This window comes from Panthera leo, chromosome B3, assembly GCF_018350215.1.
Source record: "Panthera leo isolate Ple1 chromosome B3, P.leo_Ple1_pat1.1, whole genome shotgun sequence".
Lineage (NCBI taxonomy): Eukaryota > Metazoa > Chordata > Mammalia > Carnivora > Felidae > Panthera > Panthera leo.
The window spans coordinates 103433208-103505296 of record NC_056684.1 but is presented as its reverse complement, the minus strand read 5'-3'; the positions used below and the strand labels follow the sequence as shown (position 1 = coordinate 103505296).

At 44.4% G+C, this 72089-nt stretch overlaps 2 long non-coding RNA genes across 4 annotated transcripts; one reads left to right on the top strand and one right to left on the bottom strand.

Annotated features, from left to right (window-relative positions):
* Positions 1–42193: 42193 nt before the first annotated feature.
* On the top strand, positions 42194–52081 carry LOC122222748. 3 transcript variants are annotated; one of them, XR_006203844.1, is made up of 3 exons: positions 42194–42528; positions 44077–44192; positions 44906–47156. It is a non-coding gene; the product is annotated as an uncharacterized LOC122222748 (long non-coding RNA). The 3 variants fall into 3 exon arrangements; XR_006203842.1 differs by lacking the exon at positions 42194–42528 and adding an exon at positions 51997–52081 and having other exon boundaries at positions 43602–44192; positions 44906–47099; XR_006203843.1 differs by lacking the exon at positions 42194–42528 and adding an exon at positions 47871–47939 and having other exon boundaries at positions 43602–44192; positions 44906–47099.
* Positions 52082–61852: 9771 nt separating this feature from the next.
* LOC122222749 lies at positions 61853–71305 on the bottom strand. The gene is made up of 3 exons (XR_006203845.1): positions 71166–71305; positions 69244–69409; positions 61853–62463 (listed from the first exon to the last, which is right to left on the bottom strand). It is a non-coding gene; the product is annotated as an uncharacterized LOC122222749 (long non-coding RNA).
* Positions 71306–72089: the final 784 nt, after the last annotated feature.

Sequence of the window (72089 nt, the reverse complement as noted above, 5' to 3'; positions counted from 1 at the left end):
TAAATGTGAAACATAGTCACCACAATTCCTTTTGAAGTGGGTTAGGTCAAGAGAAGAGAGTAAAAGCATTTTAAATACAAACTTCAATTTCTGAAAATAGGTAACATCTTCATAAAGTTTCACAGGGAAGCACAATTTCAGAAACTCTTTTATTATGGCAAGTTACCTGAACAAATATTCAGACAAATGAATGATAGAACATTTGTAATATATAGCAAAAGATGGAGACATTTAGAACAATCGAAGTCACACCCAAACTAGATTTCTCAAGTATGAGCATTTGTATTTTTACAAAAAATATATATAATTTGTGAGTAATAAAATCAGCAGATTACAGATTGAAGGTGCAAGGTTGTTAATGATTTATTCCAGGCCCGATACACTTACTTCCTTTGGTTGTGTTGGCCTTTTTTTTCTTCATTTTTAAAAAAAAAAATTTTTTTTATTAACATTTATTCATTTTTGAGAGACAGAGAGAGACAGAGCATGAGTGGGGAAGGGGCAGAGAGAGAGGGAGACACAGAATCTGAAGCAGGCTCCAGGCTCTGAGCTGTCAGCACAGAGCCCAACTCGGGGCCCAAAGTTACAAACTGTGAGATCATGACCTGAGCCGAAGTCAGACGCTTAACGGACTGAGCCACCCAGGCACCCCTATTTATTTCTGAAAGAAACAGAAAGACAGAGTGTGAGTAGGGGAGAGTCAGAGAGAGAGAGAGGGAGGCACAGAACTCCAAGCGGGCTTCAGGCTCTGAGCTGTCAGCACAGAGCCCGATGCAGGGCTTGAACTCACAAACTGCGAGATCCTGACCTGAACTGAAGTCAGACGCTCAACCGAGTCACCCAGGCGCCCCTTCTTCTTCCTTTAAATACTCCAAACCCTCAGTTGATTTTAATTAGGCCAATTAATGGATACATCGTTAAACTTTGTCAGTTTTGTGGAGGGGATGCTGAGCACCTTTATTTGCCTTAGAGGACTTTTGAATTCCACCTTTGTCCAAGGGAAGGGCCCTTCCTGGCTAGGACCAGCTCTTGGGGACCTTTTGAAAGTGCTTATGGGCACCCCGAATCGAGGGCACAGTGGCAGAGTCTGTGAGGGGTCCCGAACAGATTGTGTAACTGTTGCACGACCAATGTGTACACGTGTGTCACTAATTTAATTTTAATTTTACTGTATGCGTTTGTATAAGATCCTGCAGCTGTCATGTGCTCATCATCTGTCACTGAACTGTCACTAAGCCATGCTGGGCTAAGACAGGATTATAAACGATGAACTGCCATGTGCTCTAAATCTTCTTATTTGCCTAGCCTGGAAGGTATGCCCTGTAAAATTTGATTGGCAATGTGCTCTATGCTGGCCATTGCCTTTTGAGGGCCTTTTCTACTGGTTCTTTGAACAGCTCCCAGTGGCCATATTGACCATCACCTGCTGATTCCTGCACGTGCCTGACCTCCAGTCTCCACCTCGAGTCTTTTCCCCACTTGTTTGGTGACCAGCTCAGGGGCTGCAGAGCAGGCCCTGTCGCTCTGGTGGCACGTGCACTATATAGGGCATATGGCTGACTGGTTGTGTGCAGAAGAGGGTAACCGAAGCCAAGCAGACCCGGCACTGTTATTACAGCAGATGGGGGAAGCGTGGCATTCAATATTTAGACAGATGCCACCTCCTTATTCCACCTGTCTGGAAGTTGGACATTGTACAGAACGAACTGTCTGCCTAATGATGAAGGGAACAAAGGGCACATTTATGAAGCGCAGCAAGCAGCGTATTTACTGAGCATGCACAATATAATTGTTGACCATAACAATAAACGTAAACTGCTACTGGTCAGCGCGGCTGATACATAAACACAATCACAGTAGGAGCGGGGAATTGCTACTCTTTACCAGCTGTTTTGGTGCCTGTAATTTTGATGCCCGGCGGTAGGAGATAGGGCTCTAAGTTTGCAAAGAATGCCTGATAGACTCAGATTTTCTCAAATGGTAGTCCATGCTCGTTGCTTGTTAAAATCCTCAAAACAAGTGGCTTTTCCTCTGGTTTGCCTGGTTCTCGGAAGTTCATGCCTTAATTTTCTCATCTGTGAGTGGTTTCTAACCAAGCAGAAAACAAAGAAGTTATCTTTGTAACTGCTACTATTTTGATGTGTCTGGCTTCAAAGTGAATGTATCTTTTTCCCTCACATTCAAAACACTGATGCTGTTGAACCATAACAACTTATAGATTTAGTTAGAAATGAAAAATAATGGTGTATATTCTTTGAGGGTATGGATTTTTTCCTGGTAGATCACTTGTTATGGTCTTTTGTATACCTTAATTTGTAAATTGTTTTATCCCTTTCTTACAGATTAACTTTTTTTCTCTCAGTACTGGTTTTTATTTCTATGTGAAGACTGCTTCACATTTTGTCATTGGATAGGAATAAGTATGGGCAGTTTATGAATTTTCCATAGACTTCTCACACGAGTAGAAGTTGAGTAGCTTGTTAAGAAGCAAAATAATCCTCGATTTAATGCATCTGGTATTTATTTATTATAACCACAGGTATAAGATGGAAGTCTTCTTTCACAGAGAAATAGTAAATGGAATTCTCCAAGCCAAAAAAAGTTGAAGGCAGTAATTTGCAAAAAGTAATCAAAGGTTGAACTTTTTCAGAAGCATAGCATATCATCCCTGTTTAAAATTTTTTTTATGTTTATTCATTTTTGAAAGAGAGAGAGAGAGAGAGACAGAGCACAAACAGGGGTGGGGCAGAGAGAGAGGGAGACACAGAATCTGAAGCGGGCTCCAGGCTCCGAGCCGTCAGCCCAGAGCCCGACGCGGGGCTCGAACCCACGAACCGCAAGATCATGACCTGAGCCAAAGTCGGACGCTCAACTGACTGAGCCACCCAGGTGCCCCTCATCCCTGTTTCAGAACTGGCCTGTTTGATAACACAAAACCCTATTTTTCAACATTCCTCGATACCTGTTACTGGGGGCATTGCTGATCTGAAACACCCAGAATTATTATTTTTGGGGGAAGCTGCAAAGCACAAACCACTGTAATTGAAAAAAATAACTGAGAAGTATTTGAAGACCGGGAACTTTTTGTTTTATTTTCATCCAGGTATGATTTTTTTTTTTTTTTTTTTTTTTTTGCGGCATCCTTTTTGGATTCATTTTTCTTCGGTGATTATTTCACATGAGCATCCCATTTGACGAAAGGCATATGGAAGGGAAGGGAGGTCATTCCTAATTGAACAACCTAGGACTCGTGAGGTTAATTACAGATATTAACGCTGTGGCTCTTCAGCTTCTTGCCCTCAAGAAGCCTCTAGCTTCCAAATGACCTGGCTCCAACAAAGAGACTCTCTTTAGCCCATTAACTAATTGATAAAAATGTGAGTGTTTAGAATGAGTCTAATTAAATCACTGAGCCTTACAATTACGAGTCCATTTGGTAGCTGTTGGGAGATGGACAACCTCGGCTGGCATTGTGGGGGAATAAAAGATAAAAATAAAAGGGGGCTTAAACAAGATCATTCTGAAAGCTGTTCATTTGAAGACAAAGTACACATTTGCCTGAAACGTCTACATTTGCCACTTCAAATGCATTCCCTTTCGAGGGTAGCACAATCTCGGAAAAAGAAAATGTCTTTTTTCCTTCTTCTTCTTCTTTAAAAGCGGGCAGGCTCCACTTTGTCTAATAATGTTACATGAGTGGCTGGGACATTTTTTTCTGCGTTAGCATGAAGCTAAATTCCCTTAGAGCTTAGAGCATTGAGGTTTGTCCCATCGAGCTTTTGTTGAAGGGCTGGCAAACGTTTTGAACAATAGACATTTGAAAACCCAGAGTGGGCTCCAGGACCTCTGACTTGGCCCTGAGTCTGTTTCTAACTGACTGTTACTGCAGCAGCCCCGATTCATGGCCTTTCTTGAAGGCCACAAGGCTACTGTCTGCCCAGGCTGTGGCCGGAGGGATGAGAACCACTGATTCAACCGGGGCAGGTTCAGCGGAGCCTGTACAATGAACCAGCCACACAGCCCAGACAGTTGCTTTTTGTCTGCAGTCGAGAGATGTTCACAGGCTCCTTAGTGGGGGAATAACACAAGGATAATGTGATACTGTGATACTCCTTCCCAACGTTTTTAAGGCAATCTGTTAATCAAAGAACTAAGGGATTTAAAAGGGGGAAACATAATATCTAAAGATCTACTCCTTGTTTTTTCTGTTCATTAAAAAAAAATACAGCCAAAAAGCTGATTTTTCCTGATGTATCAGCTCATCTAGGTTGCCATCAGGCTCTATAGAAACAGGTAATATAGGGGCGCCTGGGTGGCTCAGTCGGTTAAGTGTCCAGCTCTTGATTTCGGCTCAGATCATGGTCTCCCGGTTTGTGAGTTCGAGCCTCGCACAGGGCTCTCTGCTGTTAGCACAGAGCCCGCTTGGGATCCTCTGTCTCCCTCTCTCTCTGCCCCTCCCCCGTTCACACTCTCTCTTTCCGTCTCTCGAAAATAAACAGTTAAAAAAAGAAGAATAAACAGGTAATATAATGGACGGGAGAGAAATTGGATGAGAGTCCTCTATTTTTTATAGTGCCTTTGTAGTAGATGGTCATAAAAATAAAACTGTGGCTTCTTGAGTAAGTACTCCTGTACTTGATCAGGTGTAAGGGTCTTCACTTTTAGCTCTGAGAGATGGTTGCCTGTTACTATCGGAAGCATTTGGCTGGTGTCTAAGCAAGTCATTTTCAAAGTTTTTGTGATGTCAAATGGATGAATATAAATATTAGCATATGTCAGTTCTCTCTTGGCACATTCACCACCAGAGACATTAATATTGATAAACAGTGGGTCCCTCCATATACTCTACATTGATATAAACTCAAGCAAAAGTGTTAAAAAGTACATTCCACTTTTTAATCATTCACTCCTGGTCTCCAAGAGGAGGTATTTCCTTTCTGATTATCCTGTCATTCAACTCATGCTAATTAATGAGTGTAACAGAACTTTAGCAGACAGTTTGGTTGCAGGTGTATTCAGACCAAGGGAGATTTAATTGCTTGCTAATTGCCTGGTGTCCAAGGTAACATAATATTATAGTTGCAAATGCTGTGGTATTAATCCATCTTAAAGAAGAGAAGCATGGCTCAGTCTCTACATTCAGAGACTCCTGGAGGACGCAGTTGGCATTGCTACAAGTACATTGAGGATGGGGGGATCATGTCTTTTGTATTCGCCACTGAATACCCAGTGTCTGGCGTGGGGCAAGACACATAGTAGACACTCAGTAAATATTTATTGAGTGAGTGTGAATGAAAGCAAGCCAACTGCTAAACAGTACGAATTATCTGAGCCCAGAAAGGAAAGCTGTAGCCTAGAACCTTAGAAACAAAAGGGGAAAAGGAAGAAAACTAACATTTTCTGAGTACCTTCTGCCAAGTATCATAATTTATCTCACCTTATCTCAGCAGGGTAACTTAGTAATTAAGGCTATCTTTGGATGAGAAAGCTGTGGATTCAAATCCTACTTCTTACTAGCTCTAGGTCTTTGGCCAGTTAGTCTAAAAGCCTCAGTTTGCTCATCTATAAATGAAGGGTGTGGAAATGAGGCTTAACTCAAGGAATAGTTTCAAGAGTTAAACAAGATATATAAAATCTCTAGCCTCTATGGAAGGCAGTCAATAAAGCACTTACTACTTTCTATTTTATAATGGTGTATAAAGTAGATATTATAATTGCTATTTTACAGAATGGATACTTAAGACTCAGAGAGATTAAAGAATTTGCCCCAATTCACAGAGCTTGCCAGGGACAAGCAGAACAGTCTGACTCCAAATCCCGTGCATTTTCCATTGCATCAGACTACTCAAAGGATATCTGGTATCTGAGTAGCCGTGGCTTGATGGCTCTGATTCTGCAGTGAATCAGCCCTGAAAATCAGCCCCTACAGGGAAGCTGGGTAGTTTTGGATGCTACACGCAATGTTGGAGCCCAGCACATACCATGGCAATAATGAACCTCTAACTATATCACAGACTGTTGTTTTCCGGCACTGAAATGCTGCTTGCTGTGTTGCCCATACCCTGGGGTGGACATGTGAAGAAAATGGTTGGCAAAACCATCAGGGAAATGCTGCACAGTTACCCAAAATCAAGTAGCCAAAAATCAGATCAACCAAAGAAAAAAATGTAAGGGCATAATGAATTACACATCCAACTTCATAGTCTTATATTGGATGAGTGGGAGCATGCACCTTGCAAGAGGCCAGCTTGTCATTCATCTTAAGCAACGGAGTGGCATTTTTGGCCAAAAGTTACACAGCATTTTGGGCCCCAGCTCAGGTCAGTGTGTCAGTGCCTGTTCCCAAGAAAGTATTTACTTGTTCATCTGATGGGCCACACCCAGGACCTCTGATGCCATCTTTGATTAAGGACAGTGGCTCCTTTAGCCTGTGGGGTGAATGCCTGAATGAATGCTGGGAAGTGAAGACACCCGGATTTTTCCATGTGCTATTTCTGACTCTGGCTTTGTATAGCTCCATGACCTGAAATCAATCACATTCATCCTTCTTTTCAGAGCTAACTCTGCAAGGAAGTCAATTTTGCAATCTTTTTGATGTCGATGGCTGAGGCTTACAGTTTCCATCCTTCTGTGGTAGCCACATAGATCTGTTCCCTGGTCACAGTTTTGGCCCCTCCTCCATCAGCCATCATACCATTGGCCATAAGCAGGACCTTGTGAGACCATGTGAACAGCTCAGGGTAACACGGGAAGTCGTCTTATAGAACGTGATGGACCATCAGGTGTGGCATCGTCCCCTCATCTGGGATATTGTTCTTTCACCTTACTCCTCATATTTCCAGTCTCCTTACACTTTCCTTCCTAATGAAACCTCATGCCAGTCCCTAACATTAATAGCCAATGTTTTATTTTCCCAGAGACCTCTGTCTTATAAGCTAGGGGCAGAGATTTCCAACTGTTCACCAAGAATGTTTCCTCTTCTTTCTGGCTACCCAGCTAGTCTACATCTCACAGGTTTCCTTGCAGTTATGTGTGGCCATTCAAGTGAGTTCTAGACCATGTGAATGGTTCAGGGTGATATCCGTGCTCTTCCATGCTTTCCCCCATTCTGATGGAGAATGATCAAGGTGACTTTGGAAGTCATGTGTTGAAGGTGGCAGAACCTCTGGGTCCCTGAACAGCGCTATCTCTCACCAACACATGCTTGGAGTATGTATATAAAAAAAGAAACCTGATATCCATTTGTTACAGTGGTTAGTATTACCCTAACTCATACATGTTCGGTCTCCACCGTGGAATAAATGGCATGATCCAGGACAGTAAGAATACCAGGTACCACCACCAAACAGATGTGGGAACACTGACGGCACGAATCGTCTTCAGTTCTGCTTTTCCTATCATAGAAGTGACTTCCCCTCCTATGTAGATTTCTGGATTTTGATGAGATTTGGGAGCAATTAAAATGATGCCTTCCCCCCAGAGCCTGTTAATTTGTGAGGTGAGCCTCATCTGTGGTAGGTCCCAGCCCAGGGAGCCTCGCAAACGTGAAGTCAAGCCACTGGTCTAAAGGCACTGCTCTCCCTGCTGTGAGGAGGAAGGTGGAACAATTATAGGAGAGTCATTAAGCATCCAGATGTTTTCTGTCTTGGGGGTTTTATCATCTAGACTATAATGTTGTCACCTTTTTCTCTGTGCTCAAGCCATAGATGAAGCCTGCCCATGTTATCTGTCAGGGGAGAAATTTCTTAGCAAGGCACACCAGTCTGCCCTTTCCTAACCCGTGGTCACCAATTGACTGTTTGGGGAGGAAAAGCTTGGTCTTAATTTTGTCTGAATCAGTTGAATGCTATCTTACTGATTCACAGTTAAAAAATTTACTTAAGTCCATGAATTGCCTCGGAGGACAATGAACTAATGAATTTTTGACTTGAGTAAATGTCATATAGACATCTCCTGTCTGTAAAGGCAGGTATTTTAAGATAAACGAACCCATTCTTACATCAGAGACTATAAATTTCAAGATTTGCACTCTGTTCCTGGAGGGGCAAATCCACACCTTTCCTGTCTCAGTCCTTTGTAGGCTCCCTTCTCAAACTCTGAAATGTTATCAAGAAACTCAACTTTGGTGGGATTCAGATTTCCTCTCACACTTTCCGAGAGAGGTTAGAGGCTCTCAATCATTATCACTGTGAGAGAAACACAAACCCAAAGGCAGCTATTGGATCAGAATCTGAGAGTCTAACAAATGCCTCAGACTTGAGTAAATCCCCGCCAATCAGCACATTCTCTATCACAGCAAAGTTGAGGCACATAATCTGAAACCAGAAAGGGAAGCATCAGGCAACCGGCAAGTATATAAAGATAATCATCTGCCCAAACCCCCAGCCATTGTCTGTGGGCCAAGGCGCCATATGCACTGAACATTGATTATGATAGTAAAGGGATTATAATTCATCTTGGGCATTTTGTATATTACTGAGATCCAACAGATGGGAAATTGGCAGGTCCTGTCAAATAGAAAATTCAACATTAACTCAAGTGGGCTGATAAAATCACCATAAACCATTTTAGAATATCCCTCAACCACAATACTCAATGATTAAATCAAACACGTCTCAGCTCTCATCCCATGGTCATTTCATGGTGTGTTAGTTCTATAGGATGTTTTACCCCTAAAGCTCAGAGGTTATAACTTCCAACTTACACGGACTGAGCTTATGACACTGTCATAAAGCCTTTTGAAGTCTGTCCCTAAAGAACCTTTAGCCAGGTAACATTTCAATAGGATAAGCATTTTTCAAAGTGGTTGATTTCTCACTGCATAAGGGCTGGATTCACATAGTATAGATAGATTAGATCAGCCAACAGAGGACTAACTATATGAATGCATTGATAGATGGATGGGAGATGACAGTGTCTATACATTAGGTTGGAAACTTTCCAAAAGGGAATGTCATGACCGATGCTTGTGCTTTTGTGCTTTTGTTGCTGAGAGATGAAGAGAAGACTGGAGGTAAATAGAAAACTCTGTTGTTGTTTTTTTTAATTTTTTTTTAACGTTTATTTATTTTTGAGACAGAGAGAGACAGAGCATGAACAGGGGAGGGGCAGAGAGAGAGGAAGACACAGACTATGAGGCAGGCTCCAGGCTCTGAGCGGTCAGCACAGAGCCCGACGAGGGGCTCGAACTCACGGACCGTGAGATGATGACCTGAGCCGAAGTCGGACGCTTAACCGACCAAGCCACCCAGGTGCCCCGAAAACTCCGTTGTTGTTTTTAACGCTTATTTATTTTGAGAGAGAGCGAGAGCGTGTGTGTGGGGGTGGGTGTGCGCGCGTGCAAGCAGGGGAAAGGCAGAGAGAGAAGGAGAGAGAGAGAATCCTAAGCAGGCTCCACGCTGTCAGTGCGGAGCCAGACACAGGGCTGCATCTTATGAACCGTGAGAGCGTGACCTGAGCCAAAATCAAAAGTTGGACGCTTAACCAACTAAGCCACCCGGGCGTGCCTGTGAATAGGCAACTTCAGCTTCTTCAAGATGAGTATGGCAGATGATTGGCAAGTTTCTTCCGAGCAGGGCAATGCTTGGGAAAATGGGTAGGATGGTGTCAGGGTGGGGAGCAAGCAGTACACCCCAAGAGCTGATGATAGAATCCCAAAGGGAAAGAATTCATTGGCTACTTTTTGCAGTGAAGATCCTTACCTCTCTAATCGTGGTGCACTGGGCAGGCTGTAGTGTGTGCCAAATTATGTGTCAATGAACCTCTCTTGTGGGTGGGTTTGTCTTCAACATTATCCCCATAACCATCATCAAAACCTGTCCTCATCCTCATCATAAATAACAGTCATTATTCATTAAGAACCTGCTCTATGCCAAGCACTACATTCGGTACTTCACGTATATTACTACTAGTCCTCACACAAATCTTAAGAAATAATCTTATTTCCATTTTTACAGTGAGGAAAATGAGGCTCAGAGATGGTAAGTGACTTTCTCCAGGACATACAGACGTAGCAACTAATGTCAGATTTGACCTTCGGTCCCTCTGATTCCATTATCCCATGCTGTATTCCCTTAGCAAGGTATTTATACCTTGCCGGCTTGCGGGAAGTGTCTGAGGCTTACCTATGTCCGCAGAATATTCATTCAAGAGAAAACAAAGTTTTCTCGTGGAAGACATTTTAAAGCATTTTTTGGTTCCATGTGTTCAGCTGAACCTGTGCCTTTCTCTCACCCCAAATTGCTTCCTGGAGAAACTTGAGCACTGGGGAAAACAGGAACTAAAAATTATATGCTGTGAACCTCTCCCAGGAGAAAACATCATGCTGATTTCATACAGGCCAAAAGCTCAGGTGTATTTTATGCAGATTTTCTCAATTGGTGACTTCAACCTTTTTTGCATCTGGCACTTATTAGGGTCTCTCCAGGGGCCTCCTGATCCACGGAACCTCCTTCCTCCGAGATATTGCAATCTAGTCAGGAGGCAAAACAGACACACAAAGTAAGCAGTTAGAGAACAGGGAAGTGTCAAGTTGTGTCGAGCCACTGCTGGAGGTAAAATACTGTGATGTGTGTTGAGGGGTGGGGTGGGATATTAATGGGCTTATTTGAGAACAGGTTGAATTTTGGCAGATGAGGGTTTTTCCAGTATAGACATCTAGAAAGTGCTGGTAATGCAGAATTAGAGCCTGGGTGAATGGTCGGCAATGGAGAAGGAGGTTTCCAAGTGCTGTACTGGGTGATGTGAAGGAGACAAGAATAAGTAAGTTCTAGACAGTTTAAATTTAGAAAGAAACAAGTAGAGGGTTAAAGAACATCCACAATGAGAGGACTGGGGGAAGAAAACCACCAGGGAAGGTCATATTATAGAAGCCAAAGTTATGTTTGATGGAGAGAGCTCTGCAGTGTCACCAGCCACAGAGAGAAAAGGCTGGGGTTCTCTCGTGAGGGAGCCCAGCTAAGTTTAGTGATTTTGAGTTCCTCTTAAGAGGGCCAGCCCCATAGCAAAACTTGTAACTTCATAGCCCCAGCTGACCAGCCTCACAACTTAGACTCACCCTCCCTGAACGCCTGAGGTGTCTACATTAATGAATTTGTACAGATCCCAAGATGTAAGGCATTATATGAAATGAGGGAGTCTACTGATAAACAACCAATGTCTACTGCAGATTCAAATATGCAATGAAATGTCCACAGGTAGCTTTGGGGCACACAGGAGGGTTGTCCCTCCTGCAGCATGAAACAGCACATTTCAATTAACAATCTAAAAAGTGAATGCCACACTCCTGAGGGTAGTTTTCTGTCTGGGCAACTGCCGGGTGAATCCGTGAAACCACATAACCGTTCAGAAAAATAATCATGTTTGGAAACCAATTTGACAATAAATTTCATATATTGAAAAAAAAAAGAAAAAAATAATCATGTCATATGCGAAGTACTCACCGGTAATATCTATAATCATTTTGTATGAGCTAAAATGTTGATGAATGCATTAGAAGAGCATTGAACTAAAACATACTCAAAAATTCCTTAAAATTAGAATTCACTCTAAAAAATAAGAGGGCATTAGGATATGCTATAGGCCAAGAATTTGTCAAAACTCATGTATGAGCGTCTTAAAATATTTATCCAGGTTGTTTCTTACTCACCTATGTTTTGGGACAGTCAAACAAGGATAACACATACAGGGGACAGATGTGGCCTAGAGAGGTTGGTAAGTCTTTCGAAGTAACACAGCCACCGTGAGTTGAGGATCCTCCCCCCGCCCCCCCCACCCCCCCCACCCCCGTCCCGTCTTCCTCTAACTCTGGTGCACACACCACCTTAATTACAATCCTGACAAACATACCTCATCCTGTGCCCGATCCCTTAACAAATATTTGCTTATATAATGAATAAGAGTCCCAAATTGAAAGGGCCGACCATGGAAATAAATACAAAACAGCTGTCAGAGCTGCCGGTATAAATTCCAAAGGATGGTCCGTCTTCAGGGTGCATCCTCAACGCCTTAGGTGAGGGAAGGGGTGTTTTGGAAGGGTGAATGTGAAACATTCCCATTTTAGCAGATTTTCCTCTCTGACTGCCAGAGAAGAACAAGAAGAGCCAAGTTGTAGATTTAACTAATTAAAATACCGTCAGCATCAGCAAAGATCTTGAAATGGGGTCCTGGCTAATTAGGAGCTGGGCGTGTGCCCTGACAGCGTATATACTGAAAACGGTCCCTGAGGTTTGAAATGGGTTTCGCCCTGACCAAGAGCATACAGTAGGCATCACGCAGTTGCCCCGCGGGTTCTTCTACTAGCGACCACTGGATTGTATCCACTGATTTCTACCACTAACAATAGCAGCTTGCTGACCATCACTGTTGTCTCTGTTTCTTTATTGGAAAATTGTTAACTGACCACTTGTCCCTCTTCAAAACTGTTTATGAAGAATTTTATGAAGGGTGTTTTTAAGTTCAAGGGAAAGAATCAGGCAGCATTTGTTAACTATCACCTGTGGGATATTAAAAAAAAAAATGGATTTTGACCTTCAGGAATGTGCAATTTATTTGGGAAGAGGAAATGTATATGTAAAATAATTAGCACATAATGGTTGGCACAATTTGAACCGGAGCTGGGTTTTTTGGTTCTGGCTATAAATGTAGTGGGAGGGCTAGCTAACACATATTGAGGTTGTATTTATTTATTTATCAAAGTAGGCTCCACACCCAATGCGGGGCTGGAACTCACGTCCTCGTGGTCAAGAGTTGCATGCTCTACCAACTGAGCCAATCAGATGCCCCCAGGTCTTTTCATTTTCAAGTTGTATGCATTATAGGGAGTGTCTCTGTTAACTCCCATACCTACCCTATATGGCCGGCACTGTTCTATCGAGAGGGAAAAGTTAAGTGACTAGCTGGCGAGAACAGAACCAGAATTTCAACCCGAGTCCCCTTGGACTTCAGGGCTCCGTGCTTTTAACCACGGTACAATACAGGGTTTTCATTCAGGGATCCAGAATTCAATTATACCCACATTTGCCCTCCTCACTTCCCGGCCGTTTGATTTCTGGATTAAGGTCAGAAATATTTTCCTCACTCTGTGATTTGTTTCCAGCATAAGGCAGTGGCAGGTTGAGAGTGGCTTAAAGAAACCTCGAGATACAGAGTTCTGGTCTTGCCGCTCCTATTTTCAGAGCAGCCCACAAAATTAAGCATCATGCGATGTTCACCAGTGACCGTGACGAGACAGCTTTTATAGGTGAGTGGATTCCCGCACCCCCACGAGTCTGTGCTTCCCTTTCCGGCGCTGAGAAGTACAGCAAGCGTGGTTTGGAAGCAAAGGGGGAGAGAGAACTCGGCCACCTAATTGGTCACTGCCATGAATCTATACTCAGGGGACAGATAGCACGACCAGAGGTAATAGCTTACACACGTATTCTTGAGCTGTGCAATAGATGGAAAAGGGTCCCAGATGGATTGGGCAGGGGCTTAGTTCCGGGATTATGATGAGACAGTGGGTAATTATTGAGTGGCAGGGCCTCAGCCCTGATTAGTATCTGCAAGCTTGTTCCCCTCCTTCAGAGGAAAGCATTGATAAAGATAAACCACGCCACACCATGTCCTTCCTGCAAGCACAAAACAACACATTTCAATCTAACAGGATCAGGTCTCCGCTTTGATCACAATCTGTTACCTAGATGTCTTTGCAAATTAATCAGTCCTGCTTGTTTAGCTCCAGTCAGTTTATACTGCTAAATTAATAAATGTACTAGGAGCAACAGAACACATAATTAAATTCTACGGTTTAATCTCCACATAATAATTTTGACCTTAGTCCGGGTCCTCCGTTCGAGCCAGGAGCATACAGGACGAGCACAACCTTTGCTGGGTGGCTTACACTAACAGGTAACCCTACAGGTGGCCCCCATGGCCCTGAAAATCAGGCGAGTCCTGATATAAAAATGCAAAAACAAAGAAATAAAAAAATCACGAGCTGGGCTTCGAGGCAGAAAAGGGAGCAAAACAGTCAAGGTCCTGGGCTGGCTTTAAAATAGAAAGCACCCTTTTGGAAGAATTACGAAAACTTTCTTGTTTCAAAAACAAAGGATATATGCAATGCCCCAGGAGACTGAAAACAGAGCACCCCACTAGCAGGCTGGGAGCCCTTCTGGAGAGAACGTGGAAGCTGAGTGCAGGCTCTTTCATAATGGTCTGATGTAATGTGTTTGCTTTGCTTGAAGGTTATCAAGTTGATAACCCGGCTTGTGTGCTGGGACACCCAGGTAGATTTGAAGCTCGTAAAACATCCTGGGCCTGAGTTTTCCTGCAGGTCTTAAGGGTTTTTTGGTTTTTGGTTTTTGGGTTTTTTTTGTAGGTTTTTCACCGGGGTCCTATTAGGAATGGGAATATGTTTTAGTTTATTTTGTGAAGACTCATGTAGCTTTGTCTTGTTCTGTTTTTTAATAGTGTCTGTCTAATGCTTTTCCCACCTCTGAATTATATGGCCTGCTGGATGATGTCATGCTCATGTGTGCTTTTAAAAGCTGGCTGTTTGAGGGGCGCCTGGGTGGCTCAGTTCGGGTCTGCTCTCAGCGTTTGTGAGTTCGAGCCCCGCGCCGCGCTCTGTGATGACAGCTCAGAGCCTGGAGCCTGCTTCAGATTCTGTGCCCCCCCTCGCTCTCCCGGACCCTCCCCCACTCACTCTCTGTGTGCCTCTGTCTCAAAACTAAATAAACATTAAAAAAAAAAAATGTTCAAAGCTGGTCATTTGCTAGTAGAACACGTGCAAAGAAAATTATTTGATGCCCAGCTGAGGTGAATTGTTGCATTTGATTTGGATTCAAAGTCTTGGGTGGCATTTTACTGTCTTCCTTTATAGTGCTTCATGCTGGCACCATTTCCTTTGACCTCTAGGGACCTTGGAATCAGGTGGCAAGACAGTATCAGTTGTAAGGATGCTGAGCCAGGAACTGGGAAATCCGGGTTCATGATTGGACCCTGCCACCACCTACTAATGACCTGGGCAGGGCACTTGACCTCTGTGGGTCTGAGTTTTCTCATGTGAAAAATAAGGGGGTTGAACTAGATAATCTCCAAGAGACTGAAATTCTGTGTCTGTGATTCCACTCACACGGAGTCAAATGGGAATTAAGGCAATTACGGGGAGAATAGAAACCAAAGGGACACTTTTCTTCTTCCCTCTCTGTGATTGGGGTATTTCAGGCAAAACTGGTTGTTGAGCTTAGTTTTTAACCTGAATTACATAGATAATTGCTGTAGTTCTGCCATGTCATTGTGTGTCTGTCAGCAAAGGCCTGATGTTTCTACCAGACAACCAGTGATTAAAGTATTTGGTTAAATATTTGGCAGTATGGAATTTTCATTCATTCCTACTGAAAAAAAGGGGAGGGGGAATGTGTGTGTGCGTGTACGCGTGTGTGTTTGTGTGACCCAGGGGCAGGGGAGGGATTATGCATAATTTGAAAGTGTGTAATATTTGGGTCACCAGTGTTTTACCTAAAATGAGTTGATTTCATCTGAAAAATAAGTTGGTCTTGTCACAAAAGATCTCCAACATAAATTAAACATGAGGAATGCAGCTGTGCAGTAAGATGTTAAAATACAGATGGTTTCTGGGAAAAGAGAGAGAGAGAGAGAGAGAGAGAGAGAGGCTTAAAGGAAAGGTTTTAACCTGAAATTAATTCAAGTATGATTTACTTAAATACTCTGGCATGCATTTGTATAAATGCACCATCTATTTTTACAAGAATGATTTTATTTTGGCACTCTGAATTACGGATTAGAACTGTCTGGTGGAAGGAGGAAAAACTAGTTTATACATTTTCTGGTTTTTATCTGAAAAAGGTTGAGAGATTAAAATAATTAACTTCATTTTTATAATAAAGTAACTCGTTGCTACTTAGACAAAATGGTTTATACTGTAGTTCCCTTTGAATCTCTTCTGAAAGCGCCATCAATATCATTTAATATGTGTAATTCCCTGAGGAAAATCTATTAAAGGGTCCGTATGTCACCCATGTGAATAACAAATGAATTAATTATGACTGGTGCAATTACAAGGAATAGTTAATGAAGCCATAATGACCAGACTCTGGTGGTTAGTTTTCAAAGCACAGTGAGGAGAAGTGTGGCAAAAGGTCCCCAAAGAAAACAATAAGCTTTGTGTACTTACCTTGGAATCAGGGTCTTGGAGTGCACCATGAAATAAGGCTGGAGAGCGTTTACTATGCAGACGGAGTTCGTCCTTCGGTCCATGACCAGCTCACCGCGGGCACAGACTTCCCAGCGGCGGCTCAGCCCAAACCAGCAGTGAGCACCAGTCACTCAATTCCCATTGACGAGGGCTCCCAGAAGCAGGAGTGTCTGCTTTAACGATGATATGGTTTTTATCGAGGGTATTCACGTGCATTTCATCTTTCCTAGAAACAATTGAGGGCAGTGTACAAAAATACAAGGAGTTGAGAAGGACGAATTAAAAGCAAGTGAGAAAAGTGAGGTGAAGAAGGGTAAGAAGAAGTGAGACGGAGTCAGAAGGGAGGTTGGGGCGCAAACTGCAAGCCTTGCTGGGGCCTCTTACTTTCTCAGCTTGGGTTGGCTTCTCATGGGAAGAGCACAGGGTAGGACTTGGTCATCGTCAGGGGACTAAGGTTCTGCGTGTCTGTAATTCTTTTATATTTCATAGTTCTGAAAATTAGTTTTGACCGTTCGTTTTCTAGTGGCCGTGTTGAAAAGGGGGTGTGCTCCTGCTAGTGAGACCAGAGAGCAAGCTCTGTGTGGAAGTAACACAGGGGCTGTCCTAGAAATCCACCCTCAGAAAACACACACGCAGACACAGACACACAGACACGCACAGACACACAGACACCTTTGGCCATCAAAGACATATTTTTAGGTCAGGAGATACAAAGCCATATTGCTCTTCTGTTAGCAGTTAAGGGACCTATTTGTCAGTTTTAAAAAATATTAGGTTGGAGTGCCTGGGTGGCTCAGTCAGTCAAGTATCCAACTCTTGATTTTGGCTCAGGTCATGATCTCACAGTTTGTGGGATCGAGACCCATGTTGGGTTCTACGCTATCAGCGCAGAGCCTGCTTGGCACTCTCTGTCTCGCTCTCAAAATAAATAAATTAACTTTAAAAAATATATTAGGTTGGGGAGCTCGAGTCCTTACAACGAGGAAACTCCCGGCTGGATCCATTGGGTGCTCATGCCAAGCCACTCTTCCTGAGGTCATGCTCTCCTGATAGGAGCAAGAACTGGACGATAGTCAAGGAGTCAGGGAAGGTTATGATTGCGAGTTCTCCACGCAGAAACCCAGAGGATCAAGTTCTAATGTCACCACCCCCTTTCACCTCCATGAATGTATTTATTCACCTCCTGGATGGGAATTAGCTACTATCTGTCAAAACAACAACCAGCAGGATCCAAAATACACAGAGGACTAAGCGCTTACTACCCGGGGTATTTTGATAGTGGTTTATCTATATAATCTACATTCATTTTTTTTTTCAAGGTTTAAATCCATGTCAAGATCTGTGCTAGCTGTCCATCTCTGATTGGCTCACCATTTTTGAATGTCAAGAGGCATTCCGATACAAAACTCTCCTCAAAGACATTTGTGAACACAACCTCAACAGACAAGGTTCCTATGCATTCTGTCTTATGCAAATATTGATGACCTACTGCATGCCAAACACCTGACTAGGTGCTGCAGATACGATAAATAACCATCCTTGTGAAACTTATAATATGGTGGGATGCCAGACAAGTAAACATATGCTCATGGATGAGTATGGCATTCTCTACATAGGGGTTGACAAGGGACTAAGGAAGCCCCAAAGAAAGGGACCCTGGTCTTGGCTGGGGCTGAGGAGGCTTTTCTGAGAAGGCTTCCTGGAGGAAGCTGATTTTAAGCTGATTCTAAAGAGGGAGGGAAAAGCTAAATGGCAAAAAGGGCACACATGGAAAGTGTGAGTGTTTGGGTAAAGGGAACAGCAAGGGGGAAATCCTGGAGTTTACAGGGATAGCTAACATGTGTTGAAGGCTTACTATTTGCATGGCATTCTCCAAAGTTGTGTGTACCTATACATCCCCCCATAATAACTCTACAAAGTAGTTTTCTCACTTTATAAATGGGAAAACTGAGCCATAAAAAGTTTATAGAATTTACCCAAGGTCATTGAGCCAGTAATTAGAAGATGGTGGATTCAAGTTCAGGTTGACTGTTCCAGAGCCACCATGTTTAAGACAAACGCTGTACTGAATTCTTGTGGTGGTTTAGGGGAATTAAAGTGGTTTGGTGTGGTGAGGCTTGATGATGCTGCAGACATTAGCAGAGGCCCATACTTGAAGGTTCTTTTATAAGCAGTGCCCTTTTCCCCTGTGAGTACCTAAAAATAAATATGAGTGTGGAAAGATGTGGCATTGGATGCCTTTGGAAGGAGCTGAATTTGTTTCATTTTGTTTTGCCCTAATTCCTTTTGTCAACTTCTCTGCACTAAGTACAGGAAAGAGTTACTTGATATAAATTGAGCAAAATATAACTCACTGGGCCTCAATAAGGTACAATAGGGTAATGTAATGACAACAATGCTCATAACGTAGCAATAGTAACCAGTGGGCACTTACGGAGCTGGCCTGGCAGCCTTTCTTCATCCTGGGCTTCTTAAGGGCTAGAACATTCTGAGTTCCATCTATGACCCAGTAGGTTGGGCATCAGTCCAGAAGGCCTCTCAGAAGTTGTTTGCTGCCAAGACCGTAGACAGGAAACCCTGTCCTCTTGCTTTAGGGGAGCTCTGTGGTCCCCCACAGCATCCCCTGCTCCTTAGCAACTCTGAGAACCTCTCCGCGATCATCTGATCTCACTTCCTAAACATAATGAGGGTACAATAAAGCCAAAAAAAAATAATAGGGATACTTTTCCGTCAAGTCTTAGAAATGAGCACGAAAGGAGGAGAGACTCCAATACCAGATATAATGAGAAATGTAATGGATGGATTTGAACGTAATGAGAAAGATAAATATACTCAACTTTTGTACTTTTGTAAGAACAAAAGAACTATATTTTAAAGAAAGTAAAAGTTCAGGTTATTTAACCCCCTCTTGGGGTACCATTCTACCTTTTATAAAATGGAGCTAAGCTAATGTCTTATCTCTACAAGGGGCTGGACCCACACTAAGGGAGCTTTTGAGGTCCCCAGCTCTAAGATCTAGGAGCTGACTGGCCTTTCATTAGTGCCCACCTTTGGCGGGGCATGGATGCCGTGGGAGAAGAACTGGTTGAAAAAGAGGCGGTCCTGTTGTCACTGTTATGACTAAGTTAGGAAATGAAGCAAGGAGCCTGAATGAGGACAAAGATGGTAGTTACCCTTCCTGGAGAGCTCGCTGAGCACCAGGCCCTGCACCAGGCATTGGGCTCGAGTGACATCACGGACATACCCTGCAATGCGTTAGGACTGTGCCATTCTACGGATGAGGGGCGGAGGATCAGAGAGATTCAGTACTGCTCAAGGTCACATAACTGGCGGACGAGGCACCGGGGTCTGAACCTAGTCTGTTTTATTCTAAGGCTCACGTCTTTGGCCACAGGAAATAGTGTTTCTCAGCAGGTACTATGGGGCGACCTAACAAAGTATAAACTGAATTCATAAGAGTCACACAGAGGATGAAGAGAGTGATTCATGAAATGGTTATAAAAGAGAGAGAGAGGGGCACCTGGGTGGCTCAGTCGGTTAAGCGTCCGACTTTGGCTCAGGTCATGATCTCGCGGTCTGTGAGTTCGAGCCCCGTGTCGGGCTCTGTGCTGACAGCTCAGAGCCTGGAGCCTGTTTCAGATTCTGTGTCTCCCTCTCTCTCTGACCCTCCCCCGTTCATGCTCTGTCTCTCTCTATCTCAAAAATAAATAAATAAACATTAAAAAAAATTTAAAAAAATAAAATAAAATAAAATAAAATAAAAAATAAAAAAATAAAAGAGAGAGAGATGTGAAAGTAAACTTTATTTCTGCTTTAAATATACTATCTTTGGTATTGGGTTACCATCTATCAGATCAAATATTAAGATCTGCTTTTAGAGATGTATTTCTGATTTGATTCTAAGCATCTGAAATTCATCTCTACATCCATCTTATTTTAATTTTGCTTAAAGAATTGTGAAACGAAACAGAATGTTGTATTGAGAGAGGTCATTTAACCAAGATTAAACTCCTATGTCAATCCCGTATCTGAAACCACTTCAGAAATACAATACAGGGGGCTTCTGGCTGGCTCAGTCAGTGGAGCATGCAACTCTTGATCTCAGGGTTGTGAGTTTGAGCCCCACGTTGGGTGCAGAGATTACTAAAAATTATAGAGCTTATTAAAAATAAAATCTTTTTAAAAAAGAAATGTAATACTGTATTTTTTTGTATTAAAATTATAAAAATGGTGAATATAGTGCACTATAGCACATGGACCAAGCCAAATCCTGGGACTTAGAATGGAAGCATTGAGAATGTACAGATTTCCTTCCTTGTTACTTTCTCTTTCCTTCTTTCTTTCGTTCTTTTTTTCCAAAGAAGCTAATTGCACAGAATGCAAAACTCAAAATGCATAAATAAGGTATACGGAAAAGTATCCCTTCTACACTTGTTCCCCAGTTCCTTTCTCTGAAGGCAAACAGTGTTAACCCTGGTTTGCTTATCACTCTAGACATTGTATACATATTCAAACTTACTTGTCTGTGTTTGTGCAATCACTCCCTTTAAGAAAAAAAGTGAGAGCCTACTGTACACACTGTTCTCCCTTTGTTTTTCTAATCTAGCAATATATCTGGCATATATTGGTACGTAAAAAGCTTCCTCATTTTTTATGGCTGTACGAATAGTTCATGTAACCGCTTTCCTATTTGTAAACAGATTCTGTAGGCCAATGAGGATGTCTATAGGAAAAATGCCCAGGAGTGGAGTTGCTGGGTCAAGTGTAAGTGCATTTGTGAACTCGATAGATAGCCCTGAACTGCACTAATCTAAATGCCCCCAGCTCCCTTGGCAGGGCCCTGTCTATCCATGGCAATGCCCATTTTCCCACCTTCTCTCACCGACGCAGCACCATGGACTTGTTGATGATTGCTAATCTGATAGGTGAGAAAAGTATCTCTGTAGAGTTATACCTTGTATCTCTCTTCCTATGAGTGTTACTGAGCCAGAAGCGACAAGCGATGTCATTCTTCTTGGTGCCTCTCGGTTCGAGAAGCACATAGTCAGGAATGGCTAATTGCGTTCCGTTGGAAGGATTACTCTGAGGGAATCACAGAGGCACACAGTCACGTGGTCTCAATTGTCAGACGTTACAAAAGAAGTCAAAAGAAAAGAAGTCAAAAGCAAAACTCATCGTTTGCTGAAGAAAATACACACATCAATGGCAGAGAAAGTAATTTGTAAAAGGTGAGGCCTCAGGTGGTCAAAATTATGTTTCCTTGCCTTGCTCCTTAGATTTTTCTAGATGGGAGGAAAGCTCTTCAAAGAGTCGAGATTCCATTGGGAGAGGCTGGAGAATTAGCTGCCAGGCTCTGCCACCCTTAGACAAATCTTTGACAAATTCCTGCTTGGAGGATCCTGGGAAAAGACCTCACTTTCCTTTAAAAGGGTCTCAGGATCACTTTAAAGTCGGCAGTAAATCCCAAATGCTCCTAATTAGGCCTCTGTTTCGTTAATTGCTCTGGGAACTCCCTGGGAGAGAGTAGAAAGCCCTGGACCTGCCATGGTTTGGCTCTAAGTGTGTGTGACGGCCCGTTGAGAGCAGGACCCACGTCTTTGCTCCAAGCAGCTTGCCTCCTTGCAAGCTGCCCTCTGCCGCCCAGAGAGGCAGAGGGAGGGAGCCAGCTGGGCCTGAGAACAATACATTTAAGAGCAGCGTGCCCTGTTTCCTCCTGCCTGAAACAGGAATCTGGGGAAGGTTGCCTTTTAAGCACAGCCCTGTAAAACCTTCTTCTGCAAAGCCCTCGCTCGCTTACTGGGCTTTCTCACAAGCGCTGAAAGGGTACAGAATGCCCAGCCCTTTAAAAAAAAAGTCTGAATATGTGCTTTACCACCTCCCTTCTCATCCATACGGCCATCTCATTTCTAACAAAGCCACTGTTCTAGAACTGTTGAAGGAAAATCAAACAGCAGTTTGGGAAGCATTTTCATATATGTTCATACGCATTAGCATGTCGGCTCCTGGTTGGCAGAACCAGTATTTTGATTAGTTCCATTCTATCCAGGAGGACCCTGAAGTCCCCAGGGATTAGGGACATGCCCAAAGGACCCACAGACACAAGGAGTCTGAACTTAACCTGAAACCCATTTGATCATGTTACTCCTTTATGCTATTCTGAGGTCATAAAGCTCACTCATTTAAAATATGTTAATTAGTTATTTCAATAAATGTTTATTAGTATCAACTATGTGTCAGCACCAGTTAAGATACTAACAATATAGCACCGAACAAAACACATAAGCTTCCTGCTGTCATGGAGCTGACATTCTAGTGGGTGAGATAAACGATAAACAAACACAAAAGATATGCCAGGTGATGATCTGCCGTGTAGTTTTTATTTTCCAAATCCTTTTCCTTTTGAGTGTGAAAAGGAGTTTTTATAGTTACTTTCGGACGATCATCAAGTAGGACTGTCTTGAGCAAACGTGGACATCTGTTCACCTTAGCTACGAGGAAAAATAAAGCTAATAAGGTCACAGAGTCCGGTGACACGTAAGCAAGAGCCGAGAAACCTAGATTCTTGGTTTGAATCATCCTTGGAGCTTGCAGCGCATTACCTTTGCTTAGTCACCCTGGTTGCTGGGGACCAGTTTTCTCCCACCCTGGAACCGTCATCGGCAATCAGCCACCTGTATCACCTGGGGGGATTCAAGGAGTTCTCTCCGCAAAGTAACGTCTCTCCATAGAGGAGTGATACACGGTCTAGAAACCTAGGTCCCACTCCCATCTTTTCCAGAAAGTAGCAGCATGTCCTCAGCACATTTATTCCTGTGGCTGAATTCCAGTCTTTCTACCCATCACCCTTTCACTCACCATTTACTAAACAACTGTATGTCCTCTCAACCGGGATGTGTTTCCCCATATTTGTAGAATGGGGATAGAAACACCTCCCCTACCTGCCTTGTCCATTTTCTAGGATTATAAATCACAGCTTAAAAAAAAAATTTTTTTTTAACGTTTTATTTATTTTTGAGAGAGAGAGAGCAAGATCAGGGGAGGCACAGAGAGAGAGAGGGAGACACAAAATCCAAAGCAGGCTCCAGGCTCTGAGCTGTCAGCACAGAGCCCGACGCAGGGCTCGAACCCAGGAACTGTGAGATCATGACCTGAGCGGAAGGCACTTAACTGACCGAGCCACCCAGGCGCCCCTCAATCACAGTTCTGAATGCTAAAGGATCCTGCGAGATACTCAGAGAAGCTTGGACTTCTCTGGGGAGTGGGGAAGAGTGAAAACAGTATTTCTTCAACATTACAGATGAGGTCAGAGGCCCTGGGTTCCACAGCCCGTGTGCAGGAGAGGGCACACACCTCCAGCTGGCAGTGCTGAGCTTTGCCAGCTATTCGCACAGCTTCCAAAACAGGGTTTCGCTGGAAGAATACTTTCACTGAAGTCATTTGTATTACACCCTTCTCCCAGACCTTAGGGTTGCTTTGCCTTTCCAAGTTGGAAAAGACTGACGTAGTCATCGATCCTCAAATGTAAACATCTCCGACAATCGAGGAAGATATTTTTGTCTTGCCTTGTTATGTCCACCGTTGCTTCTTTTTAAGTTTCTTTTTGAAATTTTATTATTTTATTTTATTTTATTTTATTTTATTTTATTTTATTTTATTTTAATTCTAGTATAGTTACCATACAGCGTTATAGTAGTTTCAGGTGAATCATGCAATGATTTAACCCTTCCATATGTTACCCCATCACAAGTGCCCTCCTTCAATCCCCATCACCTATTTCTGGTTGCTTCTTTCTGAAAACATGAACACCACGCAGGTTCCATCTTCTGGCACATCTACACTAAATTCCAAAGGCACCCGGATTACCACAAAGGAAATGCAAGAGCAGAAAGGCATTTTCACAGCAGGAAAGGGCCACACGTAAATGAACGCGTGACCAGGAGGTGAGTGTGTAGAGTGTGAGCGGGGTCTGCTCTCCGGGTTGAGTGAGGGTGAGCTCGCTGACCCAGCCTTCCCCTGAGGTCCTGTTTACCCAACAGGTTGATATTTTTCTCAGTTATTGGGAGGTGATAATGTGCTCCACATATGAAATTCATATCATTTGTGTTTGTCCTCCTTTGCCATTCGAAGGGTTGTGAGGGGCACCATTTTAAAATTAATTTGCTGGGTGTTCTGTCTATCTGTTAGGAACAGGAGGAAGCAAGCCTGGTCCGAGTATTTATCAGACACATGCCGCCCATCTGCCAGAGCTAGGTCGAGGAGGATTTGCTGTTAATCCTTCAGACCCATCTGTAGGGGGTTCAAAATGCTGACCAGGAAGCTAGACAAGATGAGGTTTATTTAATTAGAAAAACGGCTCTGGAGGTTACTGGAAATCACTCTGAAGAAGGAAGGGCTTTTGCTCACGTCACTCCTGCAGGGATGGGAATGGGCCGAAAGTGGGGAGAGCACAGAGATTGTTCTGTGTTGGGCTTGGGGTGGCTTGCTTTGTTTTTGAAATGGTGTGGCCCGGACAGGGGAGAAAGCTTCCTCCCTGTCGTGTCTGAGCCGGAACCAGCTTCAGCGTGGACAGTCACACAGGAAGATCCCGTGTGGGACGCGATGCTGAGCGACGCAAGAGCAGCATTTGGTCTGCGAGTTTGGATACAGTTGAGAAAGGACTAAGGAGTCAGGCAGGACTAGGTGGGCGGCTGAATTCCTGGCACTTAGGCTAACCCTGCTAGAGGCTGAAAGCAGCTTGGGGCAAAAACTGTTACCTACACTTTAGTCTTCAAAATTCACTAGAAGGTTCTTGTAACTGAGGTTTATTGCCATTTGAGATGCATTTTTGAGGCAAGGGAAACGACAAAATTGCGTTTAAATTTTCCCCAATGGAAAAAAAATGACATCCGTTCAAAACAAAATAACCAGCAAGCGCACATTTCCTTTTTAGTATGAAAATATTATTAGCATAATTGGTTTCTGCAGGGCTGCCATTTGGGACAACTGGGCAGGGAAAATTGTGTGCCTTCCCCCCGCTTCTGATTGTTATTTCGTGGCAATATAAAACATGGCCATTTTCATCGAAGTGGGTCAAGATAAACGGTCCCCTCTCCGCTTAGGGCTTTTTGAAATGGTGTCCCTGTTGCTACCCAGATTCCTGGACACTGGTCTCCCAGGGAATCACATTTTTGAGGCTGAGTTTTTTTTAAGGTTATCATCCAGGGACCAGAAACCAAAAGCTCACCTGGGGTTAGGTGTCCAATAAAAGCCACTGTTAGCTAGAAAGAACAAAACATTGATTTTAGCCATTGTCCACCAGAGGAGCATGAAGTTCTAGCCTATTCTCTGCACACCCTCTGCTTCTCCTGCACACTAGGGGAAGTGTGGTGTGCCCGGCAGAGTGGCCCGTCTTTGCAATTCACCTTCTACCTTCGAATTTCCCCGGGAATCCTTTTCTCTCCCACTTTGGGAACTCTGGCTGATAGGGGATGCCAGGAGTCCTGGGAACATTAGGAGGCAAATTCTCAGTTGTCCAAACTCAGCAACATAAAGATGACCAGAGCATGACAAGGAGGAAGGAGAGAGCCAAGCAATCCTTCTCCCCTAAACAGACCTGTCCAATGCATACTACACCTGCAGCATTTCAGCATTTTGATGTGGTGAACTGACCAGCAACTTCAGGGGAAAAACAGTCAATCAAGTTTGGGGAGTCATGTAGCCACTTAATTGCTCAAATTTCCCGTTTCCTGCCATCTAACCAGTTATACTGGAATGTTTAAAAAAAAAAAAAAGGCAGTAAAACTCAAAGGCTCTTCTGGTTGTTGACAATAAAATTAATTCTGCTGTAAAAGAGAAACTCTTTCCTCAGGTACAGGCTTTCTGCTTTCCCCGTTGAAATAGACTTCACTTCTTTTCATATCTGTAGGAAGGCATATTATATTGGTGTGTAAAAAAACTGAATGTTTTATCCCGAAGTATTGATGACTTATTGTATCGTTTAAGGAGGAACCCAAAATGTCTCTGAACAGCTGGCTGTGAGAAATATGATCTTCAATATCAGGTGAATACATGTTTGGAAACACGGCTTACGCTTAGTTTGTTAGATTGAATATCTCTCCTTTCATATAAGTTGAACAAAGTGAACTTGAGTGAGTGAAATATTTAGTATGGGCAATTCCTCGCAGTAGCAGAGACTGTAGAAGATGGATTCGAATTTTTTTTTTCACCCAGAATTTCTCACTAATCTTCCTCTGCATAGATGTTTATTGAATATTGGGTAATTCTATGCATTCCTATTTTCTGGAGTTGTTTTAAACTTTCCCTATGATTGTAACTAGGTTGAAGGTATCACCAATAAGCTGAGAAGTATCAACTCAGCTATTTATCTTGGTGCTGGCCATACAGATCATGTAAATGATATTTTTTGGAGGCGGGGTGGGGTGCCTGGCTGGCTCAGTCAGTGGAGCATGAGACTCTTGATCTTGGGGTTGTGGGTTTGAGCCCCACATTGGGGATAGAGATTACTTAAAAATAAAATCTTTAAGGGGCACCTGGGTGCCTCAGTCGGTTAAGTGTCCAACTCTTGATTTTGGCTCAGGTCATGATCCCAGTGTCATGAGATCAAGCTCTGAGTTGGGCTCCGTGCTGAATGTGGAGCCTGCTTAAATCTCTCTCTCTCTCTCACTCCCTCTGTCCCTCTCCCTGACTCTCTCTAAAATAAAAAAGAAAAAATTAAAAAACTAAAAAGAAAGATTAAAAAAATAAAATCTTTAAAAATAAAAGATATTCTTTTTTAAAATGCCAAATCAATCATGAACCTTGCAAAGTCACAAAAATCACCATCTTACCACCAGAGAACACTTTCCATGAGGTGACTTTCCTTTTTGTTCCTGATCTTCAGGGCCTTCCACTGAGTTCTCTCGATCTCATGAAAGCCTAGAGCTTAAGGACAACACATTCTTTTTTTTCTTTTTTTAATGTTTATTTATTCTTGAGGGAGACAGAGTATGAGCAGGGGAGAGGCAGAGAGAGCGGGAGAGACAGAATCCAAAGCAGGCTCCAGACTCTGAGCTGTCAGCACAGAGTCTGATGCTGGGCTCAAACCCACAAATCGTGAGATCATGACCTGAGCCGAAGTCGGACCCTTAACCAACTGAACCACTCAGGCACCCCTTAAGGACAACACATTCTAACCAGCCTGGAGAAAATGGGAACTCTGGCCCACTGGGTGGGTGGGGCTTGTTGAGATGCAGTGAGGTCTGGCTGTCAGTGACTCTGCATTGGTAGGATGGTTCCTCTTGGCAATACTTTACTCGGACATTAACTAGTGAGCTTGGTGGCATCTGGAGGTTGCCAAAGTTTGAATTTAGACCAGGAGTACTCTTAATCTGGGCCCATGGTGGGCTTCAGAAGGCTCAGGGACTCCTAGGAATGTTAACCCTTGTGCATGCCTGCACATGTATATGTGTGTTTCTCAAGAGACGGATCATAGTTTCCATCAGATTCTCACAGCAGTCTCCAAAAATTAAAACAAATTTCAGTGCAAGAGGCAGTTCCCTGCACCATGCCCTCAGGTAAAGAACACTTGAGAAACCCAGGTGTGGTCTTCCCCCGCAAAGCCCAAGAGACCTTATTTTATCTGACTTCCAGGCCCTTATCACTGGTACCTGTATTCTCATATTTGCGTCTAAATAAGTTCTTTGTCTTCATTATCTTACCCCCTAAGACCTTTCTTTTACCAAGGTAATACCTTTGTATTTCCCCACCTTTGGCTATTTCTGATTCTTTCTGTTGATAATACACAAACTCTTTATTCACTGATCAATCATTCTGGAATCAGCCATTTGTATTCAAATTTAGATCTGCCACTTACTGACTGTGGGCCCTTGGGTAAATTAGCCTTCTTAAACCTCCTCTGAAAAGCCAAGATGATGATGGTAGGTAAACTCATAGGAGTATTGTGAGGGTTAAGTATGAGCATGACTGTGAAGTACCTGGTTCAATGCTGAGAATATTATGCCTTATCAATAACTGGTAAAAAAACAAAACAAAACAAAACAACCCTCATGCATTCTACAACTATTTAAGGACCACTGATGCCAGGCTAATTGTGCTACTTGAAATAATAGTGACTGAATAACAGATTGAGCACGTTGTTCTACTGGGCTTCTGGGCTTCCCAGTAAAAAAAACCTATGATCTGCAGCAGGATGCCACAAATTTGCAGCATTTGATGAACACTTCTTTAAAAAAAAAAAAAAAAAAATTTTAATGTTTATTTATTTTTGAGACAGAGAGAGACAGAGCGCGAGCGGGGGAGGGGCAGAGAGAGAGGGAGACACAGAATCCGAGGCAGGCTTCAGGCTCTGAGCTGTCAGCACAGAGCCCGATGCGGGGCTCGAACCCACCAACCATGAGATCATGACCTGAGCTGAAGTCGGACGCTGAACCGACTGAGCCACCCAGGCGCCCCATGATGAACACTTCTTTGCCACTGTCCTGGCCCTTCCTTCAACCGATAATCATAGTAGGACACCAGCCACAAAAATGGCAGCAGACACAGTGTTACTACATGGGGGGACCACGTAGTAAGCACTTTCCACGTATGGACTGGCTTAATCTTCACAGTATCCCTTTGAGATAGGAACTGTTAATCTCTTCATTTTGCAGGTGAGGAAATCAAGAGAGAGGAAAAATAACTGGTCCAAGTTCACACAGCCGGTAAGCGGTCGAGTCAGGTTTGAATCCAGCAATGTGGCTCCAGAGGTGGTGACCCGGCCTGTAGCATACCTAACAATAGCCGAGTGAGAAGACTGAATAAGAATGTACCCCCTCTCTCCTTTCGGCCATTCCTCCTTTAAAACCTGCTTCAAAACTCCTTTCCCCCATAGAGCCCTGCCTGACGTTATTTGTAGAATTTTGCAAGTCCTGACCCCTTGTTTGTACACCCCTGATTTATCCCCTTAATATGTCGTTTGCAAACGTTCAACTGTTTCTCTCCAGCTAGACTCAAATTCCTCAAGGACAATTCCTCAAGCAAATTCCTTGCTTACCCAGGGACTTTCTTGGTGTCTAGCTGAGGACTCTGCCCTTGGCAGATAAACATCTGTGGTGATACGCAGTTATTTGGGGGACTCTGTTTTTCATTCGGTGAGTGTTTGTGAGCCAGGCCATCCCCAGCACTGGAGAAAGAGCAGTGGGAAAGCCTGGTGCTCAGGATGACTGTGACCTGTTGGGGAAAAGAAACACGGGGCAAGTGCTCCAAAGAAGGGCACACAGTTCTAGGATGGTCTACAGGAGACGCAATTCGACTTGGTCTAGGAGGTTAGGGAAGACTTCCTGGAGGAAGAGATGTTTTAGCTGAGACCTGAAGGATGGTAGTACTTACTCAGGTGAAGGAGCAGTGAGGAGTGCTGCCTGCAAAGGCTCTGTGGTTGGAGGGAGAAGCTGGGCGTGAGGAACGGGATGACCAGAGAGTAACCGGAGCCTGGCGTGAGTTGAGGTTGCAGTGGTCAGCAGGACCATGCAAACTGTGTCAGAGTTTGTGTTATGGAAAGAGCAAGAGAAACTACTGAAGGATTTTCGGCTGGGGGAGATAATGGTACCTTGGACTCGGGCAGTGTGGTTAAAGGAGAGAAGTGAGCGTATTTGGCAGACGTTTGGAAGTGAGATGCAAAAGCTTTTGGGGATTGATTGTTTATGGGGAGTGGCAAGAACCATTTTTTTTAAAGGAAGACTTTTTTGTTTTTGAGTTTATTTATTTTGAGATAGAGCACAAGCAGTTGAGGGGCAGAGAGAGGGAGAGACAGAATCCCAAGCAGGCTTTGCGCCATCAGCACAGAGCCCAATGTGGGGCTCAAACTCATAAACTGTGATATCATGACCTGAACCGAAATCAAGAGTTGGACACTTAACCTACTGAGTCACGGGAGCCGTGTGCACGGGAGAGGTTAAGAGGACACTTAACCTACTGAGCACACTGAGCCGTGTGCACGGGAGAGGGGCAGAGAGAGGGGAGGACAGAGGATCCGAAGCGAGCCTCATGCTGACAGCAGAGAGCCCCGTGCAGGGTTCAGTCAACAAACCTCAAGATCATATCCTGAGCCAAAGTCGGATGCTTAACCGGACTGAGCCATCCAGGTGCGCTGGGAAGAACCATTTTTCATTGAACGCTTTTATGTCCTGGCACCATTCTAAGAACTAATTCGTCTAATGTACACTGTAGCCCTGTGTAGTAAATGTATTATCTCCAATGCGTATATGGGAAAACTGAGGCACACGCCAGGTGCTTGGGGTCCAAGCCCTTCCTCTTGACCACTGTGCTTGAGTGCCCTCCCTGTCTCAGTGGCTCCATGTATGAATGGAAACATCATTCAGTGAGATCTAAACAGTAGTAGAGGGCCTGCTGCAGGAGGCGGGCAGGGAAACTGGGGGTTTGGATTAGGACTTGTTGAATTTGAGTTCAAACGCATTGTAAACATCGAATTCATCTGACAGTCTTTCGCACCTTTTTCACCTGCTCCTCAGTCCCCAGATCCTTTTCTCAGATGTTACCTTCTCAACAAAGTTTACCCTACCCACTCTGTTTAAAATTATATCCTGCCCTATCTCCTTACACTGTGTCCCCACCTCCTATTTTCCACCCTTCAACATTTATCACCTGCTAATGTTTTACATATGTTACTTGTCAAATGTGTTGTTATTGTCTGTCTGTCCTTTGAGAATGTCAGCCGCTGCAGGGGAGAGAGCTTTGAAATTTGTCTAGAAGACTAAGGCTTATGTTTCTTTGTCAAAATCATGGAGATCATTTGTTGGAATAGGTCCATGAGCAACTTTGACTGATGTTACCTTAGTGGCTAATATTAAATTAGTTGATGAGGTCCATTTTGACACTTTGCCTTTTAGTTTTATGAGGAATGGCTACTGTCTCATGATAGGTAGTATTTGTTGAGCTTGTTGAGATGAAAAATTGGGCTTGTGTTTTCTCTTTTGCTCCCATTTTTCTTCCTTTATTCACATTGTATTGATGTGCTAACATCTTTAATATATTTAATACATTTAATATAAATAAGTAAAGCAAAGCTGGATCGGTGGTCTCTTCCTTTCTGCCCTGGTATCTGATGGATAAAATGAATGGTTCTCAGTTTAACCAAATATTGTCACGATTGGCACTTATTGGGGATTTTTGTCATGAACTGATGATGGTGATTCAATACCAGCCGGAGAATTTTAGTGGGATAGCAAAAGCACACGTTCATTATTCATTCTCCCAGATCCTCCAAGTTCTCTCACTATATTAAGTAAACCAGGAGAAAGTAAAATATTTAGCACTACGTTCTCGCAGCCCCTACTCCCCTTCTCCAAAGCCGCAATTAAACTATGGGCATTATGACCTTACAGTGAACAGGGTGGGTGGAACAGTTCTCTTTGAATATGTAAAGCCATAGTGGAGAGCATTATCCTGTTACCCAATATACTACATTCATGAAATCACATCATACATTTCTGCTGGAAATTAGTTCCTAGGAAAGAATTTCTCTTTAGTCAAGCGTGTGTGTGTGTGTGTGTGTGTGTGTGTGTGTTGTGTGTTGTGTGTTGTGTGCACGTGCACGGGTTCGGTGAGGAAGGACATTCATGGAACCCAACATACTTTCCTCTTTGTTTTCGTTGCCTAGAGACTTAAAGCCCAAATCAATTTTCGGCAACACTAATTAACTCCTCTTACAGAGTTCCTGGAAGACCCATTTCCCTGCTTCCCCAGATGGTCTCCGTTCTGTTTCTATCTTTAATTGTTCCGTTTGATATGATGTTGCACACTGTAAGTCACCTGAAACCCTTTGTGGAAGATGTGAGACGCAATCTGAATTGTGGTCAGTTCTTCTGGTTTAGGCTCACATTTCTTGGAAGGGAATTGGAGAAATCTCTGGAAGCAATACTAACAGTGAAGGTAGACTTCTACTTTCCACTCTGGAAAATAAAGTGCTGAACACTTCCAATCCTTCACAACAGCCCTAACTTTCTGAATGTAGCTTTCTGCTCACAGCAAGCAAGTGCAAAGTCAGGGTTCTAACTGCAAGCTGCCACATTCGAATCCTGGGTACCGGAGGATAAGACGATGGTGTGTAGAGAGCCCCATGTTTTCCCAGGTGTACTAACTCAAGAAAGGGAGAACCCCAAGCTCCAGGCCCCTCCCTGGGGAGAGGACAGGGTGACATGAGCCCTGAGGCAAGGGCTCAACAAGGCACCCTCCACTGAACCCCTACTCTTGGTTCACCCCTTCCATACCCCTATGAAAGGAAATAAAAAATAACCCTCCCTCCTCAAGTTAAGGAATAAAAGACCTCCCGATGACCCTTACCCCACAGGCTGGGGCCAGCATGGGGACTGTCCCCTAACCTCTCTCCAGCTTTGCTGGGTCCTAAGGAAGATGAGAGTTATCACGGAACTCTTAGGGGGTAGGGTTGGGATTTCCCTTTGAGATTCTCTACCCCATCTCCAAACGGTCTCCTTGTCCTCTGTGAATTACAAAAAGCAGATTTCCAGTAGAACCAGGCCCTGGGACCAGCCTCCATCCTCCTTGGGTCTCGACCTTCCTTCCCCCCCAAGCATCCCATCTCCCTACTTGGTTTGAATTTTCCCTTCACTGGATTTTAAATCTCAAACTCCAGTTCTCCCCCATCCCCCTTCATTTTTCTGTTTTTCTTTCTTTTTCCCTATATAGCATGGTATCATGTCGAGCCCACCATCCTGTACTTCAGCTATTAAGTTGTTGGCCATATTACACAGTGGATTTTGATTCGGATCAGTTAGAGCTAATAGCAATTTTCAGTAAAATATTAACCAAACACACACAAAAGTCACTCGTGTGGCTCCATCCTCCCCTTCAATAGGATTAATCGAGTTAGCTATTTACTCTCGCCACCACTCCAGTGTTTTCCCACCTTCCACTCCAAACAAGAAAATGACGCTAAATTCATTTAATACAAATTTATATTATTGTCTGAGGCATTTTAAGCAATGCTTAATTTAATTTCCTTGTTTGGAGTGTGGTATTGGAGAACAGGACCACAGTGTAATATAAAAATAGGATTCATGCATCCACCAGGCACCCGGCTATATTCTCCAGTGATTCACGAGAGCTCTGTTTACATTCAATTGCAATTCAAATGTGCCACATCATCTCTCTGTCCTGCAATTAAAAAAAAAAAAAAAAAAAAAAAAGTCAGCCTCTGAAAGCAGATCATCCCGCCCCAGGCTGACAAAGTCCGAGGGCTTGACCTTCGGGCTGTGGTACAAGTCCTCTGATTTGATTAGACTTCTGACAGGTCAAATATCTTGACTGTTCACATCTCTTGGCCTAATAATCAGTTAGCTAGAATTCTAGTCCTTTATGCTCGGGGAGATGGAAATAACCTTTATTGAGCATCTATAATGTGCCAGGCATTAAAAAAAACCAACAGTGTCTCATTTTTAATCTCTTCGAAGTCCTGTGGGTAAATGGGGTTACCTACCTCCATTTTACATCTAAGAACAACGGGAGGAGAGAGGATATGTAATTTGTCCAAGGCCACATGGCCAGTAAGCGGACACTGTGTATACAGCCATATGCCCCCCAGTGCTGGCACTTTGCACTGTCTCCCAGGCCCAACTGCACAGGGTCACCCATTGTGGGGCAGAGTTTCTTAGCGAGGGGTTAGGAATGATGAGCTTCCGTCGGATCACTAATTCCCTGAAATGTTATATGAAATTTGTATGCTTGTGTACCTTTTGGAAGAGGACCCCCATAGCTTTTTTTTTTTTTTTTTTTTTTTTTTTTTTTTTAAATTCTGAAAGGCTACATGGTTTGAAAAATAAGTACCATTGCCTTGGGTTTTCCTTGAGGCCCAGTGACTGAGGGCTTGGGGGCAACCGATATACATGCTCCTCATTCTGCACTTGGATTTGCCCGGATACTTGAGGAACAATAATACATCAACAACCACCATTTGTTGAGGACCTACCATGAGCCAGCTGTCATCCATTGGAAGGGTTGGGGCAAGGCGGGGTAGGGGGATAGAGCATCCCTTTTAGAGACTTTCAATCTCTATGGTGGTAATAAGTAATAAGGGTGGTAATGGGTGGTAATAAGACCACAGTGCCCTGCAGCTGCTGATTGAAGAAAATCTCCAGGCAGCTTAGATTTCTAATATGATGTTCTCTTCTTTGACCCCAGTGTTCCTGGCCCCTGACTGGAATAACCCCATCAAGCTTAATGGCTCTGTCACACACAGAGCAGGACAGTGGGAAGGAGAGAGGCAGGTGGGAGAATCAACAAGCTGGGCTTCCAGCTCCTTTTCTGCCATCAACTCCAAATGGCTTTAAGCAGAATACTCTTGTTACTATTAAAATACTCCTCTCAGGGCACCTGGGTGGCTCAGTTGACTAAGCATCCTACTCTTGGTTTCGGCTAAGGTCATGATCTCATGGTTCATGGGCTTGAGCCCTGTGCTGGGTTCTGCAATGGTGGTGCAGAGCCTGCCTGGGATTCCCCTTCTCCTTCTCTCTCTTCCCCTCCCCTGCTTGTGTTCTTTCTCTCTCTCTCTCAAAATAAATAAATAAACCTAAAATAATGAAATTAATACCTACTTCCAACTCCACATCTTAAAAATCAACAAAACAAAACACAAAACAAACTTTAAAAATATGTGGGCATGAGTTAGGATGATCAAACTAATGAGATCCTAATTATTAAGATCAGGGAAGGCATCGGTAGGAGGTGACATTTGAAGATCTGAAAGGATTTCAATAGGCAGAAGACATTTTTGAAGCATGAAGAGCAGAGGGCTCTACAAAGGCATGGGAAGTCTGGGGTATACTTAGGTGATCAGCTGCTAAGGTCGCCTGGCTGGTAAGATTCCGCTGGGCCTACTGCTCCATTGGCACAAGGGCCAGATGGATTTACACATCACCCCTCCTCAAGAGTCTGATTTATTTATTTATTTATTTATTTTAAAACTTTTTAATGTTTTATTTATTTTTGAGACAGAGAGAGAGCATGAACAGAGGAGGGGCAGAGAGAGAGAGAGACAGAGAATCCGAAGCCGGCTCCAGGCTCTGAGCTGTCAGCACAGAGCCCGATGTGCGGCTCGAACTCACAAACTTTGAGATCTTGACCTGAGCCGAAGTCAGGCACTTAACCGACTGAGCCACCCAGGCGCCCCACAAGAGTCTGATTTAAAGACCTCAGATGAAGTTCGTGCTTTGAAACTTTTTAACCCCCCCACCCCCCACTGGGGATTCTAATTTGTAGCCAAGGTGGGGGAACCACTGGGCTAGATGGTCTTCAGGTCCTCTCCAGCGCCTGAGAGATTTGTGCCCTTTCTTTCTTTCTTTCTTTTTTTTTTTTTTTAACATTTTATTTATTTTTGAGACAGGGAGAGACAGAGCATGAACAGGGGAGGGTCAGAGAGAGGGAGACACAGAATCTGAAACAGGCTCCAGGCTCCGAGCGGTCAGCACAGAGCCCGACGCGGGGCTCGAACTCACGGACCGTGAGATCATGACCTGAGCCGAAGTTGGCCGCTTAACTGACTGAGCCACCCAGGTGCCCCAGATTTGTGCCCTTTCTGATAAAGGTGACTTGGTTTGGAAACGTGGGGGGCTGGTTGTAATTGCTGAAAAGCTGATTTGAAGCCATTTGTCCTCAGGCAATGGGTCCCTGAATAACCCTGAAGGACTGCTGTAAGAGCAAGGCCCAAAGTCTAGATCCATCCATAACGTCGTCAATGAGTTAAGTGGGACTGGTAGGGACTGCCAGTGGGTAGTCCCACCCCATCCACATGGGGAAGCCTCTGTTTGACTGCCAACAGCTGCTGTTAAGTAGGGACATAGGCCTGGGTTTGTCAAATCTTGTGACTTTTCTTTTCTTTTCTTTTTTTTTTAATTTGAGAAAGAGAGAGAGTGAGAGTGAGTAGGGGAGGGACAGACAGAGAGGGGGACAGAGGATCCGAAGGTGGCTCTGCACTGACAGCAGTGAGCCCGATGTGGGGCTTGAACTCACAAACCTTGAGATCATGACCTGAGCTAAAGTTGGAGTCTCAACCAACTGAACCACCCAGGTGCCCCAGATCTTGTGACTTTTCTTTTTTTTTTTTTTTACTTTTTTTTCTTGGGTTTTTTTTTTTTTTTTTTTTTGTGACTTTTCAAGAGAAGCCAGGAATCTGACAGGAAATCTTGATTTATGTTAGTAAAGAACTTATTACGTTAGTAAACAATTCAGATTTTGATAAAACACGACGGCAAGCCCGATTCAATCAGTAGGTCTTTGGTTTAATCCCTCTGGTTTAGAGTTGTCATCATTAGAACTGGCTTTAAATTTTATTAAGCGATTGCTACTGGACAAATAATCTTTAGAGAGACAATGCTTTTGTTGACTTCATATATTTTGGGTTTTTTTTTTTACTGTAATATTGGGCTAAGACATTAAAAAGCTTCCATGTGCATTTATCAATTAATGATCAATATTGTTTTATCTATGCTCACCCCTTCCCATATTATTTTGAAGCAAATCTCAGATATCATATTATCTCATCCATAAATATTTAAACATAACCACAATACAATTATCACACCTAAAAATTAACAAGTATTTCTGAACAATATCCCTTCAATGTTCAATTTCCAATCATCTCAAAATGTCGTAACTAAAAAAAAAAAAAAAAAATCCAGTTTGTTTGAATCAGAATCCAAATAAAGGCCACACATGGCAGTTGGTTGATATGCTTATGTTTGCTTTTGATATTGTTTTTTGCATGTTGATTTTGCTGAATTGGCTATTATTAATGTGTTTGTGTGGAACCTTCCGCTAAAGGATTTGTAAAAATGTAATGAAGGTTTGCAAGGCCAAGCTCTGTGATTATATTAGAAGTTAGTTTGATATAGTAAGTCTTACAAACAGCTAAATTCTGTCAAAGAAAAATCCATTTTTAATGCATGATTGAATATTGATAATTAATGGGAACTATGAGGAAGTCATATGCAAAGATTAATTACCAACTGAGCTCTGAGAACATTTTTCTTCCTTTGTAATCTCACCTCCTGAGAGAAATAGTCTATATTGGTCCTAGAGTGAATTGACAGATATGTCCAGAAAGAAAAGCCACAGACTTTAATCTTTATTGGTCATGCTTAATTGGATGTACTATTATTTTTTATTTGCAGAGACAATATTTTTCTGTTAATTCTTTTTGTAATGCTGGAATGGGAAGGTGGGGGTCCTGAGGCTTTCTCACCATACTGGATGTATGAGGTTAGGAGTATTGGGCTTCTGAATATTGAGCTGTGTTGGAAGTTGTTGGAACTCAACTCTTTACAATGGAAAATCTAATTGTCCCAACCACGGTCAACTTCTATAGGCCAGCTCTCGCCGTAGCGGTCACTGAAGTCTGACCAAAAGTGATGCCCTGGGCTTTCCTCTTCAGAAAGTAACTTGAGTAGAACTTACCCCTGAAATCCGAGTGCATTAAAAGGAGGGAAAATACTGTGAGCCCGTCAAGTAAAAAGCCAGACAGGCATGGCTGTTTGCCCCTAGCGGTGGGCATTCCATTTGTACAGCTACCTAGACTTCTGTTCAGTGGCGTCCACAGGCCAGTCTATGACTGGCAGCAGCTCAGATTCAGTTTACAAAGGTGGCTGGTGGCCGGTGGCTAATTACACGTTTGATGAACTTGTTGTTAAGACAATGCCGCATGTGTCCTCCCCCGGCTGCAAACTGCCAGGTTACTGGAGCGTTTCCTGTGTGGATACTAATTACGCCTAATTTGGTCCTGAGCTTTCCTCATTTGTCTTTCTGTCACAAAGTTTGTGGTTACAAATCGCTCATGTTGACTGGGAGTGAGGCTAAATTTCTGATGGTTCACACATGTAATAAAGCCATTCACACAACCAGCGGTGTTCAGCTGACTTTACAAAACACAGAACATCCATGGTTATTTGCATCCCTGAGAAAAGTTTGCTCTCTCCAGGTACTTGTTTTCACAATGGACTAATCACCTGAAAAACAGACAGAGAGCTTCCAAATGTGACACCGTGTAGCAAGGACAGCCACACGCTACCTGAGAAGGGACAGACATTAAGTTCTTTGGGGGGTGTGCATTAGCCCCACACAGGTGGGGTGGAGGGTGACCTTGCTTCCCAGGGGGTGGGGGAGATGCCCCCCCGTTGTTCTCTCCAGGGTCACCCCTGCCTGAGAGACCCTGGAGAAGAGGGACTCGCTTGACTATAGAAAATGGCAGGCAGCCCCTTAGCAGCAACTTTCTGAGCCAAAAGGTTCTTCCAGGCCGGGAGCCCCACGACCAGCTGGGTTCCTGTCTCCGGCTGCTGGGCACACAGGCAAGAACTGAGGCCCTCAGGCCCTTAGGTTGGGGGCCTCTTGATCTTCTTCACATGTACCTGAAGGTTTTTGCCAGGAGCCTGATTAAGACCCCGACTCTCAAATATTTTTCTCCGACGGCAATTCTAATATAGTATTTCCTCTTCCCAGAAAAGAGACTGTGAGCACCCCGCAGCAGGAGGAAGGCCCCGGTTCCAAGCCTGAGACTAAGGGTCCTGTGTGATGAAGAAGGGGAGGGACGGAGATGAAGCGGCAGGCAAGGACAGAGGTGAAGACGGATGTCCTTGCCGGTGTGGCTGTGGGGACGGGGTGGGAGGGCGTGAAACAGACGGATTGAGGTGAAAGGGTCCCTCCAGAGCTGACCTGGCTGCAGGGAGCATGAGCAGTATTGGGCAGGTGCAGCAAGGCCTGATCCCGCCGAGGGAAGGAATAGGCAGTTGAGGACCGCCCCACATCCACTGCTCTGTCCTTGCCAGGTCTCCGAGCTGGGCGCCAGGTTGCCATCTTTCTCTGTCTTTAAGGAACTGTAAGCATCTGGTAGCTTAGCCATGGACTGGAGAACTCCCTTTGAGAAGGGCCTTTGGTGCTGTCTTCCCATCGGCTAAATCCCTAGATGTTTTCCCGAGTTATGTTGAGTCAGTAACGTACAAACTCTTAAGTTGCTCTGAACTGATTTTATTTGGACTCGTGGGGTGGTCTGTTTCCCCAAGAGATGGAGGTGATCTTTGCTGCTCTATCAAAAAGCCTTCTGTACGACCACAAAAGTCAGAAATCAGAGGGGTCTAAGGTTTCCCCAGCTGCCCTCGTTAGCATAACCAGGAAAAGACAGTTCCCTTGCTGCATAGAGGTAGCCCGTCTCTCAATAGGTGGTCACGATCCATACAAAGCAACTAGAGTCATCCACATTACACTAGAAATAAGAAAACTAATCCTGTTAACTAATAACCCGGATAAAGTCAACATCCCTGGCCATAAAGATTAGCCAAGTGGCCACTCACAAGGTCGTGGAGGAAAGCTCAGATGGTCTTGTTTTCCCTTAAGAATGGCAAAGGCCAGGTGACATTAAGGTCTGTGATTGTCCCTCTCAGGTCTTTATCTGATTCCACTGAAATATGGATCATAACTAGATATAACATCAAGCAAGTTCAAGCCACAATGGCTCTTTGTGTCAAGTGTTTTTCTCCAGGCTAATTTTGGTGAGGACTACCACTTATCTTGGAATTGGAATTGAATCAGCAAAGATCAACCTTGCTTTCTTTAAAAAGCACGATGCAAAGTTGCTGTGGTGTTTTCCTTTGGGTTTAATCCATCTTGAGATGGTGCAGGGGTGACTGGATGACCTCCCAAGGCTTTCTCTGTTTGTGGCCCTGCTAGATCCATTCTGTTTCCTCATCTGCTAGATGGGGAGAGAACAATCTCCTTTATACTGCAGAAAATGCATTGCGAGCCTGAATTTGACATTGCCTTTCAATTCCAGGATTTTCTGCCACTTCCTAACTGCTTGAGTGTGGACAGTACCCCAAAGTCTCTATGAGTTTGGTTTCTTCCTCCATGTAAAAGTCAATTCTTGCCTCACAGATGTGTTGTGGGGATCAAATGATAATGGGTAGAATAAAGCTCTTAGCAGGGGTGCCTGGGTGGCTCAGTCGGTTAAGTGTCCAACTTTGGCTCAGGTCATGATCTCATGGTTCTGGGTTCGACCCTGTTGGGTCGAACCCCGCGTTGGACCCTGTGCTGACAGCTCAGAGCCTGGTGCCTGCTTCAGATTCTGTGTGTGTGTGTCTCTCTCTGCCCCTCCCCTGCTTATGCTGTCTCTCAAAAATAAATAAACACATAAAAAATAAAAAAAAAATAAAAAGCTGTTAGCAGCCTGTAGCCCTCAAACCACAGCCACCAGAACTTTGTCAGTGACTGAGCCAGATGCATTGCTCCAGCCCTGCTTCCCAGAAGGGATCCCTTGTTGAGACATTCAGATTCGTTCTGCCCACTGAGAAGCCTCTGGGGTGCCCTGGTTCCTTGTCCTCACTGAGGCAGAAGAGAGAATCCAACCCAATGCCCATAAAATTGGATGCTCCTCAAAAACACTCATTGTTCTCGCTCCACCTTCTCCAGCCCTGTTCCACATAAAAACTTCAGTTCCCAGGTTGTTTCAAGTTCTCCCGAGTGTCGGAGGCAAGGCCTGCAGCTTGCGGACCCTCTCGGCAAACAGGTTACTATTTTTCCTGGAAAGCCTGTCCTGGTGTGGAGCAGACTCAAAGCCCAAGGGGTGAAGGCAGGGGTATGAATGGATGGATGGCGGTGGGGTTGGCGGGACGATGGTCAGCCTGGGCACTCGTTTGCTGGATGGCCCCCCCCCAGCCGATTCTCAGTTGCAGCTGCCTTGGGAGTACCTCCCACAGGCTGTCATCTTCAATAGCACACCCCATATGTTCACTGTCGCCTGGCTTTTCCATGAAAATGTGCTGCAGGCGGAAATCTGGCATGGTTGTCTCAAGCCAAGAAGAAGCTTTTATTTTTCCCTTTTGACAAAATTTTTAAATCATCGTCATTCAGTCGATTTGACCCAGGAAAGTTATCTCAAAGTAGAGCTCTGCCCCAAAGTAGAGCTCCGCCCCACCCAATCTTCTGGGGGTGCAGGCGCCAGGAACAACTTCTCTAAGATGACCTCAGACTACCCTTCTGGGACGGAGCCTTTAGGAGCTCCGCCCACAGCCTGTCCCGAGCACACTGGTATTCTCTCCTTGGTGGCAAACATCATAACCTTCCTCTTGGCATCATTTTCTTTTATTTATTCTGTGCCCAGAACTTCCCTGGGCTCTCATGAGAATCTTACAAGCAGAGAGAAAACAACCTCTGTATGGTGTAGACAGCATAAAAAAGGACCGGGGAGAATGAGGGATGTCTGAAGCCCTTAAATCTCATGCCAAATTGCTAAGAAGTTACCATTTTTGCTGGGAAAATTACAGAAACGGAGAACCAAATAGAAAAATTTTTCTTCAGTGCAGAAGGTAAAGTTTGCGTTTTTGTGTTTGATCAAAGGAAATTCCACTGCCAAACGAGAGCCCTTGAAAATGCCCTGTAGGCTACTTTCATTAGAAAGAAATTTATTGATAATTAAGAGCAAATTTTAGGAGAGCCTTTACTCTTAGGTTAAATTTTAATTGATCTTACTGTCCATTCATTGATTCATTCATCAGATATTATCGAGTGTCCTATATGCCAAGTTCTCACTGAGAAAATTTATATGGTTCTTTTCTGATGTTCCCCTTGGTAATCTTGTAATTTTATATTATGAGAGCATCTTACAAAATGCAGTTCTTATCATGAAAATTCATTCTCTGACGCTTAGAACTTTCCTTCTTAGGAAGCTGAGATGCCAGAGAGAACCCATCACGCTGGAGCCTAGTTCACATTGCTGAGATCAGAGTTGGAACTCTCTACCTTGACTCTCTTGGGACCGAAGTGGAAGACAGGTAGGGAAAACACTTTTCTTGTGTACCCATTATAGATCAGATGCTTCACAAAAATAATCTTATTTAATTTTAATTTTCACAACCGATAGGTAGATAAGATTTCCATTTTGTAGTTCAAAACACTGAGGCTGGGATGGCTGACAAAATTTGTACAGTCAATTAACTGGTAGGTGTTGACATCGCTAACCTTTACTGCCTTTCAGCCACATCACCCATTTCATGAGTCCATATTTATTGAGTGCCTATTGTTTACTAGGCGCAGTTCCAGGCACTAAGGATAAGTCACCGTCCTCATGGGGTTCCCAAACCTGTGGTTGCGAAGACAGTAAACAAACTTGGTGAGATGCTTGGGGTGGCCACAGGGAGATGAAGAAAGAGGAAGCAAGTGAAGGGATGGGGAACGAGAGGCTGGGGCGACCCTGCCACGAACGAGCATCTCTGTGGCAGAGCACAGAGTCTCCAATCTGTTCCCGGATGAGAAGAAGGGAATGAGCACACACGTTGGCACCTGCAGTGAGTGGAAGGCTGCCCGTGAGGGTGGTGAGAAGGGAGGAGGAACAAGGAACTGAAGGAAAATTTGTAAAGAGGTGTTGTTCCTTGGGCTTTGGTCCATTTCTCTCTGTATGTCCTCTTTCAACTCTGTAATGACCACCTGGCCCAGTTAGTCTTTTCTCATCTGCACCCGTGAGCTTTGCTGTATACCTTGTACCTCCTGGGTGAGTCTGCTCTGAAGGTTATAGATATCACCCCCTGTCCCGCCCATCCCTCCCAGTCCCTTGGATGTCACCATTTCCTAGTGACCTTGACTTGTCTCCTTGATAGTGTACCCATCCTGTGTTTCAATCCTCCAGGGCCCATGAAGGGAATGAGAGAGTTAATTTTTTTCTGTACAGTTAGCTTATTTTGCATTTGCAATTACATTTTGATAAACTGCAAATATGCCTAATGTCGACGTGCCCCAGGACCTCTTCTTATCTTCACCTTCCCCTCCTTGGTGATCTCATCCAGTTTCAAGGCTTTAAAGACATCTCTATATAGATGACTCTTGAATTGACAACCATGCCCTCTGCCTATCTGAGTTTTCCACTGGGATTTCCAATAGACATCTCAAAATGAAGACTGTATGCCCAAGCCCCAGTTTCCATCTACAGTCTTCTCCGTGCAAGTATATGGTAACTTTATTGTCCCAGCTGCTCAGGACAGCAAATTGGGGCCATCCTTTACTCTTCCTTTGTCCTCACATCTGAAAAGGGTTGGTTCTCCTTCAAATAGATCCAGAATTCAACCTTCCCTCAGCTACCACTCTAGCCTAAGCCACCATCCACCCTATCCTGCTTTGGCTGTTCCAATAAGCTTCCAATAAGTTCCAATTCTCCTTGTGATCTACTCTTAACAGCCGGAGTGATCTTGTTAAAAAAGCAAATCACATCATCTGGCTCCTCGGTTTATACCCTCCCACGGCTCCTATTTTACTGGAGGAGTCAAGCGGGAAACTGTTCTCTTCACCTCTGCTTCTCTGGATAAAACAGAAACAAGCCCTGCTTGCTCTAGGCCCCTTCTCTTGCGTTTTCCCTCCAGCTCCTGTGGGGGGGTGGGGGGGTGGGTGCAGGGGCTCCTAATGTTTACAAGGCCACACCCAGCTGCAAAGTTATCCTCACATGCTAATCAGTTGGTCATTTTAAATTTGGTCAAGGTTAGATTTGTTAAGAAAGGTCTTCCCCAGATCCTAGAACTCTCCTCACTAGCCCTGGAAGATAAGACCTTGTAGTGGTTTTATCTAAGGAGAGATTGTCCCCTTTGTCCCCACCCCCCGACCCCCACCGGTGGCTGTTCTGTCGCCACAGGGCAGGTCAGGGCCCACACCCACAGGAAATGCCTATTTGTTTCAAGTAACATTTAACTCAGCAGCTTTCTTCTACTTGGGCCTGCAACTCCCTTTTCTCCCTTTTTTTCCCCCTTTAAGAAAACTAAGTCCATTTTAATTTTATGGGCTTGACAGAACTAGGACAATAGGACAATGTTTCCTCGGATCAAAATTTTTTGTGAGAATTTTTTTGGCAGAATCAGTGTTTGCAAGAAGCAGATAAAACTTGACTGTTGGAGAACCTCGCCGTAGCAAGCAGCTGCCTGCCAGCAAATCTTCAGTTAACAACAGAGCTGGAGTCATTGTTAGCCAGGTAGGAGAGATGGGGGGTGGGGGGGCGGGGAGAGAAAGCCCTAGAGCTTCCTTGTTAGGCTCTAAATGAATTGGTTGTTTAGCAATTACCGTAAGACAGCAGATCTGGGTACATGAGCTCTCTAAAGATAACATCTCAACTTGGTTTGCCTTCCTTACACAACATGGGTGCATATGCATCAAGGAAGCCCCACAGCCCCGAGATATTTTATTCACCTCACACTCGGAGGAGTTCACTGACTGGAATTCAATAGAAACTGTTCTCTGTGTGAAAGTAATTTCAGAAAGTAATCTAGTTTATGGAAATGAAAGGCATCAAAACACAAAAAAACACTGTTTCTCTACAAGTGCTTTGCCTCAAATATTTGACATGGAAATTTGTATAATCCCTCTGGGGGCACGTGGGTTTCACCAGTGTTAACATCTTTTGAAATGAATTTCACAAATGTTTATTTGCCGTGCCAGGCTGACAAATAATTTAGAATATCGAGGCATCTGACCGGAATCAACCTTGATACGGATCTCAGATGATTGTGGAGGTTAAAAGGTGTGAATTGTAATTGGGCATTGGGGTGACATCACTTTCAAACACTGCCCCGGGGAGCAAAGGTGTCACTTAGCTCCTCTGGGTCCCCAGGTCTCCCTGTCAGGTGATGCCCTTCAGTAATGACAATGGATCATCCGCTGACATGTTCTGTTTTATTTTTCACGTAGGAAACCAGTCTTTTTGCACCTGTCTGGAGGGAGGGCAGAGGAAGAAACTGAAGCAGTGGGCAGGCTCAGGTCTGATGTGGGCAAAATCAGAAATGGGGTGAAATGGGGTGGTCCTTAAGAAATGAGTAGGCACAAGATGAGCCCGAGGAAGACAGGGTTTGGGTTTGAAGAGACTCAGGGAAGAGCAAGAGAGAGGGAAGGTTATGTGTTCCATCGTCTGAACCTGGAATGCTCTTTTCTTCCTTTGGGAGAGCACTGGCTTGTCATTTTAGAGGATCTCCTGTGGTCCCGTGAGAACCCTTTTCCCTCACGAAGGCCCTTCCTTGGAGCCATGGGTCCAAGGCTCTTTGGCCCAGCCTCCTTGCCTCACGGTTGACCTTTTCAGTCTCAATGATCACTAAATGCTGATGCCTGGACCCGGGCCAGAGCAGGGTCTGCTGGACCAGGGAGACCTCAAGCAGGGGTCTGCGGACCCTACAGAGTGGTGGACACCACGGGTGGGACAGCGAGCTTCTGGTTTTACAACACCTCCGTCCCGTGACCTCTCTTTCCAAGTGTGCCCTGACACCCAGCCTGCTGCCTGTAAGACACCTCCAGGGGGAGGCCCCTTGAGCCCCTCAAACTCTGTGGCTTCCATGAAAGCCTGTTCCTCCTCTTCCTGAATTTCCATCTCTGTTGATGATACCAGTCATCAAGTCTAGAAACCTCAGCAAGGCCAGTGATTCGTACCTTCCCCTCTGCTCCTCCTCTATCCGGTCACTTGCTGAGTTCTGTTGACTCAGCCTCTAGTAGCGCATTCTATCTACAGTACTATTCAACAGGGCACAGTGGATGAGACAATCCTTCATTTTGTGGGACTGTCCTATGGACTGCAGGTCATTTAACATTTCTGACCCTGCCCACCAAATGCTAGCAGTGCCTGCCTGTCACTGTGGCAGAAACAGCCCTAGACATTCCCAAGTGTCCCCCAGGCTCAGTGTCATCCCAGTTGAGAAACACGGGAACTTCTCTTCTGTCACTACCTGGGATTCTGACAGTTTTGCTTTTCATCTGAGATGCTGGATGTGGGATGATCTAATTGGCCTCCTCACTCTTAATCTCTCCCTTCCCCAAGCCGTTTTGCACGAAGCCGTTGAATAATGTTTCTAAAGCGCAGCTCTGATCACATTACTCCCTGTTCAGATCATTTAGTGGCGCTCTATGCCTGTGAATGAAATCTAACGCCTGAGCCTTGAATTCAAAACTCTGAATTTCCAGACTCTAATTAAGGCCCAGTCGGCCTTAATATCCCTCTCTACTGCTTCCTTTTCCAGACCCTTATGTTCCCAAAGGAATGGTGAGCGACTAAATGCATATTTGACCAGAGCGCCAGTGTCTTTTTGCAAACACAGCCAACAGTGGAGGATTTGCAGGGCGGCCTGTTTAATGCCGCATCATAAACCACTAACAACTCAGTGACTTAAAACATCGACCAACTTTATTTTTATTGTAAGTCTTTGGATCAGGAGTCTGGGCAGGGTTCTGCTGGGTGATTTGTTTGTTCTAGTGGTATCAGCTGGGATACTTGGCGGGTTAGTGCCTGGTCTGAAGAACACAAGACGGCATCACTTGGCACGTCCTGGTACCTCAGTGTCGACATCTGGCAGGATGGACTCAGCTGGATCCCTCTCTTCCATGGAGTCCCACTCTCCAGAAGGGAGTGGGATTTTTTTTTTTCCATGGTGGCTCAAAGCTCTAGAGGAAGGAAGCAGAAACTGCAGTCCTCTTAAAGGCTGGACCCAGCATTGGCCGAGCAGTCATCGAGCCTGCCCGGACTCAAAGGGTGGGGTGCCCGGAGGGCCAGGGGTGCAGACAACCTGGCGGGAGAAGTCTTGAGGATTTGCAGCTCACTCTAATCCTTCACGACAGGGTCGATTAAACTGTACGGGTATAACAGCACAGATGTCAATCTGTGGCTTCCACTTTTACGATTCTGTAAATTTCTTTCGGACACTGTTGTCAGCCTAGCCCTGAAGCGGAACACATCCGCCCGTCTGTCCCTATTTAACCTCTGTCCTCTGGCGAGGCTCCCTGATTCTGGCCTACTCTCATCTTCGGCTTTGGAAAACCTTTCATCAGTGAGGCGTCATGGCCACGCCCAGGACCACCGCTGGACAGCAGGGTCCAGAGCAGCTCTGCCCGGTAGAAATATAACGTAAGCCACTTGAATTACTTTACGTTTCTCTTTTTTTTTTTAATGTTTATTTTTATTTCTGAGAGAGAGAGAGAGAGAGATGGAGCATGAGCAGGGGAGAGGCAAAGAGAGAGAGGGGGACACCGAATCCAAAGCAGGCTCCAGGTTCTGAGCGGTCAGCACAGAGCCGGACGCGGGGCTCGAACTCGTGAACGGAGAGATCATGACCTGAGTGGAAGTTGGATGCCCAACCGACTGAGCCACCCAGGCATCCCTAATTACTTTACATTTCTTACTAGCCACATTACAAAGTAAAAAGAGAGGTGCCTGGTGGGCTTAGTCAGGAGAATGTGACTCTTGATGTCTTGGGTTACCCCGAGTTGGGTGTAGAGATTACTTAAAAATAAAATCTTAAAAATAAATAAATAAACAAATAAATCGTAAAAAGAAACAGGTTAAATCAATCATACGTTTTATTGAGGTCCCTGGGTGACTCGGTTGGTTAAGCGTCCAACTCTTGTTTTTGGCTCAGGTCATGATCTCACGGCTGGTGAGCTCGAGCCCCAAGTTGGGCTCCACGCTGCCAGGGCAGAGCCTGCTTGGGCTTCTCTCTCCTTCCGTCTCTCTGTGTCCCTCCTTCCCCAAAATAAATAAATAAAACTTATAAAAAGTATAATACAATTTATTTGCCCTGCTATATGAAGAAGTGATCATTTCAACATGTAATCACTAAATAATAAAATTATTGAGATATTTTACATTCTTTTTTCATATGGTGTCTTCAAAATCCAGTGGGTATACACATACAGACCATCCTGATTCAGTCTGGTTCAGTCCTGCCTCGTCTTGAGTGCTCAACAGCTACAGGTGGCTGGTGGCTACCACAGTGGACAGCACTGGTCTAAAGCTCTGTCACTCTGATTTGTCCCCTCCTCATCCTGTTAGGGAAAAATCTGTTATATGATGGCAGACGGGACTGATAAGGGAATTTCAGTCCCTACCTAAAGACCTCCCTTCCGGTTCTTCCCACCCTGCTTGCCTCAGGTGCCAAATTACTACTCTTGAGGGATGCAGAAGTAACAGACTATAAATTGTCCCCTCTGTTGATGCTCTGGGCTCAGACCTCCGGAGAATGATCTCCTCTGAGCCTGCCAGTGTAAAATAAACCTCCTGCCTTCCAAGATCTCCGAGTGCCGCTTGGTTCTTCTGCCGGGTGATCCAGACCAGTTTCCATAACAATCCTACCAAAAAAATAACAACAAAAACCCCTACCCTACAAGTGGACTCATGCTAGAATAAACACTCAGGCATCCTTAAAGGGGACAAGCCACCCAAAGGGTCCAGATGAAGGAAAATTCTCCACTGACATCTAGGTGGGAGTGGGATAGACTGAGGGCTGTTATACCTTTTTCTGCAAGCTGCAGACCCATCACCTTCTCAGTGGTTGTCTTTCCAAGCCAGATCCTCAGTCTCTCTATCTTAAGCAAAGCACTCTACATAAAAATTCAGATTTGCTAAGGAGCTAAGTGGCTATTCAATTTAAATAAGAGTCTGCTTTACCAAAGGATTCACTTCAGAATTGCTTAAGCTAGAGCATTTCTCTCGTGTATTCCAAATACATCCATTTAATTTTAAAAGATTTAATCACATTTCACCGACATCTATTGAATGAAATAAATTATCCCTACACATGAAGGCTTCCTGAAAGTTGATTTTGGGGATGAGCAGGAGCAGAGAGGAAATACTCTAGAATGTGAGGGCTGTAACTTTGAGCTCACAGAATCTTGTCCACAGTTGGCACGTGCATGCACCTGGGCCGACCCTCCTCATGGGAGACAGCATGATGGCCTGCCTTGGAGATAGTCCAGTGTGGCCCCAGGCATCTTGTCTACCCCGCTGTCTAGGCAGCTGCTAACCAATAGACCTGCGGCAGCAGTGAGGTGAAATCTGCTATCTTTGTTCTTACATAACACCAAGGGCAGCTGTGGGATTACCTGCTGGACCTCTCCTCTGGTAAATTTCTACTCTGAAATTTACCTGGGCCCCCATTCAGGGTTGATTGGTCTACAGTGGGCACCTCACTTAATCCAGGAGACCACGAGAGCAAGTCAGCGAGTCTCTCTGGTGGCTGAAGCTATGGCACAGAAAACTCAGGTGCCTGGGCTCTGCTTTTCCACCAGGCTGGGGGATGACCCCTCATTTGTTCAACTCTCCTTTGGTTTCCACGACACCACGGTAACCATTTGTTAAGTTATCTTTCTGAGGAATGAGTGTGACTTGACTTCTCTCATTTGTGAGCCTGAAGTCATAACTGATACATAGGGCCAACTTCATGGGTCTGAGACCTGGGCCTTCACACGAGGCCTGTCCTTACAAAGGCACTGTGCTTGGTTTAATGTTCTGCTGTCGCCATCTTGAAATCCTTAATTTTTGAATAGGGGGCCGTGCATTTTTACCTTGTATTGAGCCCCACAAATTGTGTAGCGGGTCTTAAGAATATACCTTTGTTTCATAAGACGAGGTAATTGAGACTGCGATGAGGTCAGTAATTCATCTAAAGTCACAGACCTGGGTACAGCATCCACGTTCAGTCCGGTGGCGTCCAAGTTGGGACCGAGAAACTGACATAAACAGGTGATGAGGGGGAGAGGGAAATAATTTTTATTTCTGTCACTTTTTCCATGACGCAGAAGCTCCCTAACCCCAAATCTTAATGACCAGTTTTGCTTCTCAGTTTCCCACAAATAAGCAGGAGAAAGGGTAGGTAGAAAAAGGCTGGCTGGTGTCACAGACCAATTGTTCTGAGAGAAGGAAACATTTGCCATGTTGCCAAAGCCGACCTCATTTCCCAATTTCCCAAAGACCCAATTTCCCCAGCTGCTTTGTTGACATAGCAACAGTGAATTCTGAAAGGGTTGTTATAATATTAATATGTATTTCATGGTGGGCTTGCCCTGTGTTCTTCGCTAACCTTGTGAGCCAGGCCTGAAAAGAGGGGCTGTTGGCATCTGGCCACTGAAAATAAGAAACCTGAGGCCCAATTCTCTGAGTGGGGTGAGAAGTAAGTGAGGAGCAGGTGTCTCCCTCAGCGCATTCAGACAACTGGAGGAAAGGTGGGGTACCCCAGCCCCCAGGCTCCTCAGCCTTCCCGAGTGGAGGTGCTGACTCTGGAGATATTTTAAGTTAAAGCTGCACCTTGGGATACATTTCCTTCCTCCTACTACTCAGGGTGTTAAATGTAGCACCTGTGAGCCATTGTGTAGAAAATCAATTATACCTTGGGCCCAGTGATAAGAATTCATCCCCCCCCTGAGCTCAATTTTCAAAAGGCTTCAAAAGGCCTCCCACCTCTTTCCTTTTTTCCAATGCAAATGAGCAACACTCAGGAAATTTGCATGCCAAATTCCAACTAGGGTTTCAAGCGAGTAAATGGTCATATTTATTAGTAATAGCGGTAGTAGATGAGTACGAGCTATTTAATAAGCGTATGTTCAATGCGTAGCATTTTGGTAGCACTTCACAGTTTTCAAAGCTTCCTCCCTCCCTGTACATCATCTATTTGATTCTTAAACAAGCAAACAAACCTAAGCGCCCCATGATGAGGGGTAGAGGGGGATTTAGTATCCTCATTTCTGAAGAAAAGAAGGCAGGAGAAAGATTTTTATCTCGCCTAATGTCACACGGCTGATTCATGACTATCAGAGTTGGGGTGAGAAGTTGAGGGTGACTCCAGCTGCCACTGTGTCACCGCTGTACCATTGCTGCATGGTATTTCAGAAGGGACAGATGGACAAAAGGGAAGTTGTACCAAGTGACTGCAGGAAAGTGCAATTAGTAACAGCTAAGATGTACTAAAGACTTACTCTGCGTCTGTCATGGATATTAACTCATTTGATTATTTCAATGAAACTTTTTAGTTTGAGATGATTGTAGATTCAAATGTCATTGTCGGAAATAAGAGAGAGCCTGGGCATCCTTTATCCAGTTTCTCCCAGCAGTAATATCTTACAAGAGCAATGTCAGGACCAGGATACTGACAGTGATACAGTCAAGATACACAGTATTTCCATCACCCCTGGGTCCCTCGTGTTGTCCTTCTATAGCACACCTACTTCCCTCTCACCCCCTCTCCTCCGTAACCCCTAGCAGCCGCTAGTCTGTTCTCCATTTCTATACATTTGTCATTAATATGAATGGAATTATGCAGCACAGAATCTTTTGTGGGTTTTTTTCCCCCCACTCAGCATAATTTTATGGAGATTCATCCAGATTGTTTCATGTGTCAGTAGTTCATGCTCCTTTAGTGCTGAGGACCATCCCGTGGTATGGATGTGCCATTTTTTTACCCACTCACCTGGTAAAGGATATCTGGGTTGTTTCCTTTTGGCTGTTAAAAATAAAGCTTCTGTAAACATTCCTGTACAGGTTTGTGTGTGAATGTAAGTCTTCATCTCTCTGGGATAAATGCCCAGGGGTAATTATTGGGTTGTATGATTGTTGCACGTTTAATTTCTTAAGCAATTGCCAGACTGTTTTACATTCCCACGACGAATGCACGAGCGATCTCGTTTTTCCACGTCCTCACCCACATTTGGTTTGTCACTATTTTTTATGTTAGTCTTTCTGCTAGGTGTGTACCCATGTTTCATTGTAGTTTTATTTTACATTTCCCTAATGATGTTGACCGTATTTTCATGTGCTTCTTACAGTTTCTACCTACTTTTGGATGAAATGTCTCTTCACAGCTTTTGCTCATTTTCCATTGGATTTTTTTTTTTTACTCTTGAGTTTTGAGTTTTTGAGTTTTATATATTGTAGATTACTAGTCTTTATTAGTACACAACTCGAGATATTTTTTCCCAGTCTGTAGCTTTGCTTTTCATTGTGTTAACGGGTTTTTTTTGTTTTGCTTTTGCAGAGCAAACTTTTCAACGTTGAGAAAGTCCAGTTTATCTATTTTTCCTTCTATGGGTCATGCTTTTGGCGTCAGCTGTAAGAACTCCTTGCTAGCCCTAGATCCTCAAGCTTTTTTTCCTTATGTTTGTTTCTAAAAGTTTTATAGCTTTCCATTTTCCATTTAAGGCCAAAATCTGTTTCGAGTGTATTTTTGTATATGATGCAAGACGAAGGGAGGTCTTCCCCCACCGCCCGGGGCCCCACACCCAAAGGATGTCCAATTGCTTCAGCACCGGAAACTTGAAAAAGCCATTTTCCTCTGTTCAGTTTCTTTCGCAACCTTGTCAAAATTCCATTGGGCGTATCTGCGTGAGTCTGTTTCTCGGTTCTCTGTTGTGTCTTGTTTGCTTTTTAACAACCTCTTGCAATAGATGCTACTGTTACATCCACTTCACAGATGAATAAACTGAGGTGCAGAGAGTGGAGGCAAGTTTTCTATCATCCAATATTTGCCACGGTAAGTGGCAAGCAATGAACACTAGCAAACACTTCTGCATATGAAGAGAGACAACTCTATTAAAAACAGGCTCAGTTACGTTAAAAGTTATCCTATAAGGAGTCAAATCAGAAAAAAGTGTCCATGCTTCCTTTGGAGATATCCTCATCCAGCTTATCAGAAAAGCACCAACAAACAAAATAACTAATTGTAGACAAAATAAAGTGCCTGCAGACTGGATTTATCATTCTATTAGGCTCAATAAACGTCACTTTGTTTTCCCTAACAAGCTAAGGAGAACTGTTATTTGTTCCATAAAGTAACTATCAGGTGAAGAAAAAAACAATGTCAATGGGGGGCCCTTTACCTGTTGACAGATTGCAGTGATGTGAAACCTGGCGCTGTGTCATGATTACTTGGGATACTTTAGAAAAATCCAGATTCTAACACCACATACTACAGCTATTCAAGCAGAATCTCCAAACTTGAGCTGCTTCTATGTATATATTTATTTATATATTTATATTTATCCATTTATTTACCTTTTTTCCCCCTGTTTGTGCAAGGTTTTAAAATTCTCTAAGGAATTTATTTATTTACTCTAAAGTTTATTTATTTATTTTGAGAGAGAGCAAGTGGGGAAGGGGCAGAGAGAGAGAATTCCAAGCAGGCTCTGCACTGTCAGTGCAGAGCCTGATGTAGGACTTGAACTCATGAACTGCAAGATCATGACCTGAGATGAAGCCTGATGCTCAACCGATGACTGAGGGCTGCCCCTTTCTAAACAATTTTAATGCAGCTGGTCACTGGATGGGCAAGAGGGTTAAAAGAAGTTTTCAAAAATGAGGCCGACACTACCTTTTAGAGTAGGCGAGTCCCATTTTGAGAAATTGAGGGGACACGAAAAACCCTTTACAGTGTCCTAGGTTTGGTTTTATAGGAAAAAAGAGCTTCCAAAAGTTGCCCACCCACTTGTTTCTTATATCCAGGACTGGGTGTGATCACTAGCCATGTAACTGAGTTTTAATTAATAGAGATCACTCTGCAGGGTTGAAAAGCATATTTTATGGGCTCTCAAATATTCAGTTGTGAAGTCCAAATCAACCCTGATGTAAAAAAATCTGTATCTCCCAATTTGAATTGTTTAAACAGATGGGACTTTTCAGGTAGAGGGTGGTGATGTGTTCAGGTGAGATTCTAACACAGGTTACTGGAATTGTCATTCTTTTCTCTTATAATCAAATAAAAAAATTGAGTAATCAACACATGGTCAACCCAGAACGACCTGCTCTCTGATTTCTGTGTCATTTGCCAAGAGTCTCAAAGGTTTATATTTGTTGTCTTCTTAATATTCAAACCACCTGGGGTAGATTTATGGTTCAGTCCCCAACATCCATCCTGTTTTAGATCAGCCTAATCTTGCAACACTGCTCATCACTCTCCCACCCCCTTGCAAGCTATTCATCAGTACTGAGCACAGTGACAGAGACTTTCCAGCACCCTCCCTATTTGGTTCTACAGTCCATCCCTAAGGCATAGGAAGATCACGCTTCTCCATCCACTTGCAAATGGATGGGGCCATATAACTAATGGGCCATGAACCAACGTGACAAGTATCATTCCAGGGTTCAACATTAGATTGTTGCACAAGGCCTTCCACCACTCTCTTCCTCTGACACAGCAACTGTGAAAGAATGTTTGGACATGCAGGTACCACAAGATTTCTGAGCCAACCCAAGGAGATCACCATCCTGGAAAGTCTCTGGACTCACGGCAGACTTTGCATGAAGCAAAAAGTAAACGTTTGCTGTGTGAAACCAGAGAGATTTGGGGGTCCTCCTTCCCTCTCAGCCTCCTTTTCTTCCTTATTCCCTTTCTTCCTTCCTTCCTTCCTTTCTTCTTTCCTTCCTCTCTTTCTTTTTGAGAAAGGCAGGCTGCCACATGCAGCACCTCATTTGGAGGTATCTGGAATCTCAGAAGCTTGACTGACCCCACCTTCTACAACTGGACCTCTAGAGCTTGTTTGGAGGTTCTAGCGGAGGAGTTATCCGAACACCATTGACTGAAGAAATATCCTCCTCTACTGGGGAAGGTTGTCCTCTCACACAGGTGAGCAGGCAGCTTTGGGAGGGACACACATGGAGCCATAAGGGAGGAAGGCAACACCCACCTAGGCAGCCAGATCAGCCAAATCAACCTTGGCCATCAATGGGGTGACAGATGTCACAGCCAGCTCGTCCTCATATCCTGGGGATTATTTCTTACTGGAGCATAATTTAGCTCAAGCTAAGACCCTCTTCTAGATATGAGCTACAAGATAAAATCAGATGGGGTGGGGGAGCGTTGGGAAATGTTTCTTTTCTCCTAAAAGGAACCACTAGACGAGGTAGTCTCTCTTTTTCCTCTGGATTATGGGGTCTGGGTGTGAAGCTTGGGACTGACTGCTACAACTTTCTCACTCCCAAAGGTGAAGCCAACACTTAACATGGTGGAGCAAAGAAAACTTGGGTCCTTGATGACATCTTTGAGCTGCTGACTCAACCAGCCCGGGAAATGTACCTCTTTTCTTTCTGTTATGTGAGAGAATAAATTTCTTATTGTTCAAGTTGGTTTGATCTGGAGTTTCTGTTACGTGCAACCAAAAGCATCCTAACTGATAAGTCATGGCTGATCGCAAGACAATATTAAACTTACTTAAGTCTGCTACAACTACTACTTTTGTTGCAGACATTGCTGAGAGCTTAATTTCTCATTTAAATGGGAAACTAAATTTAAAATAAGATCATGTACAAACTTGCGATTATTTCAAATGTTTTATAGTAAGTAAGGCTTTAAGACTCCACTTAAGCTACTGAGAGAATCTGCCTTCCAGCTGCAGGAACAAAGGTGCTGAGCCTTCCTGGCTACATAGGGGTGTGTGATCACTCTCACTACATTCTCCCACAGAGGTCCTGCCTCCCCTCCTGCCGGGTTCAGCATCACCGCAAGTGGAATATACAGGTCGCAGAGAAAAATCATCACAGTTGCACAGGAAGTGCAGAGAGAGGGTAACGGAATTTGAACAGAGCTTGCTGGCACCCTGAGATGCCTTGCAAGATGAGTTTCTCTTCTTGGTGCCAAGATGGCTTGGTCTTTTATTATAGGGATACAGGTAAAATATGGGGATTATGTGCCTTGTCACCCCAGCTCTGAGTGATCCTAAAAACTCATAGAAGACCTAAAGTTTTTGCTATGACTGCCTTATCCCCTGGAGGAATCTCTGAAGGGAAGTCTATGCAGATCCAAATTCTATCTAAAAGATCACCCAGGAGGCAGAAAAAAGGGATCAAGTTGGGGTCAGTTCTCAGTGGCTACAAAACAAGAGGCTCCAGAATGATGACAGGGGGAGAGTCACAGGAATGACAAAAGCATTCCTTGTGTGTGTGCACATGAGCATTTTTCCCCCTGAAATGTCCCTTAATTCTGTTAGATCATTTTATATTATATCGCGTTTGTATTTGGGGGGATGTAGATGTGGTTTAGGTAGAGTGAATAATTAACTATGATAAGTGTTAGGGAACAACCATGGTTCTCTTGCATTCACTCATTCATTTATTCTTCCATCCATCAAGAATGTTTATTAAGGGAGCCTGAGTGGCTCAGTTGGTTAAGCATCCAACTCTTGATTTTGGTCAGGTCATGATCTCCTGGTTTGTGAGTTCGAGCCCCACATTGGGCTGTGTGGTGTGGGGCCTGCTTGGGATTCTTTCTCTCCCATCTCTCTCTCTCTGCTCCTACCCCGCTTGCTCTCTTTCAAAATAAATAAATAAATAAATCTAAAAAAGAAGAAAGAAGCAAAGAAAGAAAGAAAGAGAAAAAGAAAGAAAGGAAGAATATGTTTATTAAGCACCAACTTCATGCCAGATTTGGTGCTGGGCACATGGAGACAGAGGAGATGCCATCCCTGAATTTGGTGTGTTGGGAGACATACATAAGCAGGCCATGACAATCGAACATGACAAAAGCCATAAGCGATTATGCCTAGATAACTATGGGAGGGGAGAGGAGGAGCACTGTCTCTCAACAAATACCCCACAGCCCAGAGATTCTACCTGTGGACATGTATTGTCTTAGACTGAGAGGGTCTTAAGAAGTCCTCTGTTAGAAAGGATGTTTTGTCTTGGGTTCTCTCCAAACAGAAGGCCTGAGATGAGGGCCTATGTGCAGGTAGTTTATTTTGAGAAGTAAACCCCAGGATCTAGAGTGGGGGGACCAGGAAACAAAACAAGGAGGAAGGGAAAGGCAATCCAGGGGGTGCATTTGGGAACTGGCTACCACTGTGGTCACATGGGTCAGTCCCTCAGGCGGAGCTTCTGAGGAACACGGGAGAGGGGAGAAGGAGAGTGAAAGACACGGGAGAGGGGAGTTTTACCCATGGGCTCTTGTCTCCATTGGTCAAAGTTGGAGTGTTGACTCCAGCACACCTCCAGGTCTGTGCGTGTATGTGTGTGCGTGCCCACGCGGACATGCATGTGTGTGGGCATGGCTGGGCTGGCTCCCACTGGCGGTGGGGTGGGGGAAGCCCTGAGGCAGGAGGAAAGGGGCTGCCAGGCTACATCCGGGTACAGGTGTTGCCACAATAACAGCTGGAACTAAAAGGTGGCCTGAATCCACATGGGAAAGGGCACCAAATCTGTCTGGCATAAAGGAAATGTTATCTGTGGGGAAGAAGTCACTATTACTTACGTTAGGCCAGTGCCAATGGCTGAATGCATATATTCAATTCTAAGGAAGCTTTCCTGGAGCTTTCTACTAGGGTACCAGGTTGCTCGTTCAGGGTCCGCCAAAAAAATGGAACAGGGGACAGGTAAAGCTTGATAAGTCAGTGGAAGGAGAACAGTTTGGGAGCAGTGAGTGGTGGTAGGGAGGGGAGACCCATGAGGTTGCTCAGGTCCCAGCTGCCCGAGAAAAGCATAGCCAGAAGCCTGGGGTCCCCCGTGGAAAGCAGGAGAAGGTGCCCCAAGCACATCTCTCCAATCACTCAGCACTCCCTCTAAGAAGAGTTCAGATGAAGACACCTAAAGAGAGGAGGGCACTGGGGGTTTCAAGAAGAGGTAGGCTGACAAGTTTTAGAGAGGGCTGAGAAGCCCGAATCTTTAGCATACTTTCTGAACTAACACCATGTTGCAAAACCAGGCCATTACACATGCTTGAAACGTAAGACATGTTTCCCCAGAAGGCGAGGCCAGTTTCTCTAAAGGTTGGTCACGATGAATAGCCTTCTCATTGCTTCACCAAACTTGGGTTTCATTGGAATTGAGTTACTCCATTGCTGCTTCGAACATACAATACTCCTCAGCTGGGAGCCAACACATCACCTCTGTGGCCATAACTGCACTATAATGGAATAACTGTCAGAACCACTAGGCATCAGTTTTGATTCCTCTTTCCTTGCTGGTGTTGGAAAACACCTTAGATGTGTTTAAAAATAAATGCCCTCGTGTTTTATCTCAGAAGGCTAAACATAGCCTGGAATTTCTCCAGCAACCTGGGCCCCCACATACCCCACCTGGTTTGTTTTTTGCACGTGGAAACCTATAGTTTCAATGATCCATATGCATGTCTGTAATTCCCAAACCAGGAGATGCTAAAAGAGAGAAAATTATCCACAAATAAGCAACCAGAGTTTCAAATCTCCTACACTGTAGATATGTTTATTAATTAGAGCTACTGTTTCTCAAACGCTTGCTTTGGGCCAGGCCCGTACGACTTGCACTCATCACATTTGGCTTTCCCAACGACAGCATGAAGTAGGGTTAGTTTCCTATCAAGGAAATTCGATAAAGTAACTTGCCCAAGATCACACAGTTTGAAGGGGAAGAGCTAGAACTCACACTTGGGTCTGAATCTGAAGCCCAGGTTTTGGATACTGAGTTGGGAAAAACTGATTTTTATAAACAAGAATAAAAATATGACCATGAAAACACATTCTCTCCAAAGGGATAGAGTCGAGACGTTTCTTATGGTTTGTCATAACTGCTCCAGGTTAGAGATGTTACCCTTTCTCCTCCCTGGTTATTCTTCTACAAAACTAGGCCACCCAGCCACTCCCTTTGCCAGCCAATTGGCATACACACTCCTGCTAATTGTGCCAAGTTATTTAGGCTCTTTTGGAGGCAGAGGGAGTGGTAGGGCGAGTTGGCCATAAAACATCTTCCTTCCATGAGGAATATTCCTCTCTGGGGCTGAAGACTATTCTTGGCTACTCAGAGCTGAGACATAGTAAGGTCCCTGAGCTGAGAGACTTTTCCTTCCTTTTTGACTCTAAGGGATGTTTACTTGCATCCCATGGTGCTGAAAGGAGAGTGCACTGGGTAGATGGGCTGTCGATTTTGACTCTCCTCTAGGGTTAGGCTCTGGGATGATTGATTTGCCTCTCTTTATTACAAAGACTTCCTCTTTCACACACAAGGATGCCTACTGAACCCTTCAGAGGCCACTTGTCAAGTAAAATGAGGCACTTGAAAACAACTGAATGAACCACCTCCCTCTATTTTCAAATTTAAATCAATTCTTTCATTTTGCCCTTGCTCGGGGTGGGTGACTTAAGCGTTTTAAACACACACCTTTTCTCCACTGTGCCCTCTTATCTGCTTTTGGTGCCTTTCACCTCCTTCTTGTGAAGCAGAATCAATATTCTGTTATTCTCTGTCATTTGGATGCTACTTTGGGCAAACGGTAGGGTTTTTGTTGCTGTCGTTGTTAGTTCAAATAACATCAGGAACTCTGCTGTCCACACAAAATCAACAACAACGAGAAACCAGAAGTGGATTACTACCGAAATCCTTTTTGTTCTAAATTGTAATCAACTATATTGGATGCGAGGTTTGTCCATTTTAAAAATTTAATAATGGGTTTTGGGCCTCCTGGTTCTATAAAAAGGGCATTTATAAATATTAATATGGAATGCCACGGAAAGAACAATACATAACAATAATGAGAATCACAAAATCCCATCACATTTGACACTGTCATATCACCAGCTTAAGGATTAGCAGGTTAACCTTAGAGTTAAAAATATTGCTTCATGATTAAAAAAAAAAAATCTCAGCATTAAAAAAGCTCCTTGTTGCATTATACATTCTTTTTGCCTTCCTTATTTTTCTTCAGGTTATGGGATCACTGCTTCGATTAACATTTTTGGGGAGAGTGGGCTTAGGGGAAGGTGGTGGGTTGAGTTATCTGCATTCTTTCTTGCCCACATCGTGCTCAGCTGGCTTTTGTATAATTCTAACCCCTGACACTGCTTGAGTCAAAGGCCTGGCGACTAATACCCCCATTTTAGTGGTGTTTTTTTTTTTGTTTTTTTTTTTTATCCACCCAAAGCACCATTTTAAATGATAAAGTTACCCAAGGTGTCAGTTTTCACCAGTATTTCTAAATACATCTAGTAAAAATGCAGCAATTTCATAGAAAATCCAAGCTATTGAGATCTAATCGCGGCTTAAGCTGTGGCTTTATTCAAATCTGGATCACCAATATGGCTTAAGATGTAAATGAAGTGCAGAGAGAAATAAAGCAAGAAAATCTGCGATGGCCTTTCTCTCTGCTATTTGATGCCCAGCCCTTATCAGTCAATTACTGCTGCTAAACTTCAGTGACAGCCTTGGTGTAACAGCCCCAGTAGCTGCTGTCCTCCTTCAGCCCGAGCCGAACAAAACACACTTTCAGTAGCCTTAATATGAAACGGAAAAAAGGTCAAAATAGACGGGCTTTGCCAAACAAATCCCGAAGATCCATTCTAATTTCCACCCATGGATCTTTTAAGTCGTCCTGGATGCTCTTTATGATACGTTGATCCACACTTAGTTTCATTAAAACTTTGTGACTTGGTATTTTTCAACCTGATAGCTTCACTAAACTAGTTCTCAGAGTGTTTGCTAAGCCGCTATGCATAAAACTACTTTGCTGTCATGGTGGCTTCTAATATCACCTAAATGCAGGCAGCGGCTGTTCTGGAAATGAACCTGATCTACATACATTCCATCTGAGCTTGGGAATTACTTTGCTTTTGCTTTTACTGGATGTCTTAGAAGGAAGAGGTGCTGGCCTCTACAGCCCCCACCCTAAGCTCTCCTGAAACTGAATGCTAAATTATCTACCACCCCCTATTTGTTCTGGAAGCAATCTACACAGAACACGACTTTTATCTGCTAAGGTTTCCAACTGGGATTAACAGATGCTAAAACATTTGGGGAGGAGGGAGAGAAGGAGGGGCCCAGAGAAGAGAAAAGAATGAAAATTAAGGTCTCTTCCAACAATGGCATGGCAAATGCAGACTAAGCTTAAGAAGCAAGGGGTTTCTCAGAGGGGTGCACCATGAACCTGGCTTCACTGGCATGAATTTTAAAATGGTGAAAGGAAAAGAAAGCACACTCTGGGCTCTCGGCCACCTTGGGCATCCCTCCTGATTAGTGCCACCTCGGCTTCCCTCTGCACTCTGACATCTGACGGAAGCCTTCATTCTTTATCAATTGCTGTGGTCACTTACACGTCACTGCAGTCAACAGAACTATTGGCAAAGGGTTTTGAAAGAGGAGGAGATCATTTTTCTAGGGGAAAAAGGGATTAAACATAAAATAAATAAATCAGCCAGGTAGGATAACAGATTCCTGGCTCCAGGGGAACGTGTAGTTATCCTGTGTTCAGGTAACACGGTGTCCCCCAAAGTTCCACCCACGACAACAAGAGGGCAGCCTTGCTCAGCGGCCACTTGTTGGCATAAGGGGGGGGGGGGGTGGGGAAGCCAGTCCTCACTTGAGTTGACCTTGTCTTCTTCCCTCAGCTTTGTCTCAGGCTGTGGAAGGCATGGGCTAAGATTTGACATCGGGCCTGCATTTTCATTTTGTACATTGTCAGCCTTTGCAACGAAATCAACTTGGGTTGGAAACCTGACTCTCTGGGCAGCTAGTCTCTCTGACTCTCCACTGCTTCATCTCTAAATGGAGACGGTAACAGAGCCCTCTGCTAGAGTAGATCAGATGAGATGATTTGTGTAAAGCACCTAGCCTGGTGGCCGGCACCTGCTTGATGCTTCGTAACTGACAGGTTATGTCATGAAAGTTGTTATTGTCCTGTGATACCTCTGCACATATGGACAACTGGGCCGAGCATGACTGTCCGTGGGGCCCTACTGAAGAAAACAAACACATCCTGAGGCATAAACTTCACTTTGCTACTGTTGTTGAAAGCCGCTCAAGATAACCACACTGCTTCTGGATGCCCACCCCTCCCCTCCCGCCCCTGTTACGGGGGAGCTGAGGATATGTAATTCTACACCCCACCCCCTCCCTACCCCATTGCCAGATGGTGGTGGGAGAAGGATATGACAACCACAGGCAGGCTTCCATCCCCAGGAATACCGGGACAAAGTGAAAAGGCCTTTAGGGGAACTCTTAGAGCACAGCATTGTGGGCTCTGCGAGGGGACCCTAGCACTGCCTGCTTCTCCTGTTTGCTCTCTCCCTGGGGCATTTTCCAAGATGGCCACGGCTGATCTGCTTACAAGACCCCAGCCGACCCAACCTTACCGAGAATGCTCAGTTCTCCTTTCTTTGTTGCGAATCTATAACCTCTGGGAACCTGGTTCTGAAAAGTGAAGCCTTGTGAAGAAAGACTGATGGATGCAAAGCCAGAGGAGTGGAGGACGAATCAGCCACGGGGTGTGTTTCCTACAATCCGGAAGAATCGAGTTTGGAGGCATGGCTTCAGGCTTCCAGAAAAGTGTGCGATCACCTTTACTGATGCGTGAGGAATGAGTCAGTCACCTCCTTATCGATGGCATCAAAAAGTTTCTGAGGACCTGGGGTGCTGGTAGAGGCATCCTTCGAAGAGGAGTAGGTGGAAAGAGCATTGGACAGAGGGATCACGGACCCCTGTCCTTGCTCTGCCACAGAATCATTGGTTTCACCTCTCCCAACAGTAGTGTCCACATCTTGAAAACAAGGGATTATCTCTGAAGGGTAAGATTACATAGAGAGCTTTCACTCCTCACTCTGAACACCACTACTCATTTAAAAAAAAAAAAAAAATATATATATATATATATATATATATACACACACACACATATACACATACTTTTACAACATAAACTTTTTTTAAAGAAAATGAGGCTTGAACTCAACGACCCGGAGATCAAGAGTCACATGCTCTTCCAAATGAGCCAGCCAGGCACCCCTACAATATAAACTTCCCATTGAAAATGAAACTAAAGTAAAAGGCGAGGCCTAGATGTCCTCTGAGGGTTAAATGGTACGTATGGATTGCAGAGTAAAGACACAATCTGGGACAGCTGAGGGAGACGTCTCTGAACTCTTCTCATGCTTGGGCAAGATAGAGTCTGGAATATTACCACCAAGGTCATCTGGTAAAACTGGGCCTATAAAACCCAGTTCCGACTGAGACCCACTTCTCACAAGTTGGATAATCGTTTGACCAACTCCGCCCCTCCCTTCAGTCTGCTGTTCCTTGCAAACACTCCATGGCACCATGAACTGAGATTTGGGAGGGAAGGGGAACGATAGGGCTGTAGCTGCCCTACAGTCTCTCTTGGCTTGGGAAATGGCCTCCATTGCTCAAGCTGAGTTTACAGGATGATCATTCAAGGTGAGGGTTTGTTTGCACTTTGCCAAGAGTGACCCTGCTTCCCACAAGCTTCAGTCTATATTCAGAGGCCATGGGTCTAACACCCTGTGATGGGCCTTTTCTGGCCCAGGGTAATCTTCCTGGGTCCCCCTGCCCTTCTCCCCTCTTCATGCTCATGCCCTTTCACTAAAAGACCACCTAATGGCTTAGACCAGTCCTTCTGCACATCAAACCTGGCTGCATAACAGAAGCACCTGGGTAGTGACTTAATAACATAGATTCCTGAGTCCCACCCCAGGAGGCTCTGGGTCAGTAGGTCTGAGTGGAACCCAGCCATCTGCATTTATTATGAAGTATTCCAGGTATTCTGATATCACCAGGCCAGTATACTGGTTTCTTTACCATTACCAGATGGTTTCTTTAGGGCTTCCCAGGTGCACTGGTCTGGGCCTGAAAACACAGTCACCCGTGGACAAACCATCTGGACAGGTGAGCCTAAAGACTAATCCCAACCTGCCAACACACCGCACACAGGTGGGTATTGGTGATGGGAACTCCACTCGGGCCACCGATGTTTTGACTATACAGAGTACCTCTCCCCTTCCCCTCCCCAGTGCGCTGCTCCCCCTCTCTTTTCCCCTCCGCCCAAGGGCAAGTTAACGCATGCACGGATGGAACAGACCTCTGAAAACAAGCTCTGCACGAAGCACCCTTGGCTTTGAAGAATCCAGTCCAATTTGCCACCAGTATCTAGGCTGGCTTTTGATTATGTTGATGATGAAGACTGTAAACAAAACCGCCTTTCTCTACTAATTAATTCCCTTCGAAGAACTCTAAAGATCTTTAATTACACAGTTTGAAAAGCAGCGGTTCCCGAATCGGGTTGATGGGCCTGTGCACTCCTCTCTCTGCCCACCTGAACGAAGTATTTTCTTGTTTTCTCTGCTTCCCACACCTAGGATGGGCTGGCAGTAAATCCTGTCAACTAAACGCCTGACAAAAGTGCTCTGATGTCAAGTATAAAGAATGCCACCTACAGCTTAATGTCTGAAAAAAAACCCCAAGGGCTGCAAACAATGAAGGTTTTTGTCTTCTTAATGCCCAGTATGCAATCGAGTGGAAATGCTACTTCCATCCGCAATTTACAAATGAAATTAAAGTTGTTGAAAGACACAGGGTAAACCAGAAGCCTTTGTTTCTTTGCAGAACAGGAAAAATTTAAACCACTAAATGTTTTAGCAGATTTACTAAATTTCCAATTAAATCATGAAATCTATTATTGCAGAGCTCGGAGAGGGCAGTGTGCCTTTGCGCATGCGCGCTTCCTCTCTCTTTCCCCCCACCCCTCCACCCCTCCGCCACCCCCGCCAACACTCACATATGATATCAGCAAACCAAACTCTGTCCCCCATAAACAGCCTCATTCTGTTCTACCTGCGGGGAATCTGGGGTGCAGAGAGAGGCACACAAGCTTGAAGGGGACTGAGGCCGGCTGGGCAGTGGTTTTGGGGCACGATCTAGGCCAGTTTGCCCCAAGTGAGCGTTTCAGGGCCCCCAGCTGGTGGAGGCAGTCTGGCTGGAACAGGAAGGCACCAGGAGCTCATTCGTGGGGAGGGAGTCAGATCTGCTATACAAGAGCACCCTCTGCCAGTTGGCACGGAGGGCTGGCTGGAGAGGCCTGTGGCCCAGAGGTAGGGGAAAGGGCACAGGACCCTGAGCGAACAAAGCCAGCAGGGCTGGGGACCAGGCAGGAGAGAGATTCTATCTTCCAAACTAGACAGAACAACTCACCTCTGGAACAATAGCTAGTGCAGGCAGGGTGGATGCTGATTTTCCAAGGGCTCTCCACGTTAATCCGCCCCACCAAATCCAGCCGCTAGGAGCCTGAATGGTCCTCCAGACACCCATTCAGTAGAAAATGACGGGTGATTTTTGCCCTTGTCTCCCGAGATCTCTGGTGAGCACCGCTGCTCTGGCTGACATGTGTTTGTAAAGATAAAGCACTAGGCTACTTTGGGGGCCCTCCCAGGCTATTACAAAGAGCAAGTGGTGCCAACTCGGGCTCTGCATGGCTTTTTAGAATTGAGCTGTTAATTTTTTTTTTTTTTTATACACACCTCTCTTTGAAAAGGATTTGAAGCAACTTACAATAAAGGCAAACACAATAAGTTCATTCAACTAAAATTAGAAAAGCAAAGCTTTTTTTCCATAGAAAGGAGAAAGAAGCAAGCATTGACTGTCAACTGTAATAGAGTTACTGTGATTTAGCTTCAGATTAGGTACTGAGCTTCCTGGCAGCCAGGGCAAAAAAAGGATACCCAATTAGATAATCCATACAACCTACTGGAACGAAGGAGGTATGCCTTTTTTTTCTGGCATTAAGTCTATTTTAGGAGACTTTGTATAGGAACTCTAAAAGCATCATAGCGTGTGTTTGATAATCTTTTCATACAGTAAATGCACAGGCAATTCTGATACAGCTATTTCTTGCTATAATCTTTGGCACTTGTCAGAGGCCTTACGACTCAATCACGACTCAATAATGATAAATCTCGGTGGGAGGAAATAGCTAGACAAATGTCATTCAAATTTTGGCTCCTGAGTATTTCATGCACTTACTGATTCACTTGATATTTCTTAAAAACCTACTAAATGTCACGTTCCAATGTGGGGGACAGAGCAATAAACAAGCAGGCAAGGTCTTACTCCCAGGGTATGACCTAACCTTTCAGTTAGGTATAACTAACAAAAAACTCAGTATCCTCAGAGGGGCGGATGGATAGCAGGCAAGCTTCCTTTAGCTTAGTTGCTGAATAAGGGCAGTTGTAACAGCTGGGCTGCTTTCAGATGTAACTGTCAGAAATCCCACCTCAAACTGCCTTAAACAATGAAGAGAGGTGGTTTCCTTGATTTGGCAGCTCAGCGATGCTCTCTCTATGCTACACTGTCTTCACTGTTGGCTCCATCTTTGGGCTGATAGCAATATGGCTATTCAAGTTCTGGGAGCCACAGAGATAGGACAACCTTCAGAACAAGTCAGGAGACTATTTCTTCTCGGGACTTTTGCTTAGGATGGAGGACATTTTTTCCAGCCCCCGTACCCACCCCATTCAGCAGACTCTCTCTTTTGTCTCATTGGCCAGAGTTGGCCCATGTGCCCATTTCTGACCCAGTCCTGGTGAGGCAGGTGAGGTCACCCTTAGACCAATCAGGCCACCCCTGGAGTTTGGGCTAGGGTTGGCTTTCCTTGTAGTACTCGGTCAGGTGGGAAAGCAGGATACTTGAACAAAATTGGGATTGTTTGGGGCAGGAAAAGAGGCAGGGGATAAATGGATGCTGAGGCAGGTAGTTAACATTGCCATTTTGGTCTTTCAATGTTACTTCCCTGGCATATCAAGATTAGTGTAGGTGAATAGTAAACAAGGCTGTTGGAAGGTCTGTCTGCTTGGCTTCCTTCAGAAAAGAAGATCCTTACTATTTACCTTATTTCTTGAGTTGGACTAACCATTCCCCATATCTTCTGCCACTTCCTCAGTTTAGGTCTTTATTCCACTCATACACATTAAAAAAAAAAAAAAAATCCTCCTAACTGGTTTTCCTACCTTCATTTTACTCAAATCGAATCTGTCTTCCATACTCTTGGAACAATCTTCTTAAACATAAATGTATGATATCACTCTCCTCCTTAGCAAATTCTTTCACTTTCTATCATGTACAATATAATGTTAACACTCTTTGCACTAGCACACAAAATTGAACTATTTAGGTAGACATTTAACAAATATATACAAGATCTATAAGAAAGAAACTAAAACCACTCTGGTACAAGAAATCAAATACAATTTGATTTTTCAATAGAGAGCTATCCCATGCTCATGGATAGGAAGACTCAATATTGTTAAGTTGTCAGTTCTTCCCAACTTCATCTATAGACTTAATGCAATCCCAATCAAAATCCCAGCAAGTGATTTTGTGAATACTAACAGATTTATTATAAAGTTTATATGAAAGGCAAAAGACCCAGAAGAGCCAACACAGTATTGAAGAATGAAGTTGGAGGACTAATACTACCTGACTTCCACATTTACCATAAAGCTATAGTAGATTGAGATGGGGTGGTATTGGCATGAGGCTAGGCAAATAAATCAATGGAACAGAATGGACCCACAGAAATAGACTCATACAAATATAGTCAACTGATCTTTGACAAAGGAGCAGAAGCAAAACACAGGACAGTCTTTTCAATAAATGGTGCTGGAACAAATAGATATCCACGTGGAAAAAAAGAAAGAATGGATCTAGACACAGCTTTATGTCATTCACAAAAATTAACTGAAAATAGATCACTGTCCTAAGTGTAAAATGCAAAACTATGGAACTTTTAGAAGATAACATAGGAGACAATCTAGGTGACCTTGGGTTGGGTGATGACTTTTTAAAAAAAATTTTTTAATGTTTATTTATTTTGGAGACAGAGAGACAGAGAGTGAGTGGGGGAGGGGCAGAGAGAGAGGCTTCAGGCTCTGAACCATCAGCACAGAACCCGATGTGGGGCTCGAACCCACGAATTGCGAGATCATGACCTGAGCTGAAGTCGGACGCTCAACGGACTGAGCCACTCAGGCGCCCCTGGGTGATGACTTTTTAGATACAACACCAAAAGTGTGATTATGAAAGAAAAAATTAATAAGTTAAACTTCATTAAAGTTAAAACTTCTCCACAAAACACATTGTTAAATAGACTGGGATAAATTTGCAAAATACATATCTGGTAAAGGATTTGTATCCAAAATACATAAAAAAACACTTAAAACTCAACAATAGAAAAACATCTAGTTTGCCTAAAAAATGGGCAAAAGTTCTGAACAGACACCTCACCAAAGAAGGTGTGCAGATGGCCAACACACATATGAAAAGATGATCAACATCATATGCCATCACAGAATAAACAAGCTACCACTGGGGCACCTGGGTGGTTCAGTCCGTTAAGCATCTGACTTCGGCTCAGGTCATGATCTTGTGGTTTGCGGGTTTGAGCCCCGCATCGGGCTCTCTGCTGACAGCTCAGAGCCTGGAGCCTATTTGAGATTCTGTTTCTGCCTCTCTCTCTGCCCCTCCTCTGCTCACACTCTGTCTCTCTCCCCCCACCTCTCTCAAAAATAAATGTTAAAAAAAATAATAAAACATAAAAAACGAGCTACCGTACACACCTATTAGAATAGCTAACCACTGACAACATGAAATGCTGGCAAGAATGTGGAGCAACAGAAACTCTCATTCATTACTGGTGAGAATGCAAACTGGTATAGCCGCTTTGGAGGACAGTTTGGCAATTTCTTACAAAGCTAAACAAAGTTTTGCTACATAATTCAGCACCTGGGCTCCTTGATACTTGCCCATGCGAATAGTCCCATGTGAGTAGTGTGCTCATTCTACAGGGTAGGAAGTGATGCTCCGGGAAATTCAGGAATTTGGGTAAGGTTGCTAGAAAATGGCGGAGTTGCTATTCAAACTTGGGTCTTTCGAAGAACAGAATTCATAACATCTGCTGCTGGCTTCATCAGAGCCCAGAAAGTAGCCTGATAGGGAGTTCGTTTCAGAATGGAGGCTGGTCTGCCTGAAAAGCCAAGCTGAAGTCTACTAGGGTCTGTCCATAAAGAGAAGGATTGAAAAGATTCTCCAACCCCATGAATAAACGGAGGCACTGGACCGCTGGACCCAGTCTCCTCAAAACCTTAGTGTGGCAGGGGAGGGCGTTGTTAGTTTTCGCACTATTGCATTGTCTCTGCCTAGTATAGTGTCTGGCCCACAACAGGTGCCCTTTAAATACCTGCTGACCAAATAAAATTAATAATATTTTCTTTTATTTTTTTTAAATGTTTATTTTTGAGAGAGAGAGAGAGAGAGGGAGAGAGCATGCGGGGACACACACACACACACACACACACACACACACACACGTGCAAGCGGGGGAGGGGCACAGGGGGGCGAGCAGAGAATCTGAAGCAGTCTCTGTGCTGAGCCCGCTGTGGGACTGGAACTCCCAAACAGCGAGATTATGACCTGAGCCGAAGTCAGACACTCAACCAACTGAGCCACCCAGGGGCCCCAATAATATTTTATTTTCTAATATTTATTAAGTACTTACCTTTTTAAAGACACTTTTACCTGCACTGTATCTGATGTGCGCATTAGCCCCAAGGATAGTGTTGAACGGAATTCACAGCTCTCATGCTATGATGAAGGAGTCAGGACCAGAATCCCAGTCTCCTCATGCCCATGATGGGGCACATTCCCTGTGTCTCAGAGCCACCCTTGAAGAAGCAAAGGCTCAGTGAGTAGAAAAGGCCAAGGGACGGAGGCTAACATTTACTAAGCACTTGTTATTGTATTATGTAATTTAACATTCACACAATCCTGTAGAGGTAGTTATCAATATTTCCACTTTAGAGATGAGAAAACGGAGGCTCATTGGAAGTCATCACTTGCCTAAGGTCACAAAATTAATAGGTGCCAAAGTCTGGATTCAAATTCTACTGGGCTCCAAACCTCATCCATTTTCGTTATATGGTGCCAAGATACCTCCCAGTTTTCTAAATTAGGAAACTTTGAAAGAGTTGCATAAAATAAGTGCATTATTTTGGACCGGAAACTGGCTCTCTGCTATTTAAATAAGAATGAGGTAGTGGTATTGCCTGTGGCTCAGTGGGTTCAGTTGAGGGTTGCTGATCTGATGCAGCAGTCGGCAAAGGGAGGGGCCAATTCACCGCCCGCTCAGGCTTTGTGCTGCTCAGCTTACACCTGTGGCTTTGAACCCACTTCTGGAAGCCGGCCTTTCAAGAGGAACACTGCCTTTTAACCCCATGGCCCCAGAGGTCACCACGATGATGGGTGGTATGAACCTGCAGAGACTACATTTTTGGGCGAGGGGTGTGAAGAGATTAGTTGTGTCTAACCCGGAGAAGACTGGGGGAGGCCATGAGTTTGGTAAAACATGGAAAGTACTATCAGAAGAGGAGTAATGGATTCACCCAATGTGCTCATGACCAACATATAAGGAAGCAAACTTCAGTTTAGAGAGAAAAGAGTGCTTCCGAATTAGGGAGAAAGTGAAGATCAATTCTTTTTTTTTTTTTTTTTTTTTTTTTTTTAGGAAGGAAAGAGCTTGACATATTTTTTAAATGTTTATTATCTATTTTTAAGAGAGAGAGAGAGAGCACATGTGGGGGAGGGGCAGAGAAAGAGGGAGACAGGGGATCCAGAGCAGGCTCTGCGCTGACAGCAGAAAGCCCAATGTGGGGCTAGAACTCACAAACCGTCATCAGTTCTAAGTTAACAGGGCCTCAGAGGCTACTGCACGCCCCGCCTGGCAGGGGAGGGGTAAAGAGGGCCTTGCAGCCCTACAGCAGCTGGGGAGTCTCTGTTCAGTACCCTGGGAGGTGGTTAGGACAGAGAATCCAGGGGCTGTCTGCGAATGGGGAAGTGCTACGCCATCTCCAAGACCCCCCTTCAGGTCTGGGCTGAGACATCCTAAAGGGGGAAGCGGGCTGTAGGAGGGCACAGGGCTCTCACTATACATTTAGCACCTGGTTGTCATCAAGGGGGCCAGATACTACCTCGGGTGGCCCTGAGAACAGACGTAAAGGGGAGGCCCTTCCACTCCCCATATGTTTCTCTGCCCTCATGCAGCCCCTAACCTCCCCTATTAAAGTTCAGATTCCTGAGGGTGGAACAGAAGAGCCTTCAGTAGATGGCCTCAACCTACCATTCCACGTTTTCTCCCTGTTACTCAGCCCTCACTCCTATTTGTGAGGTACACAGACCTACTTATTCCCCAAACACACCACATTCCTTCAAGTCTCCATGCCTTTGCCCATGCTGTTCTCCCTGCTTGAGACACCATAACCTTTCTCAGGCTTGGTGAGCCCCTTATCATCCGGATCTTGCCCTCCTCTGGAAAGCCTTCCATTTCCTTTAAATCTGTGACGGTGCTCTCACACAGACTCCATGGCAGCCCAGGCTCACCCCAAGGGTAGCATTTCTCGCACTGCAATTGACCCGTTGACCCACCTGTTTCTAGTCCTCAGCTGGAAACTCCTCAGGGGCAAGACTGCCAGGTTTCCACTAAGCGCCCAGCCATAACGGGTCAACCCCACGTTAGTTGTGTGACAAGTGGGTGCTGTAAGAAAACACCGTTTGTTCAGTAAATACGTAAACAAAATATTCATAATTCAAGTCACTGTATTTAAGTTTAATTGTAGGAGTTCAGAAACGGGTTTGGGAAGAAGACATGGAAGCTTCACCGGGGTGGGGGGTGGGGGGGTACGTTAGGTAAGTGATGAAGCGGTTGAGAAAGGGAGGGTTGAGGAGAAGGAGTAGAATTAGACTCCAGAGTGGAGAGTCCATCCTGGAGAGAGATGGGAACACCCTGCACACGTTGGGTTTGGAGCCCCTGGATACCTGGCTGAGGACTTTGGGCTTCATCTTACCGGCAGGGCTTGGAAAGAGGAGGGACATCATGACAATGTCATGTGAGGAGGCTGAGTCTGGTGTCTTGCAGGATCACTCGGAGGTGGGGAGGCTGGTTGGGAGCTACAGCAAATCGTACCACATACAGCTTGGATGAGGTGAGGATAATCAAGATGGTGACGCTAGCGTCCTCTGGTAGGCTGCATTATTGCCTCCATTCTTCACCTGCTCCCCACCCCTATAGCAGAAATACCCATTCCCAGCCTTGCCGTGGCCTCATGAGGGCAGAGCGTCCCCGCCTCCCCTCTTGACTTGGAGCTTGGCCAAGTGACTTGCTTTCACCTGTGGGATGTTAGCAAATGGGATGGCAGCAAAGGCCAGAAACGTGCTTGTGGGTTGGGCTTTCTCTGTTGGCTTCTGCCATTGCCACGAGAGGAACACACTCTGCTGGGCCCAGAGAAATGAGATACTTTGAACGGCCCGGAACCGAGGCCAGCTGTACCCAACCTAGACTGGCAGAACTCC